This window comes from Neolamprologus brichardi, chromosome 15 (assembly GCF_056152115.1).
Source record: "Neolamprologus brichardi isolate AB-2024 chromosome 15, ASM5615211v1, whole genome shotgun sequence".
Classification (NCBI taxonomy): domain Eukaryota; kingdom Metazoa; phylum Chordata; class Actinopteri; order Cichliformes; family Cichlidae; genus Neolamprologus; species Neolamprologus brichardi.
The window spans coordinates 35,613,209-35,685,297 of NC_142118.1; the positions used below are offsets into that span (position 1 = coordinate 35,613,209).

Genomic DNA, 72,089 nt, shown 5'->3' on the forward strand with positions numbered 1-72,089 from the left:
TGTGGGTAAGGGGAAATCGAAACCAATCTTTTTATTTGATGTATGGCCACCTTGAGATTTTCTGGCATGATGAAAGGAGTTAGCAAAGATGCATGTGTCCAAACTGTGAACACACTGGAAAATATGGAGAGAATTTAGGAATGCCTTATCAACAGAAGTGCTTTTTGAGATCAAAAGTGTTACTTTGGCAGGCTTTTCCCAAGTCTACAGTATGCTGCGTGACACTGCACAGTGAGTGTTTGAAATCGGCTGGTAGTGTCAGCGTGGCAAGATGCCAGATTTAGGAAGAGGGCTTCATTTCTGCGTGTGCATAAATGCATCTGCTGCCGTCGTTCAGCGTGTTTTTGTGTTTATTTATCTACCACTCAGCCTGCCGCTGAGCGTTGAACCACAGCAATCATAATCAGAGGTGTTAATGGTTACTGATAATACCCAGTTATAAACAGTACACGGTTAGCGCACTGCTCCTACACAAAAACAAACACAAAGAGAGGCTTGAGCATGCCAAGGGAACACATACACACACAGGGACTGGCAGAGCTAATCTAAGCAGCAGGGCTTCTGACTAGGCTTCCACAGGCGATGTTGGTGTCTGTGGCCCAGTGCCCCGAGGGCATCAGCCTATCACTCTGCCTGCAGGGCCTGGCTGGACCTCCGCGCGTCAAGGGCACATGCTCCTCTCCACTATACCCAGCCATCACCTACTCTCTGCTGAATTATTGATGAGCTCCCTTGCCCCGCAGAGCTCTTTGACATCTTCTGCAGTACAGAGTGATTCTACTGTAACAGTGTGCAGCTAGACTGAATTAGAGTTTGGAGATTATAGCATTGGATGCATGTATGTGCAGACTGAAGGAATGTATACTGTAGATGCATGGGCGGATAGAAATATATGTCTGAATGAATGCATGAGTGGCTTTTGGCTTCTGCACTCTGCTCAGTGAGCCTGTTTAGTAAAACAGTGTGTGGTGTGAAATCACACTGTGGGTCAGGGATGTAAAATGTTGCACCCTGCTCCTGTTTCTGAAGCCACTCTTTTGAGGACCTGGAGAAAATCCCAGTTCCATATCAGCACAGAGGGAAGGTGGAAGGCTTCCTGCGGGATTTGCAAAGGAAACCGGACTTTGTACTTGGGACTGAATCCTGCGATGAATAAAAACAAAGAAAACCTGAATTTTAATGTAAAGGTATTGTACATTTGTCTGAGAACGCAAACTTGTGAATGCGTTGTGCTGCGTGGAAAGATGACACGTAATGTTCTTGTCTGAGAATAAGTTAGCTTCCAGCCAAAAACACTGCAACCTTAGGAGCCTTTAACTGGCAGGAATGCCATAAACCCTCCTTTTAAAAAGCTATAAATCAATTTGAGTAGACTGTACTTTTCAAATAAACACCGGACTCGGGAGAAGAGGGTGGGGGGAGTGCGGGGGTGGTGGGGTGCAGGAGAGGTCAGATTTTGGGCAGTCAAGTCCTGGCAATGGATTATTGCTGTTATGTCATGAGTTTGAAAATCATCCGCATAGCTGTATATTTGGGGGGTGAGGTGCACAGTTCTGCAGCACTATATACATATGAACAGTATTCAGATGTACAAACATAAAAATATCAGGAAAAAATAAACTAAATAGATAAATAAATAGTGTAATATATTTAAGGTGTGGGTTATTGCACGTAAGTTAAGTATTGCACAATGGTGATGGTAGTTGTGTAGTCTGCATATAGAGGGAAGTCCTTGGATTGGGGGTGAAACCGTGCTGTCAGCGCATGTGTGAGTTCAGGGTGGTTATGGCTTTTGGGAAGAAAAAAGCATGAATACTCCATTAACTTTATGCTCAATTTAAACTTGTAGCCAAACTATTCAGCTGCTCTATTCCCTCCCGAGCCACCATCTCTCATGCTCTCAGAATCTCTTAACAAGCCATATTACATAGAGATTTTCCTCTTCAAATGAGAGATAGCTTATCAGTAGGGGATCGGTTTAAGATTAGAAGTAAATGGGGAACAAGGAGTGGGTATAACTCCAGATAATTAGAAAACATATTTAAAAAACAGCTGAAATCACTAGGATTACAGAATGACAAGGAATACAAGAGTTTAGTCTCAGAGAGAGTAGCTGGTGTGAGCATAAACAGGATTAAAGGAATTTAACTAAGAGGACTTGAGGCATGCTCAGTGGCATCATTGTTTTGCTTCTGACAATCAGTGAGGTTACGGTCATATGAAGACAGCGGCTGAGATTATCTGCTGCGGTACACAAACATCTATACCCTGATTTGTAAAGAAGGTAGGGGATTGCTTCTGGGCAACGAGGACAGGTTTGCATACTGCTGCTCCAAGCTCAGCTAATTCTGCCTGTCTCTCTGATTCCCAGTGCTGTTTGTGGGCAGGGAGCCTGGAGACTGAAGCTGTCAGGGTCTCGCATGAGACGCCAGGCTCTCTCTCCCCTGCACTCGCCCACCCGCATTTTCCCTGGCTCCCTTCCTCTGTCCTCTCCACCTCCACCACCACTACCCCTGCCGCTGCCTCAGCCTCTTTAGCCAACAGGCCAGCACGCCTCCTCCAACCGCTGTTTTGACAAGTGCTTTAGACATAATGTCACAGGGAACCCCCAGCCTGCCAAAAATGCTAACTAACCATAACACTAATTAGTCAGCAGGAGAAATGGTAGCTTGAACAGTGAGCAGTGCTGGTGGCGGCCATTGTGGGGAGACTTGGACCCTATCCTGATTGACAGAGGGAAAAACCAAGACCAAGAAGAGAGGTGGGAGTGGAGTCAGGCGGAGGGCCAGAGTGGAATTTCAAGGAGTCCATTTCCCCTGTTCACGGACGGCGAGGTTGGAGCAGGGCTTTCAGGAGGTGGGTTGGGTTTCTCATGATCTGTCCCTGGTGTGTTCCCCGCCCACCTATCTCTAAAGCCATCAGTGTCAGTGGGGTTGCTTCTCCCATAGCTGTTTAATGGTTTCATCACCCGTGTCCCTAAGAAACTTCATAAGACAAACAAAGTCTTTTCTCTTGTTACTCACAGGTTTCTGTGAGCGTTGATGCAGTAGGATATGATGGCCAAAATTTTAGGCCTGGCGGAGAAGATGGATACAGTATGAAAATTATTTAATCGTTAGCAAACTTTTGATGAATGACCATGTAATCGTGCCAGTTGGAAGAGTTTAAGTCTTGCAGATGGTAAAGGTATTACTGGGAAACGCAGTTTCATGGAGCGACCAGTTGCATTTAAGAAAGTTATGCAACCTAATAACAAAATAAACATAATTCTGAAGTAAAATCAGTTACAGTTGAGGGAAAATATTATTTTAAATTGTAATTACATTTATTGTTCAAAATGGTTGTGATAACAAAGGAGTTACATAAGATATCATTTTTGCACGAAACCTAAAGAAAACTTTCATAACATATTTCCAGTGAATGTGGGTCAGCAGTGTACAGGTCAGTGTACTGTGATGGCTCACACAGAGGTATTTCTATATATGCAGAGCCGTCATTCATTTGGCATCCAAGGCAAAGCACACTGTGCTAAGTGAGTCTGCCATACCTGCAAACAGCCATTTTCACCACAGATGTAGAGTGAGAGGCAGAGCCTTCAGCTGTCAGTCACCTCTCAGCTCTTGGTCTGACTTTGGGAGGGAGACCCTCTCTCAAATTTAGCCATTAAGCTTTAACCCTTTAAGACCTACCACAGAACCAAGTCCGCCAGAGCTTATATTATATTTTTACATGCTGTGGAGCCATTTTTGGGAGCATTTCAAGTTGCTATACATCAATACAACCATTATAGCCCAGATTTTAATAATATGTCTGCATTAAGTGTATAGTAATTACATAAATTGCAAAAAAGTGCAATAAACTACAAAAGAATTGAAAATCGTTTTTGTTTTTTTAACATATATTTCTAGTTAGAGAAATTTAAGAGGCTTATCCCTCAAAACTGTAAATACAAAAAAGTTGCACAAAATAGTTTCCCACCACAGGAAATTTATTTTGAGTGTCTTCATAGTTTTATTTTTGAAATACACCAATTTTTATATACTGCAGGAAAAACGAAAATAAATATTATAGTGCAAATTTGCAAAAAAGCAGCATATGCATCAAAATAAACTATTTCCAGCAGTGCAATATGAGTCCTAAGCAGCCCAGAAATGACACAGAAAGTCATAAATTAGTCATAATTATCAAAGATAACTTTTAAAAACACCAGTATAAGCTCATGAGGCCCTGATGGTAAAAAACTACATTTTAGCGAAAATGACGTCACTTCCGGTTTCGGGCAGGTCATGGCGGACATGCAAAAGTTCGCACTGATGTCTATTCCAACGTAGGAAGTGTTATGAACAGCTGATCGGATCGGCAAAGCGTGTTTCTGGAATATTATGTTTTTGTTGCTGCAAGCGCTTTTTATGCAGTTTTTGCAAAGCTATATGTGGAAGGAAACTGTGACCGAGGACAAGCTGATGGCATAAGATGTAAGTACAACTCCTCCGGTTTCATATGCAAAAAAAATTATTGCGCTAGCTCATGTGGTTGCAGAGCTACCGGGATTTAAAATAGTTATGCAAAACAGAGCGTGCCGCTCTGACCGGTTTTAAAGGGTTAAACTTTACTTCTGGTAAATTCATAGTTGGTGACCACAGATGGGCAGTAACGCATTACTCCGATTACTTTTTTCAAGTAACGAGTAAAGCAAGGGATTGCTATTGCAAAAAAGGTAATTAGATTACTGTTACTTTCCCGTAAGCACGCTGCGTTACTGCGTTACTAAACCGTGATTTTGTTTGCGAGAATGTCTCATGACAATGAAGTACGCGAGTGCGACGTTCGTGGCCACAGCTGTGTGCAGATCAACAATGGATAATATATCGAGCACGGGAGAGAGTATGAGCGTGCAGCGTTTAAAGCGTGGAAGTACTGACCTTACTTTGAGTTTGATCCCATAAAAAGTGACAAAAACATTAGCGTCCGCTGTTCACTGTGTGGGAAGAAACTCGCAGATCCTTCCACTGACATGACCGCTGCGGCACACCTGCACCAGGGCAAATCGGCAATTAGTAATCAGTAATTAGTTACTGATTACTTTTTTCAAGTAACTTGACCAACACTGTTGGTGACGATGAACTATCAATTTTGCTGCTAGTTCAGATTGACATAAATGAGCAACTCTCCTCTATTTTCACCCCTGATGCATTTCCTAACACTACTGCATGTCAGTAACTTTCTTCAGTTTCTTCTAGTCTCTCTATTTCCCGAGCCAGGTTCTGCAGGAAGTCTCTTCCTATTGAAAATTAGTTTCTCTTTCCTGTGGTCACCAAATACTTTCTTGTAGGAGATCATCAGATTGTTGGGTTTTCTCTTTAATACTATAGGGCAGCGGTCCCCAACCCCCGGGCCTCGGACCGGTACCGGTCCGTGAGTCGTTTGGTACCGGGCCGCGAGAGTTGAGGCTCAGGTGTGAAATGTATAGTTTTCAGGGTTTTTATCGGTTTTCAGCGTTATTTTGTTATCATTTTTATCATTTACTCGGTTTTCCTGGGTCTTTTCACGTGTGTTATGAATAAATTTTCTTTTTTTCGGTATCGGTACTAGTTTTATTTTGTTAAAGGCCGGTCCATGAAAATATTGTCGGGCATAAACCGGTGCATGGCACAAAAAAGGTTGGGGACCGCTGCTATAGGGCCTTTACCTTACAGTATAAAGTGCCTGGAGGCCACTGTTGTTGTGAGTTGGCACTACACAAATGAAACAAATATCACATACCTTTCGATCTTGTAAACTTAACTATATTTTCCTTCTAATGTTTGCAAAAGGCTTTAACATGACCCCGTTTACTAGTGTGAGTATGCCCAGTGTCAAACCAGCATTAAAAGATAAACAGTTATGGATTTTTCAGCTTTATTTTCCAGTTACCATTAAGTAAAACAACTGTCACAATCATCCATCACACTTTGACTGGGTATCTAGACATTTGTAACTAATAGCATTTCCAGCAAAATGTTGTACTTTTTTATTGCTCCGAAGAAGATACCAGCATGCTACAATCAATAAATCCACTCAATAATCTCTTAAATAACCTAAAGAAAGAGAGCATTGTATTTTACTTGTTTATCGAAAACACATGAAGAGTTGGGGATTCGGGGAGAATCCCCTGCAGCTGCTTTCAGAACAATAAACACATGTTGTCAGCAGAGTAATGATAGTCTGATTGGCCCCTGACGCCCACAAGAGGAGGACAGCAGAGGACAACACTGTCTCTTAATAATGTCTCCAAGCTTTAAGAAAAAAACATGTGGCTTACCAACAGAATTTTCTCCCTCAGAGTCATCTTCATGGGCACACTAAGTTATGTGCTTAGGTTGGCTTAGTGCACTCTGTGAGGGAGTGGAGACAAGAGTCAAAGCAGTCAATGAACTCTGTAACATGTGACTCACAATGTGCCAAAACAGAAATCAGAATGCATTTGCTTTAAAAAATTCTTGTTAAAATATACACAGGACAGTGAGTTCCACCAGTATAAAATACATTACATTCAACAAGCCACAAACTTTTGAAACAGTCATGCAAGCGAGAACAAGCAGGGATGGTGTGTGGTTTCGTGTAACACTCTATCCACCAGACTCTGACTAAGAGAAAACATGATGAAGCAGGGAACACGATGTTTAATGTTTAAACCTATGAGAGGTTTGCGTTCGTGGTCTGGTTAAATATCATGCAACCACTACTGGACTTTATTGTTGATGGCACCAGATCGGTTGTCAGAATGAGCCACAGAGCCTTTCTGTTCCTCGTCCGACTGTCTCATCAGTGTCTCTTCCTGAACATCAGAAGCTTAACATAAACTTCCCCGATCACAAATGGGAACAAGGCGCCGGGCTCAGTTATGAATGAAGGAGGAAAAGCTATGTAGTGTTAATTTTGCTTACAGTGAACAATGTGAGCAAAGTTACATTGTTCACTGTAAGGTAAAACTGGGTCATTAATACGATATGATTGCCCTTACAGGCACTGCATCACAGCTTCTTGAAGCTTCTTTCACTTTACATGTTTGCAGACACACACCATATTCATTATTTTTATCTCTATAGAGTTATCAAGAGTAGGAACTGAAAACCCCTGCACTGTCCCTACAAAGTTAGTGAATTGTATGGCTATTGTGGTTATCGCTCATAGGCCAAAGTTTTGGAAAACTGGAATTGTATTACTTGTTATTATTCTTTGCACTATAGCTCCTAAACATACCTGGCTTGATTGTTGGCATTTTTTTACTGGGGCAGGGAAAGCACATCCTCCGCCAAGGCCAGTGCACTACAGCTGAGATTGTGCTATTGGGTAAAAGTGTTGTGCATTGTATGATGTAACAATTCCTGCAGTATTGGCTCTTCTTGTTCTCATTTCAATTCAAGTTCAAGAGTGTAATGTTGAATTCAAACATTTTGTTACCCACTAGTTCTCAGAGCATCTTTCCAGCAACTATGAGGTTTACTAGATATGGTAAATGGTAAATGGCATGTATTTATATAGCGCTTTACTAGTCCCTAAGGACCTCAAAGCGCTTTACATATCCAGTCACTCACCCATTCACACACAGGTGAAGTGTCTTGCCCAAGGACACAACGACCGAGAATGTCCAAGCCGGGGCTCGAACCTGCAACCTTCCGATTACAAGGCGAACTCCCAACTCTTGAGCCACAATCGCCACATATCACCACTAAGTGCAAATGTTCAGTACAGATTGATCAGTTGTTGGCAGTCTTTCAACCAATTATATAGATCAGATGTTCTTATTGGATTGCTGTTGCTTTCAAACTTCTGAAAAAGTAATACTTCAGCTTTGAATGACCTTTGACATACTTGGGCATCCTCCATGTCTTGTTGCCCTTTGTTGCTTTTACTGTGAATCAGTCCCAGGTGAACACAGTTCACCAACTCTTTGGGCCACTAAAAGCTGATGTAGTCCCATCCTAGCTGCAGTCTAAATCCATGTTAGCTTAACTGTTATTCAGGGATGCTACAACAAGCTAAGAGGACGTTGGCTAGTGCAGTTAGCAGTTGGAGTTTTATGCATTTTCATCATGAAAAAAAGTAACCATATTATATTGATGTAAGTGGCCCCACACTAAACAGGCCACTTCACACAGACTGCCCTTTCTTTTTTCACTTGCCCAGTATGTGCCCCTATTAAAGCAAAAACGCTGATCTTTGATATATAATGTATTTTTACTGTTTTCATATTTTGTCCTCCCTCTTTTAAAAGCTCTGTTAATTATCCTTCACTTGATTAAAGTCAGATTACAGTGGCAACAGGCTAAGGAGACTATTCAAGCTGTCCAGCTCTCCAGCCGCACTTTCTAGTTCTTCTTAGGGAATCCTGAGGCATTCCCAGGCCAGATGAGATGTAATCTCTCTCCAGTCGGTTGTCTGTCTCAGGGTCTCTTTCCAGTTGGGTGTGCCTGGAAAACCTCCAAAGGGAGGTACCCAGGAAGCATCATAACCACATGCTCAAACCTTCCCATCACTCATGAATAACATCCCAAGATACTTTAACTCCTTTGCTTGAGGCAGTCTCACTAGCCAAGCCAAGAGGGAACTTCTTTGACACCTGCCAAAAGCCGTTTTCCATGGCGTCTCCAAACTCCTCCTCCCACACTCGAGTGTAGGAGACATTTGAAAACACCATGAAGGCAGTAGCGGAAGCATACCACTGTGGAAGTATAACCCTGTGCTTCCACAACTGCTGATACACAGCCCTATTGGTAATCTAATATCCATCTGGTGCTTCAGAAGACCCCTCGGCCCACCAAGCCCAGAAAGTCCTCAAGTTGCTATCTATGTTCACAATCCCTGACATGTATCTCTTGCATTCCTCCACCAAGTCTTCCCAGTTCATCCTCACTACTTATTTGCTTTCTCCAGGTCTGTCCACACAGCTCCCAGCATCACAGGGACACACAAACCCCTCCAATACAATAAGAGAGGGTTTGATCCATATAAATGGATTTTGACTGTGACTTTTTTTTCTGGAGATACCATTATGAATCATTTTAATCAACTGGGCCGTCACAAGATTCATCCTGGTACTGCACCTTGGAATATCCAAGCATGCCCTGGAAAGTGATTCCGGGTTGTCAAATACTACAGTAGCTTGGAGTGACTGAGTCTTTAGATGTAGCAAGAAATGGGTCAATGCTCGCCTAGGAGCCAACTGGTCCACAGGTTCAGTTCTAGGATTGCAGATTAAAACCTTACATAGTATTTTTGTGCATTTCTACTCAGGTTATATGGAAAATGTAAAACAATCACTTAGATTCAGTACTAATTCGCTAGTCTATGACTTGAAGTGAAACGATAACCAAGTTTCATTATACTGGTGCTCAACTCCTCGTGCTTCTAATGTCTTATCCTTGGGAGCTTTTCTGATAATGTTTACAGCAGATAGTTCTATTGTTTTCTCAGAATGATTGGCATTGGTAAGAGTAGCATTATCCTTTTGTATAAGTGGGATGCAAGCACTGTTTTCAAAGACTTTCAAACACTTCCTGTTACTGACAGAAGATGAAGAGGTAGATAAAAGCAGCCTGGGCCAAAAATAATAAACATTGTTATGGAAGTAATCCACTATCAGCTATAAAGCAGGTGAAATGTTACTTTACTGATGCTGCCACTAATGATTAATTTAGTATTAGACTAAATAAGTTTGTTTATAACTTAAGTTCCTTGTGGCCACACACAAATTCAAATGCACTTTTCTATAGAAAATCTGCATGTTGAAATTACATACATGCTGGTAATGCAATAACCTACTGTGCTACCAAAAAGTGGTAGTGCTTCTTGCAAATTAATTAAAGGTTATGGCCATCAAATTTTATAATGGCGCACTGAAGAAGACTGCTTGGACTGGTCATACTGCTCATGCATGTAGTCTGCACAGTGTAGTCTTCCTTCTGCCTTTGTCAAAGTCTTATGTCTTTGTTGTTAACTATGTTCTTATTTTGCATATTGAAAGGTATAAGAAATGATTAAATGATACATCAGGTTGCCAGGGACAGGTCTCAGATGTTGCGTGTCAAGATTAAGTCAGTCTGCTGTCTCCTTCTAGGCTTTTGTCATAAATAAAAAAAACGGAGCTCTATCTCTCTTGTGGTGAGCTGCTCTGTAGCAGTCACTGGAGTCATGCAAGCTGTCAGTTTGCATGACTTCTGCAAAGGCTCTGATGTACTACTATTGCTAATTTAAAGCTCCCATAGGATAGAAGAGCACTTGTTGTGTGGTCACGTCTTCAGCTGTGCTCTTCCAGGACATGACAAAAAACACACTGGCATCGCTGCTGTCTGAGACACTACTCAAAATGCTGCAGTAATTCATACAGCGTTAGGGTAGCATATTACAAAGAACTCCATTATTATAATCATGCGTTTGTCTTGAATCTATTAAACACGTAACTGGGCATTTTCACCACTTTATTTTCTCTGAAGTGGTCTTTGGGATGGTTTTCACTAAGTCCTGCTTTGCGGTCATGGGCTATTACATAGTATAAAGGAAAGATCGTTTATATTGTCCTTATTAGTGTTAATGTGAAACATGTTAAGTTTCACATTACCCTGTTAATTGGTAATTATGTAACAGTGTGTCTCAGGTGATGTTGCTGGTGAAAAATAAAGCATTAAACCAACAAAGCAACAAAGCTTGTCAACAGGAAGGGTTGTCAACACAGCAAAGAACAACATTACTGTCAGCAAAGAAACAAAGAACCACTAAAAACTATGCTGAAGGCAGCTCACTGGACAAGAAACAAGCTTTATCTCTTTTTTTTTTTTTTTGCAACAATTAAAAAAACATGTCTCACAATAGAACTGCAAAGCATCAGATCATTCACATGTACACAAAGAAATCGATTTCATGTCACCTGCACCCTGATTGGACTCCAGCAGATGTGTTCCATATGGAGATGTTAGGCAACCTTTTTACAATGTAAACAACTGTAGGCAAGGGGTGCAATGGTGCAGAGGTTACCACTGCAGCAAGAAGGACCCAGGCCAGCAGTTTGTGCGTTCTCCATGTGCCTGTGTGGGTTCTCCAGGTACTCCAGCTACCTCCCACAGTGCAAAATACATGCCTGTTATGTAATGCTACAGTCACACTAGGGAAAACAGTGGTTAGAGACCGTGCTCTGACCATGTGCAATAAACGTGTGATCTCATTGCCTTTGAAATGGTTGCTCTGAAGATGAGGACCAGGTCTGAGACCACTTACAGTCAGCTGCCATCTTCAAAGCAACTTTGGTATGTCAAGATGGTGAAAAAACATCAGTCTGCTTTCAGTTTGTAATTGAATTGGGTCAAGTTGGTAATTACACACAATCTGCTTTTGATAATTGGCAAAACATTGCAAATTATTTCCCTCTACATATAGAGAAATTCACATTAACTATTTACAGTCAAGTCACAGCCAGAACATCATAGATCTAGAAAGAAATCCAAAAATTCCTCCACAAATGATGATGTAGTTTCTGCGGGATGGCCATTTAAGTGACGAGGGTGCTCACTAATACAATATAATCAAAATACAAAAAAGTAGGCAACTTTAGGCGAGTCCTCTACTGCAAAAAGAAGCATCACAGACGAGTTGTGCTCATCAGCAAAAATAGATTCAAATCCGTCTAACAGGGATTAAAGTTATTCCAATTTGAACTCCACTCTGTTTGAAGACATGTTGCCTGCAACCACGCTTTCTGTGCAGTCGCTATGCAAGTTGCTCACCACAGGTACTCGCAATCAATTGCTGAATGCCAGAAAATTCAAGGCAGTCTGTAGGCAGTCACCAGTTTTCACTAGTTGCAGGAGATTGAGCTCCTATTTTTGCTCCAGTGTGTCTGAGCCATTAATTGATTCTAAATGGGCTGTGGGTTTGTGAGCGTGAATATTTGTTTGCGTCTCTGGCTGACTGGCAAAGTGCCTCTCACTGGGATTGACTTAAGCAGAAGGAAAACGGACTGATGGATGGACAATTGTAAGTCAAAACGTCAACTTTTCGTTGTGACTAACTGAATTGCAAATTTTAATCTTGTTTATAAAACCACATGATTATGGTAAATACAGCTCTAACAGCTTTCAAATTTCTTAAATCAAAGGAAGACAGTTAAAAGTAATGAGAATTACAAAATCCATGAATATTAGCTGTTTTCATGCTGCATTATCACACTTGTGCACACAGGATAAGACGTGCTGAGATTTAATGATCCCTTTGGGGAAATTAACCATACAAGTATGTTTAAACTTAAAAGCAAATACATAAACACACACACACACACACACACACATGCATAAACATAGTTCTTATTTCTGTTTGCCTGCTTCTGATCCAGCAGGCCAAGCGACGCCTCTGTGTCCTCTCTAAAAAGTCAGTTTATACAGCTTCTGATTTATGGCGCTGCTGCATGCAGCCAAAACAACGTCTCTGACCTCTTTTCCCACAGTTCTCTCCTCTGTCTGTCAACAGACGTTGAATAGAGATTTTTTTTCTTTTTTTTTTTACAGTTGGTGCAATAGCAACAGACCTACGTGTGTCACACTGTGTTTGAAAAACACATTTTGGAGGATATTTTGGCATGTTTTGGTGCTAGACTGACAATATTTTATGCATACCACCACACAAACACAGCCTGAAAGCTTTAACACCATTTATTATGTATACTGGTGAGTTACCAGAGCTGATCTAAATTGCACTGGTGCAGTAATATCTGTGCAGCAGTTCCCTTGAAGCTAACTGTGAGGCAAACTGAAGATGATTCTGTTTTAAGGAAAAGCTCACAAATGATCATAAAATCGGCTCAATTTTTGGACCCGAGTATGAATCGGGAAAAGTAAATGAGTATGGGAACAGAAAGAATATCCGCAGAAGGGAGCCTCACAAACAGTAATAGGCAATGATGAAAAAACAGAAACAGGTTTTGAATGAGAAGCAAACACAAGCTCCCGCAGGAATAGAGAAGCATTACTACTGTGAAAAGAATGCACGTAATTGGCAACAGGCATATCAGATCTAACAGGTTAAATGCTCCAAGACCCACCCGGCCTTGTAAAAGGATGTCAGATGTGTTCAGTAAGCCATATAAAAAGGGTTACAGTGGGCAGAAACACAGGTCAAGCAAACCCTAAAATGAGCAATCAGTCAAAATATCAGCAAAAGAGAATCTTCATGCTAAAACAAGAAAGCACAGTGGGAGAGGTCTGAAGCAGTAAAGCTAAAAAGCAACATGGACCAATTGGCAAGACAGAAAAAACACTTTATATATACATACTGGGATTACATGCATTTGACCAATTATACAGGGGATGCATCATAAAATTTCTAATCTTCAAAGCTTGATTTATAGAAATTATATCTTATGGAAAAATCATCTGGTGATTACATGAGTAAATGAGCATTTGGCTGTGATTTGAGAGTGGAGAAAGAAGATTTCCCACCAGCAAACACTCGCTTACTTATGCTCAACACCCCTGCTGAGTCCTCCAAAGTGCTCACTCTTAAGCATTGTCTTAATCTGATGCCAATTGTTTCCCAACTTCTCAGGATCCTATTGGAGTTCTCTGCCATGTATTCTTTGGCCTTGCTCTTCTTCTCCTCTCCTTCGGGTTGACGTCTGGGCTTGTCTGGTGATGTTGTTGCCTGGTTTCCTCAGTTTATATCCTGTCCATCTACAGCACAGGTGTCGGACTCCAGGCCTCGAGGGCCGGTTTTAGATGTGTCCTTGATCCAACACAGCTGATTTAAAGGCTAAATGACCTCCTCAACATGTCTTGAAGTTCTCCAGAGGCCTGGTAATGAACTAATCATTTGATTCAGGTGTGTTGACCCAGGGTGAGATCTAAAACCTGCAGGACACCGGCCCTCGAGGCCTAGAGTCTGACACCCCTGATCTACAGCTTCTTGTCTGTCCCTTCTTTTACATTTGCTTGCTTCGCATTTTCGAACAAGAACGATTGATAGATCATAAAAACTTTCACTGGGTGGCTTCTGGTGATAGTCTTTATCTTATTGATGGTAGCCACTGTTGTCCTCCAAGACTGACAGTAAGGCCAAATCAGTGAAATTCAGGTTTTTCAGTTGTGTCCACTGAATTCGGTTTTCTTCTTCCGTTTATGGTTTGCTTCATTACCCAGTCAAACAGGAACAGGAATGGTGAACGTGGGCACCGTTGTCTCACCTCTTGATGAGGTTAACCAGCTTCACTGGCACTCCATGGTTTCTCAGCAGTTTCCACTAGGTCACCCTGCCCACAGCGTCAGATGCCTTTTCATGATCCATAAAGTTCTGTACATACTCTGATTCCACTCAGGTGACCGTTCAATGATGATGCGCAGGGTGTCAATCTGGTCAAGACATGATGCGTTGCTTCTGCTTGTTGATCTCTTAGCAGGAGATCAGCAGCAGCCTTCAGTCTGTCCAAAATTATTCTGTTAGGGATTTTCCCTGGAATTGAGGGTAATGTAATTACAGATGGCCCCGCCCCTCCCTGAGCCTGTTTCTGCTGGAGGTTTCTTCCTGTTAAAAGGGAGTTTTTCCTTCCCACTGTCGCCAAAGTGCTTTATCATTGTGGTCATCTGATTGTTGGGCTTTTCATCGAATTATTGTAGGATCTTTACCTTTAATATAAAACATCTTTGATTATTGTTCTGATTTTGGCCTATATAAAAAATTCAATTCAATTTAATTCCTTAGTAGTTCTTGGAAAAGACTGATAATAGCACTTCTTTCGAGTCTACTGGTATTTCTTCTTGTTCCCAAATCTCTGGGAGGAGTGGGTAGAGCGTTCCCAATGTGGTATTGAGATCTGCTTTTGGTACTTTGGCTCTTATGTCTTGAACCTCATTATCCATGTTGTGATGAAATAATAATAAACATGGTGTACTCATCAATTCAATATGTTCACCTTCAAAGTCAGCTTTCAGTATTAATTGTATCTGCACTTGTGAAGGTTGTTTTTTTATGTATCAGATAAAAATGTCTTGTGATGAGAGCAGCTATAAAACAGTGTCATGGTCCTCCAGTCTTCACTGTGCACCCCAACCATTTCTCTCCCCTTTGTTCTCTCTCTGTGTTTGTGTGTTTGCTGCACTGAGTGTTGGTGTGTTTACCTGCCGTACAGGGGCGGGATCCTCCTGGATGCGCCTGAATCATTCAAGAACCAGTGGATCATCTTTCAATCAGCTGTTTGGTGTTTAAGCTGAGACCTGTTTCTGTTCGGGACACTGAGAGGATTGGGCACTTGGACCCTTCCTCACATTGGATTTTGTACATCTTGGACTTTTCAACTGAGCACTTCAAAAAGACTTTATATATTGCGCTGCACCAACACTATATATAAACTCACTGAACTTTCATTCCTGAGTCCTGCATTTGAGTTCGGCCAGACAAACCGTGACAAACAGAATTTTTAAACAGAAATGTTTTCTTCTATTTCAAATGTAGTTTAAATAAAATCTTGACCAGGGACCCCATGTCCATGTGTTTTCGGTTATTGTAAGTGAAAACCCTCAAAACACCAAAGCGGTATGAAATCCTTTGCAATGATCGGCATATTTTTGTAAATCAGAATGTCCTGCAGGGTCGAGGCTAATTAATTTGGGTATATTTCACAGGAGAACCACATGGGTGCTAGCCAACGCTGGCCAAACAGCAGAGTGAGGGAAGCCAAGAGTGGACCTCAGAGATTCTGCATGTAGATGGGGCGTGAGAGGGTCATCAGAGGTTATGCCGACCTCACAGTTTGGATGTCTACACCTCCCACTCATTCATTTCTCTTTCTCCTGATCTCTTGCCATCACTTTCCCTTTGGTGGTGAGTTCTTTCCGTCTCTGTCTCCACTGTCATTTACTCTCAGACTATCCATCTGTAAACAAATGCACGCATATGTGTGCATAATTACAAGCGCGCACAGCCAAACATCACACCATCACATCAAGGCTCTCATCAGAAACATGTGTCCTGGGTGGAGACTCCTTAGATCCCCCAAACTAATACCAAGTGCTGAAAAACTAATGAACAACAAAAATGAAAAAGTCTTAATTCTGTTTCCTCAATCTTGCCAGCAGATGTGGGGGAAAAAAACTCAACCCCGCATCACCTCAATTTCTCCCCTCAAAGAGTGAGCAGACTTTGCAGAATTACTGGAAATTACATGTTGAATTAAAAGCCCATATTATCTAAAAAACAGAGGGCCTGTGACAGAGACAGTGTATTATGGAGTGCCGGCAAACGCTCTCTGTTTGCTTAACTGCTCTTGCCACCCTGCATAATCTTGCATTACTTTATTGTTTCAGTAAAATAGCTTTTCTCCCTGAGCTTTTCTCTTAATCTCTCAACTTCTTTTTAAATGGATGGCAAAAGTGAAAGAGATAAACACGCTTTCCAGCAAAACCATTAGGCTTATTTTTCTTTTCTTTTTTTTTTTAGGTCCAACAACTTTTTGGACTTTTTAACTCTTTTACTTTCACACGACTTTTAGTTTAGTTTGTCTGTAGAAATTCTCCCAATTAAGGTCATGAGTGGCCATCCAAACTGCTGATCACACAGAGCCACTGACTTTAAGCCACGCAGCTACATACTCACATTAAGCTGAACTAGATGGCGGTGCTTGATTTGTGCAGCCCACAACTCATGTTTCAGTTAATTCAGAGTCCACTGAATCGCAAAGTGTGTTTACATTCACTCCAGTGATGCATCTACAACTTCAAGTAAGGCGATACTGCAAATAGCGTTCAGGTAAACGCCCTCGATTGTGAGAGCAACGTGAGCTGGGTTTGTTACTTGTTGTCCTACAATCTGGTGATCCCGTGATTTCAGCACACACGCAACTTAACTCGTGACATAAAGCAGACGCTCAACATTGTGTTTAATAAAAAAGCGGAATGGCTGGAGGTGAAGGAAAAGGAAACCTTGCTTTCCGTGGTGACAGCAAACCAGCTGTTACAACAAAGCACACGTCTCTGTGAAACAACCCGAGCAACAAACACAGCAAAACTCTTCAATTTTCCTGTGAAATGGATTGTATTATTAACAGCAGACTTGTGCCTCACAGCCCGTGTAAACCTGAGGTATTAGAGGAGTGCTGGTAGTAACTAAAGACATCAAGAAAATGTTGAGTTAGTTTTACTTAACTATTCATTTCTTTTCTGTGGATACTTTACCAGATTTCCCATTGGAAATACACTAATATGCTGCATTTATCTGACAGCTGCAGTGGAAAGGTGGAGTTACTAGCCCAAAGTAAAGCTAGTAAAGCTAAGTACACAATGATAATCAGCTGCAATGTTTCTACATCAGCTGACCTTTGACTGTCAGTGTGAGATGCTTTGTGAATAGCTTTTATCATTACGAAGGTTTCCTGTGAGATATTATATATAAAAAATTATAATTCCTTTGTTTTGTATTTATTATTTTTTATTTTGCTCTTGTTTGTTTTTCAGATATGCATTTCCTGGATTGTCACAGTTTACTTTGATTTTGGTCACTGCTCTTGGCACTCTCTGTTGAACATGGTCCTCAACTCGAGCTGTGCCTGGCACGATGTCAGCGTCAGACAGTAAAGAAGATTCAGCTGTGCTCCAAGGGAAATGTACGCAGCCGCTTACGGGGGGTTTCGCCCTAGTACACCTCAATTGCTCTTGTCCCTTAACACCCCGCTCTGCTGCAACCAAACAGGAGAAAGGAGAGATTAAATAAGGAAAGGAGTGAACCAAATTTATCCATCAGTACGAACGCACGTGCTAAACGGCATTCTACCATTAAGCTACACTGTGGATCTTCTCTTTTAACAATTAAACAGGCCTCTGCTCATCGAATCTAGCTCATGGCTCCTTTGACCACACCCATTTATTTGTGCACCACAGCAACATGTTGGGAAACTGAATTACTGGAAGTCTGCTGAGACAGACCAGCAGCAAGTAAAACATCTGAACTTTCCAATTTGGCAATTATATTTATGCCAAACCACTACAAACATCAGAGCTGGCAGCACCCTAAGGCCTTTTCAAAGGACTTGAAAAGATAAAAATATTTTTTATCTTTTTAAGGATAGTGTTAGAACACATCAGTGGAATTTAAATGGTTACTTGGTTGCCTAAAAATATCTAAATATACTTATGTTAGCTATGCTACAATAAGTATTTTGAGATAGCCAAAGAAAAGAGAGCTGGGCGCTGGGAAGCTTGCTGCACCTATCACCCCTCCTACAGGTTCTGGGATATAAACTTGACTCGATCAGCCGGGGGTGTTGCTGGACCGACTGGTCAGCTGATTCTCCATTTCAGCCTTTAAACTTCTCATCAGCCCCCCCCCTCCAGTACATTTACCATAAAAGGCATGAAGAACAATCCTTCTACATCCTTTTCACCATCAGCAGCTAAGTACTAAGTGGGCACAAAGTTTAGACTTTAGTCCTCAAGCGACACTGCAAGTACCAGAAAGTTTGAGTTTGGTCTAATCGAATGTTCTGTAGGTCAATAATGTTATCAACAGTGTCTGAATGTTTGCTGGTGTATAAGCAAAACTTGCTGTGCTGCAGGAAGAGTTGGGTTTTCACGACAAATGTAACTGACAGGAGTTGCCTTTGTCTGTCCACTACACTGCCGTGGGGCATGTGGGGGTGTTTGAAACTATGTTTAAGTGTCAGACATTGTGTACATTTTTATACCCTGAGTTCAGCTGTACATTTGCTTCGTGGGTGGATCAAGATTACAATACTGTCAAGTCAGACAGTGTCAAGAATGTGATTCACAGGACAGAAAAAGTTACAAAAGGACAAAAAAAGATTATCTATATGACTGGAAAGTAAGCAGGATATGGATTTTGGCTTCCTGTGGCTAAACATGAAGTTTACTACATCAGTTGAGCTGTTGCTCTTTCGTAAAATGATTTTATTGCAAATACTTTATCCATAATTGTTGTATTCTGTAATAATTTGTCCAATCATTTAAAATGGGTAATCCTGCTTTTTTCTGTCGTTAATGTCCTGCTGCTGTCCCCACCTCCGGCTTTTCATGTGTGCATATGGGTGATGTGATCTCAGCACTTTATGCATGCACATATAACCACAGAAGGATGGCTTTCAGCACACAGCTATGCTGCAAAGATAAACTACTGTACAAAGAAAACAACAGTCTATCACTATAGCAGTCCTCTGTGGAAGACAATAGTATCACTGAGCCACAGGAACAAGTGAACTCGATTCATTGCAGACATAAATTACACGGACAGAGGGCAACTCATTTTTCTCTCACTGTTTTCTTAAAAGTGCATATTATTAGTGCACATACTGCTCTCCAGATCTATCTAATATAGGTAGCAAGTGGAACCAGACAACCTTCTCCTCTTCCTCCTCACCCACAGAGACCCACTTACACACACACAGATTTCCGTCTTTACTTCCACAGTCACCCTGTGACTCAGTCAGCTCAGTAAACCCTTTCTAATCGATTAGCCATCCCTTTCCACGCACCACCCCTAATGTTGGATCTCAGAGAGGCCGCTGTGCCTTCAACCTGTTTGGTGCAGATAGGCCACCATGACGCTTCTACAGGAAACGTCACATTTGCTGCAGAATGTTGCCTAAAAGGCAACGTGATAATGTGTGAAAGTTGTAATGACTTTGTGCCTCAGGCTTTCTTTCGCTGCCTCATTGGTGAGTTTTGTACGTCTGATGGAGAACAGTTCGTGACAGAAGACCAGAAGTTGATTCATGAGGCTGAAGAAGCCACCGAGCTAACATAGTAGCTTACTAATTGAGGCCACTGTCTCCTCTTGAGCTTTACTCCCATTTGTGAGGTGCATCCCCTTTCACAGGATGAGCACCACTATAAATATGCCTCTGTTAAAAACCTGTCCAAGTTTTTTGGTGGCTATCTTTGAAGCGTTCTTTCTTTTGATTACAATTGATAATTAGCATAATTGATTTATCTGTATGTGATAGTGGCATTGAAGTAAATGGAGATGGTGCAAAATCTGCTAGTTAGGGACCTTTCCAAATTGTCCACATAACCGATAACCGAACTTCCAAGTTCCCATGCTGCAAAGAAAAAGACCCATTAGCTATTTGTCAACCCTGACGATTGTCCAGCCACAGATCTAATATGCATTACACAACAGTTTGTCAGGGGTCCATGAAGTGGATTAGTGCTAACAGGTCAGCTTGGTAGCAAATACAGTTTGGAAAGGCAGCCAAGTGCTTTGTGTACGATTAATCTTTATTAAAGGAGGAAGCTAACTGTTGTTTTCAGTGAAACAAAGACATACAACCAAAGACAAAGCAAATCGCTTTCATTTCATTCGTTGCAATGAATGAAAAGGACCATGTGTGCCAACTAATGCTTTTCACTCAAACATTCTAGAGCAGGGGTGTCCAACATAAGGAGTAGGGGCAAGAACCGGTCTGGTAAAGACTCATTCGATGCTTTTGGAAAATATGAAGAATTTTATGAACTTTAAATGTATTTAAATGCTGTTTTGCATATTTCCCTCCTAATAAAGACCTCCACCATGCCTTTCATACTACACCAAAGAAATTTCAGTTTTTAACAACAGGGCCACAATAATAAAAATGTATACATGCGAAGAATCGTGCTGATAGATTTCTCTGATTTACTACAACAGCATTACTTTATCATGTAGAAAGCAATCGTGGCTCAAGAATTGGGAGTTCGCCTTGTAACCGGAAGGGTTGCTGGTTCGAGCCCCGGCTTGGACAGTCTCGGTCGTTGTGTCCTTGGGCAAGACACTTCACCCGTTGCCTACTGGTGGTGGTCAGAGGGCCCGGTGGCGCCAGTGTCCGGCAGCCTCGCCTCTGTCAGTGCGCCCCAGGGTGGCTGTGGCTACAATGTAGCTTGCCATCACCAGTGTGTGAATGTGTGTGTGAATGAGTGGATGACTGGATATGTAAAGCACTTTGGGGTCCTTAGGGACTAGTAAAGCGCTATACAAATACAGGCCATTTACCATTTTCAAAGCTGTATGTGGCCCACAATGTAAAATTAGGTTAAAATTGCTGTTCTAGAGTTTCAGCCTTCCTGGTTTTATTTAAAACCTGTTATCACACGTTTAATGTTGTGTGATTACAGAAACAGAAGACAGTGTAAATAATTAAAACAGTCCCATTGATCACAGCTAAAACAACTGAGGAGCAGTATTTCTATTTGGTGAAGACTATAATTGTGGATCCAGTAGTTTTTTTGGTGTCCAGTTCTATTTACATGGTGTAAAATCTCAAAAACATCTGAGCAATTCATGCTGAAGATATGAGATTCTACTTTTTAGTTGTAAGTGATCCTCTGTTCCACCTGCTGACTTTGTTTTTCACGTTTCTGCATCTTTTCTCATCGTTTAGCCTTCGTAAAGAGAATATGTACGCAACTTGTAAAAATCATTCAAGAAACCTGACAACAGGGGTAGCATGTTTTTTGAAACAGTAAAAATGTCACCACATTGGTGATCTTTGGAGTGTAAATTTAATTTTCTATGCTGTATTTTATAAAGATGTTCAGCATACCCACAGTGCTCGAGTTTGAAATGCCAAGAGGATTTAATGGCGCTGATAAGTGGGGTCGGCGTATTAAGCTAAGTCCTTTGAGTGTTGCCATTTCTGTTTCAACTATAATTTGTGGGATGTGGAATTAAAGTATTACAAAGACAAAAAAAGAGGAATGGGAGACGAGAAAGCATAATAAGGGACTCTGGGTTACAGTATAAAGGATACAGCAGTATAGGGTTCAGCTAGATGTCTCTTTGGGAACAACAGTGAACTACAGCGAAACAGACGGAGTACAAACGTGAACAGATATTCACAGACGCACACTGTGACTTTTTCTGCATGACTGGAGGTACATATCACTAGCTGCAGCGGGGGCAGAGGGCAGATGGTGCCTTTGAGGTAGGAGGTTGAAATGTAGGAAGGTAGAGGAGGTGTCTATGTGTGTGCATGCGCATGTGTGAGAGCGGGAGTGCGAAGCCAGATTCTGGCTGAGGTGTGGGCAGCACAGCAGCACATGAAGGTGAAATTCTGCACAAAAAAACACAAAATCAGCTTCACACAATTTCATATGGTTGTGCTGTTATTGTGAAATTTTTCAAAGCTGTAATCTGACTTATTAAAGATGAGGTGACTGGTAGTAAACTCAGGGCCACATCTTGCTATGCAAACCATGATTTCCTCATTGCATCTGCGTCTAATGTGCCGTAGCTCTGATTTGCATGCCGTGATTTAGACGTTTCAAGCTTTTGAAGAGATCAGCCTAAGTTCATAAGCTTTTGAATAAACACAAATTTTACACGGTTACAACACAAGACATAAACTCCCTCTGCCGCCACCGGGCTGTCAAAACAAAGCTAAAGTTTTCAAGCCCACAGGTCTGAAGAACTGATTCATAAAGGACGGATTATCTAGCGCGGTGGATGAGTGGGATGATGGTTCCATCTAGTGGTAAAGAGGTTTATATTCAATTAAACTTTAAAATTTGCACCATTTCAGAACAACAGTAATCTCAAGGCACTTTATATTGTAAGGTAGAGATCCTACAATGTTAGAGAGAAAACCCCAAAACACCTATGAGCAGCACATAGCAACTAGGGGAAAGAAGAACTCCCTTTTAACAGGACGTAAGTTCTGACAGAACCAGGGCAGCAATGTGCTGCAACCAGTTTGGCAAATGTGGGGAAGGAGAAGAGCAATAAAGGAGAGCATGGAGAGAAAACGTGAAGCAAAAAACTGTGGGAGAAAGTTCATGACATGATGCGTTAGCAGTGTATTTTAAATGGTACAATCAAAGTGCCGGCTTTCAGCTTTAATTGAAGATGTACAAAAAAACCTGCATGAACCATTTAGGAGTTACAGCATTTTATACATAGTTACCAACTTTCAGAGGCTCAAAATTAATACATTGACTGACCGCCAGTGTCATAACCAGGTGAGGTATGTCTCCTTGGGATATCATGACAAGCAAAACAGGTAAAATATCTGAAGTTGGGCAAAGTATTGAATTTGTCTTTTATAGCTTTTCTGTGTAATTTTAAATAAAAGGTTGTCAGTGGGGTGGTTAAGTGGTTTCCTTACAGCAAAAAGGTCCTGTGTTTGAATTCACCCTCTGGCCAGGGCCTTTCTGCATGGAGTTTGCACATTCTCTACGTGGGTTCCCTCTGGGTACTCCACCTTCATCTTACAGTCCAAAAGTCACGCACTTAGGTTAACTGGTGATTAAATTAGGTGTATGAATAGTTGCCTGTCTGGCAACCTATTCAGGGAACCCCACCTGTTAAGCTATGGCATCTGGCATAGGCTCCAACTATCCTTTGTTGCCCCTTGTTCAGTCTATCAAAGTCAGTCTGGCGCTTTGGCAAAAAATGTTGCCAACCCCCCCAAAAAAACAAAAAAAACAAAAATCATTTCAATTAAAACAGAAAGTCTGCACTTCAATCACGTAGTCATAGAGTTAAAGTCCACTGTTGTGTCTTTGTCCATAAATTATGATTCTAACTGTGAAAGCCCCCTACAGCGTGAGTCTATAGCAGCAAATCTGAAGAATGAATCAGAGTCATCGAATCCAGTTTTATCAAAAAGGAAAGTTTTAAGTCTAATCTTTGAAAATAGAAATGTGTGTCTCTAGCAATCAAATGGGGATCTGGGTCCACAGAAAAAGAGCTCTGAGAGGTGAAGGCTCTGCCTCCCGTTCTTCTTTTGGATTCTAAGAACTGCGAATAAGCCTTCTCTGTAATACATGTTTTAACACGGCCCTTGATCATTCAAAACTTTGTGAGGGGTAAGATTTTCAAATCAGATCTGGATTTAACAGGAAAAAAGTAAAGATAAGGTAATATGGGCGAAATATGGTGTTGCTTTCTAGTCCCTGTCAGGACTTTCACTGCAGCATTTTGGATCAACTGAAGCCCTTCTGGGGAGCTTCGAGAACAGCCTGACACTGTTTTCCAGCATCACTCTGATACAAAATGTTTTTACTTTTAGCAGTATTGCACAGATGAAATCAGTCTGTGCTTTGAGGGTTCTGGCAGTCAGTACAGCACATGGGTGCTGATTTATTTACATGAATATATTCTTCCATCTGCAACTAAGTTTCTGTAAGACAAAATAAACCAACATGTTGATCAGCTATTTAATCACTCATTAACTAAAGTTTTGTAGTTTAGTAAGTTAATTGTTCTGAAAAGGTGTTACAGCTTTTCTTCGTGAATTTTTTATGGTTTACTCCTTTTGTTTAGGTCTTTATGTTAGGTGGCCTGGAAGCAGACACAGGTTTTATGGGGTAAAGGTTTTGGTGTGACAAGAGGAGGAGAAAACTGCAGAGAGACGTGTAAGACTGCATCTCAGCGCCAGATAGTCATGTCTATAGAGGTTTAATCAAGCCATATTTATGAAACACTGGCACAAGTTTAATAAGGAACACTCTTAAAACTGTAGAGATGAAAGTGGACTTCAGGATACATCCCTCAACTCTGCCCCCCCCCCCCTCCCCCTCACCATATCAGACAGCCCTGTGTCGACTGTGAAGATCTTCAAGTTCCTGTGAGAGAACGGGGTACAACCATCTCCCAGGACCTGAAGTGGGAGACCAACATCTCCTCCATCCTCAAAAAGACCCAGCAGAGGATGTACTTCCTGAGACAACTGAGGAAGCTCAGTCTTCCACAGGAGCTGCTGATCCAGTTCTACACTGCGGTCATTGAGTCTGCCCTGTGCTCCTCCATCACAGTCTGGTATGGAGCAGCCACTAACCAGGACAGGAGCAGACTGCAGCGGACTGTACGGGCAGCAGAAAGGATCATCAGCGTCCCCCTGCCCTCCATCCAGGATCTGTACCTCTCAAGAACCAGGAAACGGGCAGGGAAAATCATCTCAGACCCCTCACACCCTGGACACAGACTTTTGATCTGCTGCCCTCTGGCAGACGGTACAGAAACCTGTAGACCAGGACCACCCGACATAGGAACAGTTTCTTTCCCCTCGCCATCTCCCTTCTAAACAGTTGACCTGTCACACTGCTCCCACTGCCAGACTGCAACTGCACCTTATGTACATTCTGTAGTATTCATTCCACCTCATTTCAATTCTGTATTTTATGTATATAAGTTTAGATTAGTTCTTTATAGCTGGTTTACACAGCTTTGTGTATGTATGTGTATGCATATATGTATATATGTATATGTATATGGGCCATCAGAGTCTAATCGGCAAATAGCATCATTGAATTCTGTAGATCAATAAATCATTTTCAATTCCTTCTAATGATTTCTCTCTATTGAATTAGGTTTGCTTGACCACCTAAAATTGGATGGATACCATCTCCAGAAAGACTGGAGAAGTATAAAGTTCACTGTTCAGATCAGGGGTCAGATTGGTTGAAACGTGTAATGTAACAACACAGCTTTGTTTATGGAGGGAATGGTGTTAAAAATAAATCTAAAGTCTTTGAGTCATCTTTATCTACACAAGATGTTCTCTGTGCTCACTGCATAATCCATTTGTGCTTTAAAAAGTGCAGAGTTATGAATTATTAATTAATCCAACAAAAATGGACATCATCAATGTGATCCAAGTAAAAAATATTCACTATGTTGCCAAAAGTATTCCCTTGTCTGTCTTTACACTTATGAACTTGAGCGATATCCCATTCGTAATCTATGGGGTGCAATAAAACATCAGCCCACCTTTTGAAGCTATAACCGCTTCAGCTCTTCTGGGAAGGCTTTCCACAAGGTTTAGGAGTGTTTATGGGAATTTTTGACCATTCTTCCAAAAGCACATTTGTGAGGTCAGACATTGATGTTGGATGAAACGGCTTGGCTTGCAGTCTCCCCTCTAATTTATCCCGAAAGTGTGCTGTCGGGATGAGGTCAGCACTGTTGTTGAAGACCGGCCCACACAAACTCCCTCATCTCTCTATGGACCTTGCTTTGTGCACTGGTGTGCAGTCATGTTGGAACAGGAAGGGGCCATCCCAAAACCGTCTCCACAAAGTTGGGAGCTGAAATTGTTCAAAATGTCTAGGTATGCTGAAGAACTAAGAGTTTCTTCCACTGGAAATGAATGCCCGAGTCCAGCTCCTAAGAAACAACCCCACAACAAATTCACCCCTCTACCACACTTCAACTTGGCACAATGAAGTCAGACAAGCACTGTTCTCCTGGCAATCTCTGCAATCATCCATCAGTTGACCAGATAGAGAAGCCTGATTCATCACTCCAGAGAACACTTCTCCACTGCTCAGTCCACTGGTTGTGTGCTTTACACCACTGCATCTGACGCTTTGCATTGTGTTTATTGATGTAAGGCACGGATGGAGCTGCTCAGCCATGGAAACCCATTCTATGAAGCTCTCTAAACACTGTTCTTGAGGTTATCTGAAGGCAACATTACAATTTGGAGGTTTGTAGCGACTGACTCTGCAGAAAGTTGGTGACCTCTGCACACTATGCACCTCAGCAACAGCTGACCCTGCTCTGTGAGGGTCAGCAGATGGCCTACCACATCGTCGTTACAATGCTGTTGTTCCCAATCACTTCCAGTTTGTTATAATGCCACTAACAGTTGACTGTGGAAATTTCACAACTAGGCACAGGTGGCATCCTATCACAGAGGTCCTGAGAATGTTTGTAGAGCGGAAATTGAAAAAGATGAAAAAAATGGACAGGAAGATTTCTGAAGAGAAATTTCAAGTTCAATAATCAGATCGTAGCGTCACAACTGAGCATAAACAACATGAAAGCACAGATCCATCCTGCCTTGTATCAATAGTTCAGACAGGCTGTGGTGGTGTAACTATGTGGCGTATGTTCTTGCCGCACTCTGAGCCCCTTAGAACTCTCTGAGCATCACTTCACATCTGATTTCTTCAACATGACAATGAGTTCTTGTACTCAAAGGGCCTCCACAGTCACCAGATCTCAGTCCAACAGAGTACCTTTGAAAGCAGGTGGAGCAGGAGACTTGCATCATGGGTGTGCTGCCATCAAATCTGCAGCTAGCATGTTAATATTTACCCAAATCTTCAAGCACTTTGATGGATTGGAGCGATGAATTACAGCAGCACTGAAGGCAAAAGGAGTCCTACTTGTTACAGTGTACCTAATACAGTGGCCGGTATGTGTATGTCAGTGTAACATTACTCTACAAAGGAAAAACATACTTTTTGAAACAAAAATTACAATAAAATAAAATAAAAAAAAATTGATGATATGATATATTCTTTTGGTCAAACTGTCGGTGATGTCAGTGATTAACAGTCAGTGTTTTAGTATTTACCATAAAGAGTCCTTGCTTCACTAATGACAACCACATGGGGGCAGTATTACACTAGATTTAATCCAAAATAATGTCAGGAGAAAATCACAATCCCAAAATATATGATGGACATTTTTAAAGCTACTAAAGGTATAACTTCCATTATAAAATGATACATGACGCATGATAGCATCTGTTAGATCCGATGCTGTGAATTATGAGTTAAAACTGTTGCAAGAGAAATGAGTGTAACTCATGTAGAGCCCTAACTTGTAAATCATCGAGTCTTTTTTTAAAAATTATGTTCCTAATACATGATGTTTCCGCTGCTGATCTATCTGAATTAAACTTGTGTGATGTACAGCAAATACCGTCCTTTCACTTTTGCAATTTGAATGTGGTAGAAAGTCTGTGCCAAAAACCATTTTGGCTCCAAAACCCCTTTAATAGCAGAAATAAAAACACAACATGAAATTCTTTAATTTATTTTTAAATTGACATGTTTTGTCTTTTTAAAGTGCAGCAATTTCAAAGAGTTTTACAATCCAGATCAAGTCAGTGATTTACCAGAAAACACTGCATACAAAATGCTAGAATACAGACGCTCTAGTTGAGCCTTTTAAAGATGTACAGTAAAAGACTTGTTGTACTCTTTTATGGAAGCAGACGCTCTTTTACAGACATTAGAGCTTTCACCTGACTGGACTTGGATAAGCCACAACACATTCTCAAGTAGAAAGATATAGATAATTGAAAGAGAACAAAAAGTAATAAAAACAGTATAAAATTTTAATAAGTGAGCAAACACTTGGTTCCAGTCAAAATGCCACACATTTTTTGAGATTTTAAATCTTTTAAGGCTTATTCCAAATAAAAAGGACCAAATCCGAAAAGAAAAAGCTGCTGAAAAATTGCATGGCCTCATTAAATATTTTAAAGTTATTGCAAAAACAAATTCTAAGGTGGTCAGTGGGAGGTACTGATTTACTTAGCATAGTAAATGATTTGTTTTTTATTTTGGTTGTGAAATTTGCCGTTACTTGAAAATCCAGAAAGTCCGTTGCAGAGCAGACAGTGTAGCTTACAGAGTTGTTTCTTGAGCTCTGGCATCATTATGGGAAAATATACAGATTAGAATGTGAGCAGTACTTTTTGTTTCAGCTGTTTTTACTTTTACTTTGAATGACAGATTATTTCTTAATTCTTCCACATGTTTAGTCGTTAACAATGAGAAACTTCAGCAGCACGGAGATGTCAGAGGGAGAGACAATTATGGGAAATTCTGCTTCAACAGGTCGCCACAGTGGGATGAAACATCTTAGTGTTTGCTGAAGCAAACTAGCTAGCAGGCTAATTGTTTTTGTAATTGCACTTAATGACTACTGCAGTCATGTGAAAAACTTTCCACAGTACGATACTACATACATACAACAGTTTATAGAGCCACCTATAGCACCAAAAACGTCAGGTAATTGCTTCTATATGGCTTTATAAGTTTCAACTGTTCTTCTACAAGATTGCTTCAGTTAATTGAGGTTTGCAAACATTCATTAATGCACAGAGTTGACATCTTGGGATCACTGTCCTGTTGCATGGCCCAGTTTAAGCCAAACTTTAGCTGTCTAACAAAGTCTCACATTTCACTGTAGAATACTTTGGTATACAGAGGACTTTGTGGTCAACTCAGTGACTGGAAGGTGTCCAAGTCCCTTGACTGTAAAACAAGCCCAACTAATCTCCCCTCCAGCACTGTGCTTTGTGGTTGGTTTGAGGTATTTGTGCTGATATGCTAGTTTCTGCCACAAACATGGTGCTGAGCATTATGATCAAACATCTCCACTTTGGTCTCGTCTGACTACAGGACATTGTTCCAGTAATTTTGTAGTTTGTTCATTTGTAACCTTGCAAACCTAATGTGTGCTGCCATGTGCTTTTTTAGGGATAAGAGGCTTTCCTTCGAAACAAAACATATTTGTTCACCTTTTTCCTAATTAAGCACAGCACATTCTGAACTTGGAAGGAAATTTGCTGGGAAGATTGTAGCAGTGTATTAACACACACAACTGAACGCTCCAAACAAGCAAACTGCTACAACTTCTGCATTTGATGAGCAGCATCTGCTCACCTCTTACCATCTTAATTCCTACAGAAGCAATAAGGGTGTACTTGGTTTTTCTACTATTTTTGCTGTCAAATTATTTGAGCATGTGCATCTCAAGCCACATGAACTGTGTAATCTGCGTGATTTCAAATCCATATCTTCACATCCATGTGTTTGCACTTGGATCTGTGTGTCTGTGATGAGATGTGGAAATGTGTAAACAAATCTATTAACATCGATTTCTTGTGTAGAGGAACGTGGATGTGTTTAATTCAGACGTATTTAAGCATCTCTAAACAATCTCATTAAATCACTCTGTCATTTACCGTAATCTGTAAAATAAGATGACAATTCAGTTACTTTTTCCTTTTTAAGTAAATCTGAGGCACTTAACTGTGGGAGTTAGTAATCGCTTTTTCAGTTTTTCATCCATGAATTTGCTAATAACTACCTCTTCTTTTACAGTACTTCATTAATAGTTTTTATACAGTGTCCCGATTCGCGATGTTGAGAACCAAAACAAATTAGAGGCCCAGGAGGATCCAATCAAACAGATGAGTTTATTGAACACACGTGTGGGAAGATGAACACTGCAAAACATCAGATGTAGATCTCCGCCCAAAAATACACTTCAGATTGCTTTTATAACGCAGGGTTGGTTAACACCCCTTCTCGCGTTGTACAGGAACATAATTTGTATTTTAAGAACATCATTTGCATGTTTTATAGACAATGAGCAATCTTAAGAGATAAATGCCGACACTGAAGTTCCCCTCTCTAGCATCTTCTCCAAATATGGCGATGGATTCAGGCTCTGACGTTTCCCAGGGACTGGTCCTCCTTTTTGGCCCATCTTCTGTCACCTGTTACTAAGCAAACTCCGATGCAACAAGAAGCCGGATACATTCAGGCCTTCACTCAATTGTAATTAATTTGATTAATGCAATGGTAATAATGATGAGTATGAGTAGCAGTAAAATATTTCCCTTATTCCACAACAGTATCTAAAGTTCTTCTCAGACACATTATACACTCCTCTAGCTTGATTGAAACACTTTGACATTCCTTGTTGTTCTTTCTGAAATAAAACAAGTTTAAAAGATAAACTGTTTTAACTGTGGAAACACAATCTTCGTTTTTTTTGGACAAATTGTCGCTCGGTGGAGTCACTGCCTTCATGAATGCGTTTGTTCCTGTCTTTCACTTTTGTCACTGAGCTGAGCAGCAGTCTCAAACCACAGCTTCTCCACCTGCTCCTTTCCTAACTCCCAGAGCTGCTGGAGAATGTTAACACCCTTTCTGGATGAAATCATCAGATACTCTTCATTTTCTGGCTGCAAGGTCACAGAGTAACGAGCTATAAGTAAGGACTGGCAAAAGCGGGACAGCACCAGCAAATATAGACAATCTTTCTCCACCTCATTGAGAGGAAGGACGCTTTCCCAGCCAGCAAGGACGGGTCCACCCACCTCGATGGGTTTAGGGTGCTCAATCATCATGTACATGACGGTGATTGCAAGCTCATGGATGTAGTAGCCACTATTCATGTCGCCAAAGTCCAGAATACCGGTGATCCTATAGCCTTCTTTTTCATTAGGCTGTACGAGGACATTGAGGTCATTGAAGTCGCCATGGTTAATGCCTTTAAAAAGACATTTGAAAAGTGTATTTGTAAAATCAAAAATCACTACATGAGAGACACACTGACAATGACTGCATACAATCAGCCAATGAGAAGCCAAGACAAGGTAATCAAGAAGTACAGTGCAAACTGTATGAGCAGCTCTCTGATAAACAGTTACTGGTCTTTAACCTTATGACAATAAATATATCTTATGGTAAGTCATAAGCATGTAACTGATACATGTAACAAGATAATATTGTATACTCACATTTGCGAAAACTAGAGCGTTTGGGATCCACAGAGCTCTTGTACGCTTGGATCACAGACTTCACAACCTCCAGCAGAGGCTCTCCGTCTAACACATAGAGGTAATCTTCCAGGAGGGCAACATTTGACAGACTCCATTTGAAGCCCTCTCTGTCCAGCACGTGAAGATGAGGGTGTTTCATCTTAAATTACACCAAAAATGCAAGACATGTGTAAATGAAAAATAACTGATAGACACATGTATTCTGGGCAGTTTCACGAAATTCTCTCCCGAAGATTCACTGAAATTCTAACACAGAGTCGCCTTTAGAAGAGATTTCACAGGACTGTTACTATGATACCTTTTTAATGACTGTGTCCATTTTAGCTGCAGTTTTCCCCATTTCATACAGCAGCTGTGTAGTTGAAGGAACCTTGGAGATGGTTGTCCCAGGCAAATAGGTCAACAGTCTCACCAGGTACTTCTGACTGCCAAAACCACAATCTGCCAAAAGCAAGGATATGAATAATTATAGGCTTCAATAAACGTGAACATATATGGCAGAGCCCTGTTCAAGGGCACAGGCGTAACAATATTGCTAATTATGCAAACTTCCTTGTGTAATATTGCCCTTTAGCCCTGAGCCCTGATGTGTTACTCTACTCCTGCAGATGCCAAGTTTGCCTGTGGCTTATCTTTACAGATTATGTGCGAAAGCAACCGTCCAAAGGTCGAGTTCAACTACGCAGCACATTTATACTATGTCACAGAAACACAACTAATAAGCATGTGCAGTGTGCCAACATACTTAATTAATGATGGAAAGTCTTTGGACACTGGTTCACTCATTTTCTGTCAATTTCAGGATTTTGTTTAGGGTCTAGGACCCACAATGTCTGATCAGCCGTTAATGGTTGCATTTTGTGTTTCTTTGGTTATCTTTATCCAATAAAAAATGTATTTGGTGATCTGGAACATTTAAATATAAAAAAATGATAAGAAATCTGGAAGGAGACAAAGATGTTCACAGCACTGTAACATAAAGAAGTCTGCAGTAAGCACACAAAGTCTTTTGGGGGCTTCGTAGTCCTAGGTAGTCCCAGATTCTGTACATAAAGGTAAACTTTGTCAATATTCATTTTATCTAATATCAAAGTCTCACACTCAGTCTTTCTCTCATTTCAGTTTTATTGTTGACAAACTGAACGGTTTGTATTACAGTCTAGTCCAACTTAACTGAACGCAACCATCTGGTACAATTATAGCTATTCTGAACTATGCAGTTTATGAAAACTATGCAGCCCCGTCAGCAACTGAAGAATTTGAAAGTAAATTAAAACAAAATATAATTGTACATTAAATAAAAAAGTTTTAAACTTAATTAAAATAAAACATGGCTTAAATTCAAATAAGTAAACTGTCATGTTTATTGCTGCCATAAAAAAAGTTAAACACATTTGGACAGTGAAGGAATGTCAGGATTCTTGCTCTGAAGTCAGAGCATGTTCCAGTCCACAAAAACTTTTTTTGTAACAAAATATCGATTTCTGCTGTCCCTGTATCGATACATTATTAGCAAACAAAATATCACGATACTACACAGTATCGATTTTTTCCCCCACCCCTATTATCTTTGGATGATCTGATATCCTCGTGTTGGTGTTGTTCCCAGATCATCATGAAAATGTTGTTCCATTATTGTGACGTTATTCTTTTGCGCACCAACCCATTCGTGCATTTATGAAATTCCAATGTTGCAAGGACAATATCAATTCTGCTTAGCGTTTATTAAAGGGTCAGGGTTAGGGTCCGTTGATCGGCGGACAAAGGCGGTTTCTCGCAGCTTAAGTACAGTTTTTCCCAAAGTCGCAAAAGTATGACATCACAACATTCTGATTGGTCACTTGCAATGTTGATCCTGGAACAACCTTTAGTATGATGATCTGGGAACAACACCAACACGAGGATATCAGATCGTGCATTATCTTTAGATGTTACTGAAAAACAAACAATTTCTAATTATAATCACTTGTGATTCAACAGCGAATGTTTACAGGGAAATTGCTACGAAGCATTTTGACATGAGTCAGGATCAATTTGAGCCTGACTGACTGAACACCGAGTGCCAGGCTGCAGTCACACAGCCTTCATTGTGCATGGATGAAATTTTATGTCATGTCAGGTAACGATATTATTCAGATCTGAACAACGTGGCTGGTCACATACCAATTTCCTCCAGACTCATTCGCTCTCCTGAGGTGTTGGGCAGCGCGGTTTGAGCAGGAATTCCATTCTGTTGTAGGAAGGACATGGTGTATGTCTGCACCTCAATCAGCAAGGTATTCTTGCTGTCCTCTGAGTTCATTATCTTCAGGATATACTCGCCACCCTCACTGGGCGCCACATAGAAGTTCTGGTCATCATAACTGGGCAGAGACTTAATCACTGATGCAGTCAGCCGGTAGAGCCTCTTCACAATCTCAGATACCTGGGAATGGCTTAAGTTGGGCTTGCCATTTTTCGGTGACATTATTGCTGAAAGAAAACAACAAGCCATTAGAGAAGAGTTGCACTAATTTATAAAATCAACAAATATTATAACATCTTCACAAATTACAACAAATGCAACTGCAAAAAAAAGTTAGAGTGAGAGAAACATTTCCTCTACCTGACTACCTGTTTTCATCTGCCTTTTACAGTGTTACAGTATTAATCAATCATCGCCATGCTAAAACTGGTAAATCAGATCTTTTATGTGTTTTATAACAATGATGTTGTCACGGTCTGCAGAGACAGGCCGTGCGGTGGTGTGTGTGATGGACCCAGGTGAGTAGACGGGAGTGAACTTTACAGAAAGCGAGCCTTTATTATGGCTGAAGACAAAGCGTACAAACAAAGCAGGGATAGCGTGACTAAACTAGACTATAACTAAACTGAGAAAACTAATACTGTGACAAACTAAGAAGACTCAGAGACTATGATGATCACTGCAAAGACTGACCGTGAAAACATGGAGGTGAGAACACAGACGACGCGACACTGAACACAACAAGATACATGAGGTGATCAGGGGAAGTGGAGATACATGAGGACACAGCTGACTAGAATGAAACATAATTACAGCACAGGGGAGAGTAAACCTAAATGCAGTGAACAAAGAACACCAGACGCTTTCAAAATAAAACAGGAAACCCAGAGACATGAAGATAAATCATGACATGAACTTCACATAACCACACAGACATGAAACATGGCAGGTAGACGCACGAATCAGGGAGACTGAGTACAGGGGGAGATGACAGAAACAACTAAGAAATGAAGGCCTAAATAGCACCTAGAAATTAACTAGATCAAAAATGGATACAAAAATACATAAAACTCAAACACTGGGTCACACAACCCAGCCCATGACAGATGTAAACTTCAGTCTTCATTATTAATGTTTACAGTTGAGCCTCACACATTTCTAGTCCTCAATAATAATAAAGGTGTTAAAAAAAGAGCAGATACACAACTAGGGATGGGTACCGGTATCCGGTGCCATAATGGCACTGGTTCTGACATAAACGGTAGTAACCAGACCGAAAAGCAGCGCACATTTCGGTGCTTTTTTTTTCCTGAGCTGTGATACACTTTAGATTCTAGCCAATCATTTTACATTTCCGAGGATAGTAGGTGGGCCCAGGTACGTACGTTCTTTTAGAGCAGAGCTACAGATTAAAAATGCCCAAGACGAAGCGGTCAAAAGTCTGGCTGTACTTCACAGCAAAAGATGCAAACTCAGCAGCCTGCAACAAGTGCTTTAAGGTGATACTGTGAAACTGTCAAAGGAGGTAACACCTCGAATCAGATGAAACACCTGGCGACACATAGCGTTTTTGTTAAAAGCCGAAAAATGCGCCGTATTTGATAGCTTGCTGCGAGACCTTACACCGTGCACCGGGTGTGGTGCCTGTTATCGGACCCGGAGTTAGCAACATCCCCCAAAAACCCAAAGAGGAGAGTCCTGGCCCCTAGCCCTGCCAGTGTAGCAGAAATGATGATGATGATGGCAGCAGCAGCCGTTCTTCTCTGCGTGAGTAGCTTAATGTTGTTCGTGTGTAATTTACGTTGAGTAGGCTAACCACGTTATTACATTAATGCATGTAAGGTGAACTAGCAAACACAGTCGTAGCTACATGCGGCTGTCTTCTTGTTTGATGGCAGATACTCCCTTCACCCTGGCCAAAAAGGATAAAATGACCAAAGAAAAAGTGGAAAACAGTTAAACATGAGAGGTTTTTGAACAAAGTTTGTGTTTTTTTCCCCATTGATTAAGCACTGCTTCCAGCCAAGAGTGATACCATAAATCCCTTATAGCTGCAGAAAAGGCTAACATTGTTATCTTTTTACAAAAAAACAGCTGAACATGAGAGGTTTTTGGACAAAGTTTATGTTCTAGATTCTTTAAGCACCGGTTCAAGCACCATTTAAGCACCGGCACAGTTTCAAAAGTACCGGTTTGGTACTGGTATCGGATAAAACCTAAACAATACCCATCCCTAATTGTGTAACACCCCATAAATGAAAAGAACTGCAAAGTAAAGCTAAGCTGAAGGGAGACTTCATAATGCAAACATAATGTGACAGTTTTGCTTGATCCCTGAAGGACAAACACAGCTGTGATGAATCCAGCTGTGTTTGATTTTTTTTAGCTACACCTCATATCATAATATTTTACTTCCAGGTAGCCACACTCTCTTGCAATTTGGAAAAATGGCTGCTTTTCACTTGTTTTCAGAATTTAGCAAACTCAGAAAAGAATCTTAAATCTTAAATTGTATCTTTAGATACTTTACTGCTGGCAGCCAATTACAAAACACATCATTTATTCCAATTTTTTCCTGCCAGAGATACGTACTCTTGAAATTATCAAGCTGCTTTGCCATTACACAACTTAAGTTAGCCCAGTTTAATCAGTGCTATTACTACCTGTAGAGCAAGATTTGACTTTGCACAGCACTGCTTTTTTAATCTTCAAACATCTAAGCAAATCTGTTCTTTTAAGGTCGTGCAAATCTAGATCCCAGAGCTGCTGTCAGCACAAACTCTGCTGGACTAAAGTTCTGGTGTGTGCATTTTATTTTATTTTTTTAAAAAGATGTAAATTGTTGTACTCTGAAACGGAATTTAAATTTTTATTTTCATTTCAATAAATGAAATGATAATGCAACATTGCTTATGAAGTTACTGCTACTGGGTAAGGCTGTTTTTGTGGTTTTTTTTACTGCAAATACTCTTCAATATCCTGTGTTAAGGTTATCAGGTTCATTAATCTGGCTTTAGGTTAATGAAGGTTAGATCTAGTAGTAAATTAACTCTGGTCTGTCTATCTCTGGTACACCACATACTGACATACCAGAGATGGACAAACACGAGTCTAACAGACTACTTTCCGAACACATTTCCAAATCTGTCATGATAGCCTACTGAAAGGTGACTTGTAACTGACGATTTGTCTGTATATTCAGTGCTTCTTGCAGAACTTTGTAAATGTATTTACATGTTTACAAATGTCATTATAGGCATTCTGAATAAACATCTACAGATTCCTGTACACATGTATACGTTTGACACAGTTTTACAGATCTGTAAATGTGTAAAAAAATAATAATAATAAAAGTGCAAACATACACACAAACATACAGATTTTGATACGCACACACAAATCTCTATGCAGACTGAATGACAGAAAAAATCAATATAACTACAGCAGTAATGGTTAATTGAATAAAATCATTTTAGTTTAATCCACAATTCTAATATCACTATGCAAACATGAGTGTTTCTCTCACATTTGCAACTAAAAATAGTATCTATGAGCACATGTGTGAGTAAAAAATATTACAACATTAAGCACATGCTGGCGGCAAGTTTTTTTTAACAGAAATACTGCTAAAACAACAGCAGCTGAGAAGATCATGCAGTCCTATTTGAACATGTAGCCAGAGTCTGCCTCTACACACACAGAGTCATTCAGTCGGTAAGTTCAGGTTAAGTGAAAAAAAAAAATTTCTAGCACCTATTACTATAATGTTAAGTTAACTTTATAGCAGATTGTTTTACACAGTGAAAATCTACAGTAAAGATACAGAAGTTACATTAAAATGTGCAGATGAACTGCTACCTTAGTCTGTTACAATGTTTCAACTAGACAGAGTCACCTGCAACAAGCAAAGCTGACCTATGAAAATGTACATGGCACAGTAAAACTCTGAGGCACTGGCCTGGGGCTGGTAGGTTAGATACTGAATGGTTCAAATTAATTATTAATTATTAATTAATAACACCTACAGCATCCAAAGGTCTGCTCTCTGCAACAGTAAACGTCGCATCAAATCACAGGGCAAACCTCAGTTCTGAGAATGCTGATCTGCTCGCTTTTCTTCATAGCAGCCATGAAGAAACCAAAGTTGAAATGTAGAAAAACTTCCAGGAGAAGTAGCCTAATTTATCTATGCTTTTGTTTTGTTTTTACTCAAGAGTATGTGCAATATTATTATTATTTGACTTATTGATTTTGCACACTGCACTTTTGTTGCAAAGCACCTCTTAAGTTTTGTGGATATACATGATTATGGATAACCATGTTTATAACAGTATAACCACTGTTGAATTTTGTGTGGCTGTAATACACGTTAAAATAAACAGCTGCTTGTTTAAACAAAAAGAAATTGATGAGTTTTTTTCCCACTAATAAAGTTGTAGAGTTGTATTTTGTTTTGCGTCAATTATATTGTCAGTTATATCGTTATCAAATCTATATCGTGATAAATATTTTTGGCCATATCGCCCTGCCCTATTGAGAACAGTGAGGAGGCCCATCTAAAGTTTGCCAGAGACTATCTGGATGATCCAGAGGAGGATTGGGAGAATGCCATGTGGTCAAATGAGACCCAAATAGAAGTCTTTGATATAAATATCACTCGCTGTGTTTGGAGGCGGAAGAATGCTAAATTGCATCCCATGAACACCATACCCACTGTGAAACATGAGGGTGGAAACATTATGCTTTGGGGCTGCTTTTCTACAAAGGGGAAAGGACGACTTATTCGTATTATGGAAAGGATGGATGGGGCCATTTATCGTGAGATTTTGGGCAAAAACCTCCTTCCATCAGTGAGAGCACTGAAGATGAAACGTGGCTGGATCTTCCACCATGACAATGATGCCAAACACACAACCCAGGCAACGAAGGAGCGGCTACGTAAAAAGCATTTCAAGGTTCTGGAGTGGCCTAGCCAGTCTCCAAACCTCAATCCAATACAGAATCTGTGGAGGGGGTCGAAAGTCCAAGTTCAACGATTCAAGAACATACAGCCAAAGAAACCCAAAAATTCATTAAAAGCAAAGAAGTGGAATATTCTTGAACGGCCAAGTCAGCGACCTTAACTTAACCCAGTTGAGCAATCATTTCACTTATTGAAGACTAAACTCTGGACAGAAAGGCCAACACAAAAACAGGAACTGGAAGCAGCTACAGTAACGGCCTGAAAGAGCATTAAAAAGGAGAAAACCCAGCATCTGGTGATGTCCGTGAGTCCAAGACTTCAGAGCGTGATTGGCAGCAAAGGCTTTTCAACCAAGTATCAGAAATAAATGTTTTATGTTCAGTTATTTATTCGTCCATTTACTTTTGAGCTCCTGAAATAAATGGATTGTGCTAAAAGAAATGCTTTACTTCCAAACAATTGTATGCAATCAAAAAGTATTTTTTTGTCCAATCATGCATTTAATTGTTGGAATAATTATAATAAAGAATACTTGATTACTAAAATAATCAGTAGTTACAGTTCTTGTCATTAGTATGTACAGAAGAGAGGTATAGTAAGTTTATCATTATTTGTAAAATGCAGTGGCGGCTTTCTCATGGTTCGTGGCTGCATTTCAGCCGGTGGTGCAAATGTAGAAAATCACAGTCAGATTTTGTTCGATACCATCTGGAAAGCGTCTGATTGGCAATGTCTTCACGACAATGATCCCAAACATACTGCCAATACAGTAAAAGCATACCTTGACAGAAAAAACACATTATCAAACATTATCAGTCATAGATTAACCTACATATTACGGAAGCAGCGTAGGATCGTCTGTAGAGACCACAGAACCAACAGCAGCCAAGAAGACAATAAGAACAAGCCTAGGTTTCTCTCACGACTGTAGACAGGCTGCAAGATCAGAGCTCTGCTGAGTTAAGCAAGCATTCCATTAATCCTTAACTAGTAATGACTTCACGAATTTCAAATATTACAGAAAAAAGTACTCATAACCATCTCACAGAAATAACATTATGTACAGCTACTTTAATACCACTCATATTTATCTAGACTCTTTACCTCCACCCTCTGTCTGTCCAGCCCGACAGACACTCTCTCTACTTTTAAGATTAGGCTCAAAACTTTCCTTTCTGATAAAGCACATAGTTAGGGATCCTCTCTATGCAGTTACACTTCAATAGGTCTAAGCTGCCGGAGGCTACCCATCAGTGTTACTTTTTCACTCACTTTTTTTTTCCTACTTCATATGTGTTTATACACCACTCTGCATTTAATCAGTAGTTAATGTTAATTTCTGCCAACGTGTCTATGTTGTGTCTTCCCACCCCTAAGCGGTCACAGCCCTGCCTGAGCCTGGTTCTGTTTGATGTTTCTTTCTGTTAAAAAGTTTTTTCCTTCCCACTGTCACCAAAATGCTTGCTCATAGGGAGTCATGTGATTGCTGGGGGTTTTATGCTACATACAGGCTGAATACAGGCTAGTAGGCTGAATACAGGCTAGTAGCTGTATTCAGACTGTGTTTAATTTTAAAAATTGACTCAGTCTTTATAAAAGAAAACTCCTAAGATAAGCCTTTGAAATAGCTGAAATAAACCAATTTAGCATAAGCTAGAAACCTTAGCTAGCACTAATAAAGTCATCAGAGTCTACCAGAAATATTCAGGATTTCACTCACTGATTCCACTTCTTTGACTTCTTCTAACAGTAAAAAAAATATGTTCATGCTGCATGCTTGTTTCATGTTAGCAGTCTTTGTGTTCATGAACTCCCTACATTGTGTTTTTCATGCATTTGTTCAGGAATCTAAGTCTTCATCATCCTCATTTTCTAATGTTTAGCTCACTCTCCGTCTGTTTTGCACACTTACACACACACAGCCTTGTGCACGCTTTAGGAAAAGTTCATAACTTGCTCGTGTTCCAAGTAATTAATAACAAATGCAAAACAAAAGGGATTCTGGTAGACCTACCTCTGAGTTCTGTATGCCAACTTTGTGAAATAGAGAGGGACTGTGATATACTGCCGTGTAACGGAAAAGTGCCTGCTTCCTGTTCTTTCAAAGTAAAAGCTCAAAGAAAGGAAGTTCCAAAAGAAGCGTCATATTGAAGCAATTTATTTCAAGTTTTGTTCTGTTTTTTGTAGATATAGTATTTCCTGTTAGTTTAACAGTTGTAAAATAACCGTGTTTCTGTTTTTTAAATAAATAATGATTGGTTAAAGCTGTCAAAGGGATATTTAGGGCCAGCAAAACCATCCTTTGACATTAAAATTCTACTGACTATTTATAAAATTGTTAATTTTGCAAAATCTAAATAATATGCATATATGAAATACATACAATAAGGATATAGCAGCAGACCTAGGGTTTCTCTGTCCTGGTCGTTGTGTCCTTGGGCAAGACACCCTACTGCCTACTGGTGTTGGCCAGAGGGGCCGATGGCCAACTCGCTTCTGTCAGTCTGCCCCAGGGCAGCTGTGGCTAACACCGTGGCTTGCCTCCACCAGTGTGTGAATGCGAGAGTGAATGAATAGTGGCATTGTAAAGCGCTTTGGGTGCCTTGAAAAGCGCTATATAAATCCAATCCATTATTATTATTATTATTATTACTAAATTTGTAATATAGCTGAATGAATATGATATGAATTTTTAATTCACTATTCCATTTTATTCGTAGACATTTAAGTACACCTGCGTACAACTGCCTCCCCAAAAGCCAGCGGGTAGACAACAAAGGAAAAACATCAGCTGGTCGACCAGTCTTGGAGCTTTTTTGTTGCTGCATGTCTGGCATCAGTCTGTCAGAGTTTGTTAGTTTACCCTGCATCCCTCATCATTACGCACCTGAGTCTTCATATTCTTTATATTTGATAGCGCTATCTTCCACTTTTAATTCAAGAAAGGGGCTTTAAAGAGCCCAGGGAGCTTTTTTTTTTTCTTTTTAGAAAGAGACAGCCCTGTTCGCATGTCTTTTATAGATACGTAACATCTGCATCCCCTTGCAATGGCTGGCATGAACGACTTGGATTAATGCCAGCCATTGCTGTTTCTCCAGACATTTCTCTCAAGAAGGCACTGGCCACTCCACCTGCATCCTGATTTCTAAAAGAAAAACCTCCACCCATTTTGAGATCATATCAACAAACACCATGCCATATTATAAAATACAATAATATCTTCACATCACCTTCACATTGTTCAAGCTCACTGAAGCCCATTTAAAACCAGAGGTGATAGTGCTTTTGAGGGTGTGACACTCAAACTGTGAAACAGCCTTGCTCAGTCAGTCAGGTTGGCTGACTCTGTTATTTGTTTTAAGTGAATGCTGAAAACTCATTTTTATAAGTTATCATTTCCTTAATCCATTCCCCTTCATTTGCTGCCATAGTTTGAAAGCACACGTGCATGTTTGTGTGAATGTCTGTCGTTATGGCTGATTATGATTTAACATGCACACTTATCCTCAATATGTGGTTTTTATTTGAACTGTGAAGCACTTTCTAACCCTGTTTTATCAAATAAATAGTTATTATTATTATTATTATTCGTAGATGATCAAAAGGTCTGTCCTGGTGTGCCTCTAGTCTGAATACCTGTCCCAGGATTGTTAGTTGCATAAAACAAGAATTGCAAAAATTTTTGAGAATAAATTTGGAAACTCTTTGTAAACTAGTGTTGCTCTCTCTGTTGTACCACCACGACTTTTGACACATGCAGGGATAATGAGTAAAATAATGTTTGGTTTGTCATTGGGCCAATACCAGACCTCACTTGTTATATAAGCCCGTGTGGTTTTCCACACATTTCTGGAGTAGCTGTGATGTGGGCAGTCTGTAAATTGTGTTAGACGAGGTTAGTTTGTTTGTGATGTTAATGTTGTGGTCTTCACATTCTGTTGATCGCCTCCCTCTGGCAGTAGCAAAGCATCCACTAACACACTGATCTTGGACATTTACTTCCCAATTTAGGATTTGGAGCAGTGCCATTTTCCTGTTGTTTAACGATGTTATTGTCAAGCCACCTGCTATTTTTTTATACTAAGAGCAATACACAGAGTTTCAAACATATGATGCTCAAAAAAAACATAAAGGACCACCTTGACAACAAATCAGAAAATAATCATGCATGTGTTTTCCTCCCAGATCTGATCCAGGGCATCACTGAGCTCCTGGCTAGTGTGGGGGCCAGTCAATGGTATCACCTCCTTGAGCCTCAAGTCCCTACCTCCATATTTTTACCACATGAGGCCAGGCAATGTTGTGCAGCAGGAGGACCCCAGAACCCATTACACCTGCATAGGATCAGGATTTCATCCTGAGAACTATGGCAGTCAGCTTACCATTGCCTTGCCTATAGAACTTAGATGGATATGCCTCTCCTGTCACGGCTGGGGGGGGGCAGTCGTGTGGTGTATTGAAAAAGGATCCAAAATGCAGGTACTGGCTGGGGTGCGAGTGAGTGTTTATTTACAGCAGTGAGAAGGTGACAAAACAAGAAGAGCAGAGCAGGGAGTAAACAAACCTAAACTGGGAAAACTAACGAACAAAACTTAAACCAGACACTCACGGGAGGAGGAACAAAATGCACAAAGAGAGATGGCAGAGAGACGCAGAATGAGTACCGGGTAACATAGAATAATGCAGACAGACATGGAATCAATCAGACGACGCGACAGAGAGCACAGGAAAACACAGGGCTTAAATACATGGGGAGTAATCAGGGAATGGGCCACAGGAGGGAGACACAGCTGGGAGCAATTAGGCTAACGAGACAGGGGAGAGGTAAAACTGAACACACTGACATGAGACATGAACTTTCAAAATAAAACAGGAAACTAACAGACACAGAGAACCAGACCGGACACTGAACTTGACAGGCAGACTCATGAGCAGACACAATAATACCATGGACAGACAGAGAGAACACAGGCAGGCATGAAACAAAAACACTAACACATAGCAACCCTAAACAAAAGACAAAACAGAATAACCGAGAACAAAGAATAATAGAAAGAAACAAAACACCGAGTCCTCAGACTCAGGACCATGACAGTACCCCCCCCCTCAAGGGCTGGCTCCAGACAGCCCAACAGAAACACAAAAACCGTCCAAACACCCCCCCCCCCCCCCCCCCCCCCCCCCGCAAAAACCAAAAAACAGAAAACGACCCGACCAGGGCGGGCGGTGGGGGACCAGGACGGAGGGACAGAGGCCAAAAAGGCCCAGACGGACAAGTTCAGGGGGCCGACCCGGAGGCCGAAAGCGCCGGAGGCCAAAACAGTCCAGTTCCGGGGGCCGACCGTGTGAAAGGCAGCGGCAGAGGGGCAGGTCCGGAGGCCGGCCACGCAGTAGGCAGTGGCGTGGAAATAGTTCTGGGTGCCGACCGTGCGGACGGCAACGGCGGCGTGGAAATAGTTCTGGGTGCCGACCGTGCGGACGGCAACGACGGCGTGAAAGCAGTCCTGGGGGCCGACCGTGCGCACGGCAACGGCGACGGCGACAAAGCAAGTCCGGAGGCCGGCCACGGTGGCGAAGATGCCCAACATGCGGCCTGGCAGATGACCGACGATGTTGAGGCGGCAGTTGGGGACCTGAAGGCTGCGTGGCCTTCGCAGCACCAGACGAGACGGGACCTGAAGGCTGCGTGGCCTTCGCAGCACCAGACGAGGCGGGAGCTGAAGCCTGCGTGGCCTTCGCTGGACCAGACGAGGCGGGAGCTGAGGCCTGCGTGGCCTTCGCTGGACCAGACGAGGCGGGAGCTGAGGCCTGCGTGGCCTTCGCTGGACCAGACGAGGCGGGAGCTGAGGCCTGCGTGGCCTTCGCTGGACCAGACGAGACGGGAGCTGAGGCCTGCGTGGCCTTCGCTGGACCAGACGAGGCGGGAGCTGAGGCTGGACCAGACGAGACGGGAGCTGAGGCTGGACCGGGCGAAGGCGGAGCTGAATCTGGACCAGGCGAAGGCGGAGCTGAATCTGGACCAGGTGAAGGCGGAGCTGAATCTGGACCAGGCGACGGCGAAGGCGATGCAGAGGCTGGACCAGGCGACGGCGAAGGCGATGCAGAGGCTGGACCAGGCGACGGCGAAGGCGATGCAGAAGCTGGACCAGGCGACGGCGTGGGTGGAGACACGGAAGCTGGACCAGGCAACGGCGTGGGTGGAGACACGGAAGCTGGACCAGGCGACGGCGTGGGTGGAGACACGGAAGCTGGACCAGGCGACGACGTGGACGAAACTGTGGATGCGGCTGCTGCTGCAGGCGTGGATGCGGCCGCTGGTGGAGCAGCTGGTGGCTGGACGGGCTGCTCAGGCCCCCCGGCTGACGAGGACAGTTGCTGGACGGGCTCCTCGGGCCCTCCAGCTGGCGAAGCAGGAGGCTGGACAGGCTCCTCGGGCCCCCCAGCTGACGAGGACAGTTGCTGGACGGGCTCCTCGGGTCCTCCAGCTGACGAGGACAGTTGCTGGACGGGCTCCTCGGGCCCTCCAGCTGACGAGGACAGTTGCTGGACGGGCTCCTCGGGCCCTCCAGCTGGCGAAGCAGGAGGCTGGACGGGCTCCTCGGGCCCTCCAGCTGACGAGTCTTGGGGCTGGACGGGCTCCCCGGGCCCTCCAGCTGACGAGGCAGAAGGCTGGACGGGCTCCTCGGGCCCTCCAGCTGAAACAGTCTCAGAACCAGTGGGCACCGGAGCCCCTGGCACACACAGGACAGAACCAGCAGGTGCGGAGACCTCTGGCAGAGACAGAACAGAACCAGCAGGCGCGGGGACCTCTGGCAGAGACAGAACAGAACCAGCAGGCGCGGAGACCTCTGGCAGAGACAGAACAGGACCAGCAGGCGCGGAGACCTCTGGCAGAGACAGAACAGGACCAGCAGGCGCGGGGACCTCTGGCAGGGACAGAACAGGACCAGCAGGCGCGGGGACCTCTGGCAGAGACAGAACAGGACCAGCAGGCGCGGGGACCTCTGGCAGAGACAGAACAGGACCAGCAGGCGCGGAGACCTCTGGCAGAGACAGAACAGGACCAGCAGGCGCGGAGACCTCTGGCAGAGACAGAACAGGACCAGCAGGCGCGGAGACCTCTGGCAGAGACAGAACAGGACCAGCAGGCGCGGGGACCTCTGGCAGGGACAGAACAGGACCAGCAGGCACACGGGCCTCTGGCAGGGACAGAACAGGACCAGCAGGTACACGGGCCTCTGGTAGAGACACCGGTAACTGAAACTGTGCAGGGCACTGGCTTTGCCCAGGCAGCGCTGGCACGGTGCAGTTCTTAGCAGGCGTCTTGGCCTCCAGGGGTCCAGAGTCGGCTGAAGGCAGAAACTCAGCCTCTGGGGAGGCCCTGGGGCGAATAACAGTCTCTAAATTTGCCAGTTTCTGAGAAACTAGAGTGGTTTTAATGGGTTTGTCTCTCCGCTTAAAATGGGTGCTAGGAACGGGATTCAAAATGGGTGGCACAGACACAGCCTCCAGTATGGAGGGAGCGGGTGACCGGGCTAATGGAATAGATGCAGGCTGGGCTAATGAACTGGCTAAAGGCTGATGTACTGGTTGAGGTGTGACTGGAGTTGGTAGTGGAATGGATGAAACCCAGTCAGTTACTGTTTTGGATGTTTTGAAAATGCCAACTTGTGAGAGGTCAGTTACCACGAAGGTAGGAGGGAGGTTAGGAGTCTTCTCTCACCCTCGTTCTCTGCGGTCTGCTGGAGCAGGGGGGCTAGGAGGAGGAGTTGGCCGTCCGACTGGGGTCCGGAATGTGGGGCCTCCCTGCTGCTGCGGAGTCGGGGCGGTCTGCTTCTCCCCACCGCAGGGAAAAAGGGTAACACAACCTGGGTCTGGGTGCAGTTCCCCCCTCCAGGGGCAAGGGTACCTAGACCCGGTTTGTAGAGTACGCTTGGGGAGTGTGATTGTGTGTACAGCGTCTCTTTATGTCTGTCTCCACGTTGGTTAAGTGTGGAGTAAGTGCATATGAGAGCATGAGGGTGGGAATGGATGTTTGTATCTGTGTGTGCCTGTATGTCTGTGTCCATATGTCAGGTTGGGTATCAGACGCCACCTCTCTGAGGACAGCTCAGGCCCTCCAAGGTTTGGAGGCCTATCTCCCCCCACCACTTCCCCTGCCGGGGGCGGACTCCCTCAGACATCGGTGCGTTGGTGGTTCTTTGTGTCCGGGGGTGGGCGTCCGGGTGCACACCGGCTCACTCCTTGGCGGCTGCTTATCGGGGCCTGGAGCCTGGGGCTCGCTTGGGCCACTTCGGAGGTGGGGTGCCCCCGGCCTCTCGGCCTGGGGCTCGGTCACTCAGGCACAGCTGGCTGCCGGCGGAGCTCACGGGCACGTCGCTGCAACCCCCCCTGGCTTCTGCTCCGTGGCTGCTGGGTGACCCCTCATCTGGGACTCTCCTCAGCTCTTTCTGGGACAGTGGCACGGCTGCCCCTCTGTTGGTCTTCCTTGGTCTCTTGTGTTCTGGGGGCCTCTGGATGTCTGGAGTTTTGATCTCCTCCATACCTGCTTCATGCCCTGGAGGACGGGGCAGTGGCCCCCCACACCCTCTAGCAGATCATTACATGAGGGAACCTTTTAAGAAAACAAGCGCGTCCATGCTCACAGGTGTACACACGGGTGATCACACACACAAACTACACCCTTTTTGGCTCCTACCTCAATGCACACTGTGCTGTCGATCTTACGTGCTGCACAATAATGTTTAATATTTAGTATTTACTGTTATATTCCCATATATCATTGTGATGTTGTTTATTGTATTACTCTCGTTTTCTTCTGCTTGTTTTCTTTTTTCTTTCTCAACAGGTGATCCAGGTGATCGATACATGTATTTTTTTTTCTTTTCTTTTTTTTTTTTTTTTGCTTATTCTGTTTTTTGCCCTTCTCCCCCGTCCCTCTTCTCAACTGTTTTTCTTTCCCTCTTTCTTTCTCCCTTTTCTTTCCCCCAGTCAAGTCTGTCCCGTATTCAGCAAGTGAAAATAAAATAAATAATAAAAGGTGAATCAAATGGACCATTACGGCAAAGCTGGGATGGTCAATTTGGTAAAGAAAATCCGTTGGGCATCTTTCTTCGCCTTTAGACAATAATTCTGATGGCAAAAGAGCCAAATGGGACAGGCAAAAAAAAAAAAAAAAAAAAAAAAAAAAAAAAAAGGAGATAGGGATTTCCGGCCAGGATAGCCTCAATGGCGTTTATCCCCACAACCTTCGCTCTTGCATTGGAGGTGTGGGTTACCCAGTCCACCAGGCGTAGGGCGCGTGTGAGGTCACTCTCCCCGGGCAAGTCCGCTGGATCCATCTTGTGGTCGCGTCGTACTGTCACGGCTGGGGGGGGCAGTCGTGTGGTGTATTGAAAAAGGATCCAAAATGCAGGTACTGGCTGGGGTGCGAGTGAGTGTTTATTTACAGCAGTGAGAAGGTGACAAAACAAGAAGAGCAGAGCAGGGAGTAAACAAACCTAAACTGGGAAAACTAACGAACAAAACTTAAACCAGACACTCACGGGAGGAGGAACAAAATGCACAAAGAGAGATGGCAGAGAGACGCAGAATGAGTACCGGGTAACATAGAATAATGCAGACAGACATGGAATCAATCAGACGACGCGACAGAGAGCACAGGAAAACACAGGGCTTAAATACATGGGGAGTAATCAGGGAATGGGCCACAGGAGGGAGACACAGCTGGGAGCAATTAGGCTAACGAGACAGGGGAGAGGTAAAACTGAACACACTGACATGAGACATGAACTTTCAAAATAAAACAGGAAACTAACAGACACAGAGAACCAGACCGGACACTGAACTTGACAGGCAGACTCATGAGCAGACACAATAATACCATGGACAGACAGAGAGAACACAGGCAGGCATGAAACAAAAACACTAACACATAGCAACCCTAAACAAAAGACAAAACAGAATAACCGAGAACAAAGAATAATAGAAAGAAACAAAACACCGAGTCCTCAGACTCAGGACCATGACATCTCCAGACCATCACTGATACACCACCAAAGCAGTTATGCTGAACAATGTTATAGCTTCTCCAGATCCATTCATAAATGTCACATGTGCTCTGTGTGAAGTACAGGGCAGCAGTGGTGAACCTGCTAAGCCTGATATTCTAAGGGAAGTGCCAGTGAGACTCCACAGAGCCCAGCAGTTAGCACAGTGCCTACAAGAGGACGCCAGTTCTTTAGGTCACCCTCGTGAAGTCTTTTACTGATTGCTTGGTCAAAGATATTTACACCAGTGGCCTGCTGGAGGTCATTTTGTAGAGCTCTGGCAGTGCTCATCCTGTTCCTCCTTGCACAAAGGACCTTCTAAGACCTTGTCCAGCTCTCCCAGAGTAACTGTCTATCTCCTGGAATCACTTCCATGTGCACTGTGCTGGGAGAGACTGCAGACCTGGCAATGGCACGTATTGATGTGCCATCCTGGAGGACCTGGGCTACCTGTGCAACTTATGTATGGTCCATGTATTACCTCATGCTCCCAGCAGTGACACTCAGCCTTACCAAATCAGTCAGACTACTGTCTCACTGTTGCCTCCTCCAGTGCACCTGTTACTAACTTCATTAACACCAACCTGCTGAAATTGATTAACAACCCCCTCGGCTACTTAACTGACCAGATGAATATCCCAGAAGTTAAAATGGTTTGATGCTTTACTCTTATAAAAAAAAGTGAGCCGTGCACAACAAAGCAGCTGTCTGTTCTCACATAAACTGCTTCATATTCTCTCTGTCTTTCTCACAAGTACAAATTAAAATGCATCATGACTCCGGCTGTCATTCTGTGTATATTCATGATTTGGCCTTTGGCTTGTCCTGAATAACACATCAAATTGGCACCTTTGATACAGAGCAGTGGTAACCTGCATATGAATTTAGGTTCAATTTAGTATATAGAAGGGTCACTGATGACAGAGGGAAAAACACCTAAATGAACCCATTTGACTTTGTATTTAAGCAGAAAAAAAGGGAAGGAAATGTGCAAGTAAAAAAGTCCTGCTTAGATCTGCTAAATCTGTGGATGTGCACATGCCGCCTTTCTGGCTTATTTAGTGATCAATCCTGTGGCTAAATGCATTAGGCGGTAAAGACTGACTCATCGTGAATAAACTCACCCTGTGTGCCTGAAGAAAGCTGACAAGCTGATGCCTGTGGGACAAAATGTGCTTTCCTAATCCCCCAACTGTGCCATCCTTTTTGTAAAAATGTCTACTTTGTATTTTTTCAGTGTTCTCACTCTCACACTGATGCTAGCTCATGAACCCTTGTTATTAAAGTTTCGACTTTGCTAGGCATATTGTAACATTTCAGATTCTCGTAAGTAAGCTGCTGGAGGACAATTTTTATGGCTCTGACATTATTCCCCCTCCATCCTCCTGACACAAATAACAGATACCCAGCCTGACAATATGTTGATCCCTTTCCAGCTCACTTCACGTAATGGCCTATAAGCTGATATCAGAGCATCAAACTTTCTTGTGACAACATCCATGGATATAACATCCTCAAGGAGCTGGTGAGTTTAAGTCCAAGATGTAAAGTTGTTCTGAATGGGAACTAAAAGGCTAAACTGAAAACTGACAAAGACGTCTGGCTCCATAAATTAGCAATAATATGCTCACACTACATCAACAACTTGCAGCATATCTTCTGACTAAAATCATGCCAAAGGCAGAATATTCTCTTTTTCTAACAACAACCAGAAGTTAAGAGAAATCTAATTTTTCACCAGCCTTTTATATTCATTTCTAAAATTGGACGTCTAGATTTTCTAATAAATTTGCAGTTTGTGTTGTAATGAAAAGCCACTTGTCATCAGCTGTTGAGGCTGGTCTATAACCTCTAGGCATCTCAGCCAGCTGATATGTCTAACGATGTCAACAACTGCTGGATTTTACTGAAAGGACAAGCTATCATACTGTCATAGCTATAACACAATCCACACTGACACCACAGCGCCTAAAACAATAACTCTGACAATCCAGCTCAGCGTTTCTTTCTTTTTAGTGTCACTGGAGGGACTTGCACGAAAAGCACGCAGAATTAACAGGATAAAACATTGGCTCCAAGAGCTGAAAACAGGAACTCATTTTTATTTAAATGTTTTTGCCCTACTGAGCACGGCTGCAGGCATACATAAAACACCCCTGATTGTAATGTTTAAGGAACATCTGTGGACACGTGTAATATCCACATCACACACTGCTATTCTTTCTATCATCTGGTAATTGTTTTTAACCATTATCAAAAAAGACAGACAAAGATATTCTTCATCTTTCCTTCTTGTTCATTATTGTGTTTTTTTCCCCCCAGATGATAATAAGAACAAGCAAAAGGTCAGGGTGATCCTTTAATATGGATCTGTCCTGTCAGGTGCAGGCAAACAGCTGCTCAATAAGGTTTTGTCATTCATGAAAAACTAAAATGCCATGAGACGCCTGCTTGCTACTAAATCATTCAATTACTCTCCTGAAATGAGGAATATGAGTTCATTAAAATGCTGGTAATGAAATTACTTTCCAAAGTCCAAATGTTCACTGAATCAGGCTCTGTGAAGCTGTGTGATTCGCCGTGATTGCTGGAATAGATTCAAAGAGCCCTATCTGATTTATCGCTCAGTGAAATGGAAGCTTTCACATGAAATTATGTTGCCTCAGCCTCGTGTTTTAAGTGATCAGAGGCTGAAATGTTTCATCAGTCTAAATTAGCATATTTAATTTCCAGTGGATTAGAAATTAAATATTTTTGGCCCCAACTGATTTTGCAAATGATTGAACAAATACTTCTAAAAAAGTTCTTTAATTATATGGTCACGAGTTAAAACTGCCTTCCAGATAATCATTTCTGCATTTCTCAAATAAATACAGAGGGACTTGGAAGATTTTGGTTCATACTGACATGATAGCATAATGCAGTTTAATGGCATGATGGTTATCCTGCTGGAAGCAGGTGTCAGAAGAAGAATACATAAAGGGGTGGAGATGGTTAACTACACTACTCAAGTAGTCTGAGGTGACTAAACAATGCTCAGCGGGGTCTTAGAGGGCCTAAAGTGTGCCTAGGAAATAGTCTTTTTGTGTCATGTTAATCATGTTTCCCTCTTCCTGTTTCTTTATGTGATGACTCAGTTGTCTGCAGCTGTGTTCCCCACCTGTTCACTATTACCCCTGTCTTCCCTTGTCCTTTGTTGAGTTGTCCCACTTACTGTAGCTGTGTGCTTTGTGCTTTGGTGAGCAATCAGCATTAAAACCGCTTTTCTATGCTTGCTTTCCAAGTTCTGCGTTTGGCTCTACAATGTGCCTGCCACACAGCTGTTTTTATTGGCATTAGCATCTTGAGTTGAGTGAGGATATTATTGTGTCATTTTACTGATCCAGATGTTTTCATCTGCCCAGTTACTCCCCACTTTAGATTAATCTTACACTTGTCTTTTCAGGAACTTACCCCTTAACTCCAAAAAGTACTTTTTCAAACAGCTGGATATCATCTAAATGCAATACTGTGTGTTTTCCCAGCTTTCCTTTACATGCCATCTCTAGAACAGTGCCTATGAGTGTCGCGGTTTGACAGGCAGACCGTGGGGGTGTAGGGAAGGAGGACCCAGGCGCGGTGCTCTGTGTGCGAACAGTGCGTTTATTTACAGTGTATGGTGCAAAACAACAATAAATCCCCGTGTTTCCCAAAACTCCCGTGTCGTGTCCTCCTTTTGCTCTCTGCTCCGTGTCTGCACTCCCGGTGCTCGCTGCCCTTTGAGCCTCCCACGCTCCTCCTGCGGGAAACAATAGCGGCAGCTGTCAGGACACTTAACCATAACAGGCATGCACTAAACGACTAACCCTAAACTGGGTGACTAACGTGGCATGCATATATATATATATATATATATCACGCAGTGATCCCACGTCGGTGGGAGCTCCAAGACTCTCCTAAGTAGCTCCCCTGACGAGGCCTGATCAGCAGCAGGTGTGTGGCTTCGGGTGTGGCCAGTCCGGCAGCAGGGCCACACCCACCAGGCCTGAAGGCGCCCGCAGAAACAGGTATACACACACACACACACACGTGCAAACAGGGAGAAGGACAGCAACACCAAATATGCATACAATAATAATATAATTCATAGCTGCTCGGTCGCTCAGACCCAGGACCCTGACAGTGAGAGCTAATAATCAAATTCAATTGAAAAAATGTTGCATAAAAAAGCTTAGTAAATATGATACTACACAGAAGATTATGGTGAGAATCAGCATGCAGTTCGAGATGTTCACATTAAGGGCTTCAAAGCTATAATACACAATGTGAGACAAAGCAGCAGGAGATAAATGGATAAAGTGGAAAACCGCATTAAAAACTTGCAGGATGCTGCAGAGGTTCTATGAATGCACTGAGCAGAAGTAATTGAGGTATATCTGGGGATTCAGTGACATCTTTTCATTGTCACTTTGAATCTGGCTCCGTTCTTTGAAGAGTTTTCTAAGGTGAAGCAGGTGACAAAGCTGCTCCTCTGATGACAACAAAAGAGCGTTTTCAAGCCTGTAAGTCACACAAGTTTTAGTGGTTTCCGACGCTCATGAAATAAAACTGACACGAGTAAAGTCACATGATATTATTAGAAGAGAGAAAAGCTTATTTTCCATGTTTGCTAAGTTCCTGCTATTTTACTTTTAGAAAATGGAACAATTTAACAATCATGATGCAGTTACCTGCTGTTTTAAACCTGGTCATTCAGCTATTCAGTTTTCATCAGTATCACCACACACAAACTGCTCTTGTAAAGATATTAAATATTTGCCTGAATCCAGACTCAGGCAAACTGACTACCATAGTACTGTTTGATCTTAGTGCAACATTTAACATTTCTAATTGAAAAAGTACTATTGGACAGATTAGAAAATTTGATTGGTCTCATGGGAATGTGAAATACAGATATATGACGTGTATATTTACAACACACATGTCATATATCTGCGTTTCACATTTCTCACACTATCTGAAGATTACAAATGTGTCCTGTGTCCTTCCTCTGAGACTTGGTACACTTTATCATCATACATGGGAAATACCTTATTCATTGTCACCGATGACTCATGACTCAAATGACCGCATGCATGACTATTCAACAAAGAAAAAATTCTCCAATCCTTCTTTCAGCTGCTCCAGCAGTGTCTACTCATGTCTTTGACACTGATTTAGGTATCATTTGAATCAGTACAAAATATACAAAAAAAAAAAACAAAACTATTAACATGGGTAAATAATAATGAAAGTGCTATCAGTATTTCACCACCATTTACAAGAAACCACAGGTGCATCCTGGTTTAGGTCAAACTAACCTTAAAATTGGAAGAAGCAAACAGTAAGAGTAAAAAGCCAAACATATCGTTAATTAGACTTGAAAGTGTCATGTCATGATTATTGCAATAAACAGTGAAGTGTTAGACTTTATGTTGCCACTGTAGCCAGTTCTTATCCCGATGCATCAAAAGTAAGAAAATAAACTGTAACTGCTGCATGAGTAGTTCTGGAAAAGATCATATTTAATGCTTTGGTTACATAAAAAAAAGAAGAAAACACACACACACACACACACACACACACACACACAAACTTTGCTATACAACAAAATCTAAAAAGTGCTTGTCTTTTTAAAATGTGAAATAACAAGAATATAATGTATATAAAATATATGTAAAAATTCAAGCTGATATAAGACAACTCCAGGTAGTTACTTCTTATGTTTAGTCAAGCAAATTATGTGCATGATGTCAATTTCAGATTTAAATAAGTCAATTTTTTATTTATTTATTTATTTGGCCAGTGCCAGACTCAATAGTCACAGGGCTGAGCAATGAACAACCATACAGAAACGTGCTGAAATGCATTTTTAAAAATATGACAGATTACTTTAAATCAGGGGCAATTCTAGGATCAGAGCTTTGGGGGTGCTGAGCACCCAGAGAGCTGCCCATCCAGGCAAGGTAAACTTTACTCATCACAATGAGACGTCTTCCCCGCCTCTGTCAGTCCCTGCATCCCTAAATGCCTCCAGTTGTCCTGAGTTCTCTCTGACTGCCTCCTTGGTGCATTTAAACCCCTGTTCCTCCCTGTCCTCATCGTCTGTTGTCTTCATCTCCATTATCAGTCATCATAATTTTACCCTCTCTGTGCAAGTCTGCAAATTTCTTTATTAAATCATAAGTTTCTTAAATTCATCAAGTCTCTCTGTGCCTGGGTCCTCGTCACAAAACATGACATCACTGTTTTGTACATTTTAACACAATTTAATCCCCACATTTTTGAAAGAACAGCAAAACACTTTTTTGAAAAGTCTGTAACAAAACCATCAAATCTGATCAAGGTTATTAAAATGCTGTCAAAGAAGAATGGATTGGAATAAAAAAAAAAATACATATCCTAACCTTAATTACTGGGGGAAATGATGAATGATGCTCATAGTGAGTAAAAAGTAAACTGTGTGCATTTTTTGGACAGAGATTCACTTCTAAAGTGTGTGTATAATACAATACAGATACATAAAAAATACACTCCAAAAATAGAAGAGTCCTTGAAATATACAAAATATTATTAGAAAATGGAGACACTTGGCCTTTGGTACAATGTATACAATGTATGAAAAGATCTTTACTGCAGATACTACTATGGCTCTGCAGATTTTTTCTTTTCTTTTAACCTATGTCGCCTCACCTTGAGGTTGGTAAATCTGTCACATTTTGGTGGTCAAGTCTCTCACGCATCTCTTTCTCAACTGACATCACAGCCAGGTGCTGGAGTCTGCTTTGACCCATGGTCCTTCTCAGCCAGGTATGGAGCTGACTCAAGACACTAAAAGACCTTTCACAGCTACAGCTGCTAACTGGGTTTGTTAGGGCAACCTGAATAACAGTTTTCAGTTTGGGGAAGATCTGATTATCCAGAAGATTGTACAATGTTAACATATCTGGAATGGCACCAGCCTCACTCTTGAGCTTTATAAAGTCTTTGGCAACCGTGACTTCCTCTGACTGAAGCTCAATATGGTAATGCAGTGCCAGGGCTGACAACCCAGTTTGTTTTGCAGATTCTGTATAGCAGCTTTAATATAGGGAGAACACAACTTCCAGATTGTATTAGTTGTTTGTATTAGTTGTTTGTCTTTCTTTTTCTTTGCCAGTTAAACAGTTACTGTTTTGCCTGTTAGTACTCCCTGTCTGTTTTCTTACCTGGTACTTCCTGATCTTGTACTTTGTCCTCATGTTCCCCTCTTTCCTCTCTCCCTCTTTGGACTGACAATCTGTACACACACACACACACACACAAACAACAGGAGTTATAAGGTTAATGGGCATCCAGTCAGTTAGCTAGTTAGTACCTTGGGTTCAATATCGGCACATGCACATATGGCAAAATAACCAGTTTCTCTCATTACATTTCAAACAGGACAGTGGTAACAACAGCAGGCTACGGACAATGTTAAGTTTTAGATTTTAACCTCTTAAGCCCCAAGCCTACCTGATCTCCTGCTTTTTGCCCCCGTATCAGGGGGCGTTGGGGCTTAAGAGGTTAAATAGGCTGTATACATTTCAATGAGATCAACAGGGCAGTCAAATATGGCTAATTTTACTACAGAGCAAACATCGTCGGAAAACACGTTTTCAACTAGGGCTGCCACAAATGATTACTTTGATAGTCGACTAGTCACCGATTATTTTTGCAATTAGTCGACTAATCAGATCATGCATCCATTGGCTGTACAGCGTACAGCTTATTGCACCAGCAGCATCTGCTCTCATATAACTATCATTAGCTTACAGCTCTAAGTGTTTAAGGTATGTGCTAACTAAAAATAAAGACAAGATGATAGTTTATTAAATTTGAATGAAATTTGGAGATTGTTTCGGTGAAGTTTAATAAACTCATTGCTATCTAAAATATAACAGGACACCGGAGTATATTCTCGAGCATCTCACACTTCTGATAATCAGCTGTCTGCTTGACGTTTATTCAGCTGTGTAAAAACTATAACTTTAATCTCAGCCTAACCGATTTACTCAGGAACAAATAAAATACTAAAAAAAGGTGGTCTCAGCCACCATCGCTCTGGCAGCAACAGCGCTAGACCGAGTAGGAGAGAGCCGAGCTGGAACAAACCATTTTGGGAGGGGGGAGGGGTTATCTATACTTTTGTTGTTAAAATGTTCCATCTCAATTAAGTACTGTATGCTTTTTATACTTTTAGTAGTGTGTCCCACAAACAGCAAATATTTTCAAAAAAAGTAAGACATCTTTGGGGGTGCTTTGATTCATTTTGGGGGTGCTGAAGCACCTCCAAAACTGGGCTAAAATCGCCCCTGCTTTAAATTAAGCCTCAACAACGTTGTGTTTTAGAAAATATTTAATTTATTGTATCAGTAAAATTGTATGAATACATTTGTATGCCTATATGGGCCATCAGCACATTATTTGAAAGCAATATGAAAATTGCTATAAGCACATGTGTGCGTGTGTGTAGAGAGAGAGAGAGAGAGAGAGAGAGAACAAGCTCTTATTTTGAAAGTTCAGTTAGCGCTCACCACGCCCTCCCTTCCTGTGTCCTATTTTCCAACATCCGGAATGGTCAGCTGGAGACTCTCCCACCAGCAGCGGGCTGAGAGCGGCGTCATGCGTCGCTTAAATGTTGCTTTACTGAGGCTGCAGAGGAGATTTAGGGTGCGTTGTTGGAATGTTAGGTGCTGTATTTTGTAGTTTACAGACGTTTTGGTGCAAAATCTGAAACCTTTAAATATCTTTGGGCTGTTTAAAGAAACAAGCACAAACATAGTGCTTATCGTACTTGGCCCAGCATTTAATTTCCAGTGAGTGTGATCACTTTAGATAGTCACAAATAAGAGTTTTACGCGAACCCCTTCAACTTATGTTTAATCAATAAGGCATGAATGCCAAACATGAAGGACTATTGTCGGTCAGGGTGTCAACTGATTATATATATTTATGTCTCCCTATATTTCCTGTTTAAAATATATATATTTTAAAAAGTGGGATGCAAATTTGTCCACACAATGGTAAATTAGGAACATATAGATCAGGGGTAGGCAACTCCAGGGCTCGAGTGCCGGTGTCCTGCAGGTTTTAGATGTGTCCTTGATCCAACACAGCTGATTCAAATGGCTAAATTACCTCCTCAACATGTCTCGAAGTTCTCCAGGGGGCTGGTAATGAACTAATCATTTGATTCAGGTGTGTTGACCCAGGGTGATATCTAAAACCTGCAGGACACCACTCGAGGCCTGCCGTTGCCCACCCCTGTTATAGATAAATCGTTCTCAGCAGGATCAGTCAGCTATGTATCAAAATCCACCATAGCACACATAGAGTTAACCACCTGTTGTGAATGTGAATCCTCTTTATCTCCCATTCAGAAAAACCAGTCAACCAGCAAAATTAGAGGGTGATCACGGCGGGAGCTAACTATGGTTTTGATTATATGCTTGGTGCATATGAAAGGTTAGGTGTGCATAGATTTCACCTCCACCCACAGTACTGAACCTTCAACAATTCCCCCAGCTGCACAGTGCCCTGAAACAGTCCCAGATATTGGCACATTTAAGTATTGATTATACACCAGGGCAGAACACACACAAAGAGAGAGCTTTCAAATTAAATTCACTTTGCAGTAGAAACATGGCAATTATGCCAAATGGTAACTATGCTTGTTTTAGTGTGAAGAAAAAACAAAAAGATTTCAATCGATTGAATGAATAGTTGTTGTCATCATAAGGTGTACAATGAAATTTAGTTTGACTTTTTCTTAAGATAAAAACAACAATAAATAAATAGAATGTATTGGGGTGAACCACAGTTCAAGTTGTCAACGAGGGAATGTTCTCCCTCAGACATCTCAACAAGATTATGTTATAACTCTACATTGACAGTCTGACCCTGGGAGACAGTTTCACTCAGCACCACTGGGAACGTCAAAGAAAACAAGAAGCATGCTTCTGATCACGCTCATCTCCTGTTGTGTCGTCTTTGGGGATACTGCGGGCTCTCTATCTGAAGACCGCTGATTGGTGTCTGAATTGTTGTGAGACATGAAAAACGTGACTGTTTAAAACAAAAGTTGTTATTTGTTTTCTGTGCAGGTCTGCAGGTCCATAGTGAAATTGCAATATATACAATGTGTAACCAGGCAACACAGGATATGTTTGGCTCGTTAGACGTGGTATTAAGCAGCATTAGAAGACAAATTCAGGTAAAACAGTCAGTTTGGGCCTTGTTATTGCTGGACTCACGTATACATTAATTTTGCATAAATATTTATCCATAAAACTGTGTTTGCAAAAACTGAAGACGAGGAATACACTTCAAACATACAAAAACAGCTTAGTGTAGGCAACCTGTATAGTCACATATTAATATGTCCACCAAGCTGTGGAGGAGATGAACAAAAGCTAAGTAATTTCCGACTGATACGCTCTCTTTGAAAACCACTGCTACGCCACTCTAACAGCGAGGTTTAAGGAAAATTTCCAGCTACACGTGGAATTGTGCAAAAGTATGTTTTACAGTCTACTGAATTAAAACTGAAAGCTGAGTATCTGCAAGGGTTTTTATCCTCAACCTTAAGGGGGTTCTGAGTGAAGGGAGCGCAGCTCGTATTCCTACTTTAATATCATCATAGTCATTCAAATCTAAGTGTTTGCAATGGAAAGAACAATAAATGTTGTTTTAAATGTCTGCCTGCGTTTGAACATTCATGTCTGAGAGTCTGACGTGCAGGAAGGATGACAGAAAAGGGGAGAGCGTGTGTGCGTGTGTGCGCAATATGTATGTATGTGTGTAACTGCAAGTGAGGCTGGAGGAGAGTGCGACAGACCAGGAGGAGAGTGGAGTGAAAGAGCCGCACATTGTTCAGACTTAAGGCTTCAACCTGAGTTTACGCAAAGGAATAACAACACAGGGACACACTGGAGGTAAGAGCATTTATATCCAGTAAAAAGCTAAAGATGCTCCAGTGCAGAGCTGCAGTAAATCACTGTAATGTTTATTCACTATCTGACATAAGAGGCTTCATCATTCAGACTAAAATAAATCTCAGGTGTCATTGTGTAATCAACCAGTTCATTAAACTACTACTTTGTAATTACCTTTGTTTACACAATAACAGCGCTTTACTGAGGATTGCAGATCTCTCTCTTAATTCTCCCAAATTATTATACGCTACATGTGATCAAGTCAATATTTACTTGAAAAGGAAGAGATTCGATTTTCAGCTTTCAGCTCTTACAAGTGTCACATACAAGTTTTTATTGAATCCAAAACAATGCATTTCTGGCTTTTTTGTATCTTGGTGCATCAGCTGTTAATTTACCAATCAATCAGTTATTACGTCTTTACATATTGTAAAGTAGATAAATGAGGTTCAAACACTCGCAGGTCTTTTTCTTGTGGCATTAACTCCATTACAGACTATTACATGATTTGACCTTAGAACAAAGAACGTGTTGAATGAATGAAAATGTGATGTGTCAAAAATTATAAAAGCAGTGAGGTATAAAAATAAATCATGAATATTGCAAGATACAGAAAAAAAATACAGAAAAAGGAGATAGGTTCTGTGTTCTCAGTGCCCCCAAATGAATTGAGAAGTTTGCACTGTTATTAAAGTCTGACTTATAGTCAGACATTAAAGTTCCCTGTTTGGCATTTGTATAATTCCTGCAAACCTGTACTGACTTCATGCAGTTTTAAAGCTTGTGAAAAAACACTCAAGAAATGACATTTTTGACTTTCATAAGAGACGGTGTCATGGAGACTTTGCTGAAACAGGTTATTTTTGTCCACTGACATGATTCGGACTCACGATTTTGATTATTCATTAAATCATAGCAGAATAGTGAAAAGTATGGTCTCTACTTCAGGGACAAAAGCTCTGACAACTGGAAAAAGCTTCTGGGTAACAGATGGATTGTGGTGCTGTGTTAACAGCTGCAGACTAGATAATCGATGGCATTGCTCACTGGCCTCAAACAATGACCAATTAACATTCAAAAAAAGGATGTTTTTCCATTTTCCTCAGTGATTTCTATAAGTGGCCAACATGTGTTCAAATATACAATCTTTCAGAAAACTATTCGTATTTATTTTAGGGCAATACGTGTTACTTCCAGAGTTCATCATTGCTTTCTACACCTATTTAGCATCTTCTGTAAAGTTGAATTCCTTTAATGCAACTCTGTTTAAAACAGTTCAGGCTTGCATTAACTATATTGTATTATCTATTGTTCAATTCAGTTTAATGCACACCAGTTTAATTTGATACATTTCAGGGCTGTGATAGATTGAATTGAAACTTAATTCCATTAAACTGAATTAAAGAGTTTCTTCTACCCGCCTTGAGGTCTGGCATTGTCACTCAGTAGATACATTTGACTGAATAATTTAAAAAATGTAATAAAAAGAAATTGTCGATAGAGACTTAGAGACAAAACAAATGTGTCTGGCACATCGGGGCATTCAGATCGTGATTGTGCCTGCGAAAGCTGCCCGACAGGACAGGTTAAAAAACAAACTACAGTTCAGGGCAGTGTACACGCAGGTGTTAAATCAGCCAGAATGATGTGGTATTCTGTTCTGGCACCAAACTAAATAAATCAGTCCATTTGCAAGTTTTATACATAGCAATGTCAAGTGGGTTCATGTTTTGCAGCTGCCAGGCAGATATTCAGTCAAAGAGACAGAAACTAATGTTACTCCAAGGTCCTACATCTGCAGTCAAACCACAAACTTTGTTCCTTTTCATCCTTGTCTATGAATTCATACCTTTAGATCTCAGTAAACTCACAATCACTGTTCTTATATCCAGCAAAGCTACTGTACCTATAGACGAGTAGTAAAGGTCAAAATATTTCCTTTTTATCGGTAGGTTATTTCATCATGCAACTTGGCCCCAGTGGCATTTGGCATTTTATATTTTCCTTTTATGAAAAACCTTATTAATGTTAAAATGTGATAAACTCAAAGACGTAGAACAACATAAGAAAGGTAGAGAAATTATAAATAATTTTTTATTGATGGGCTCAGTTGTTGCCTCAAGGTGCTTTATGATGTAAGGTAAAGACCCTACGGTAATACAGAGAAAACCCCAATAATCAAATGACCCCTATAAGCAAGTAAGAGTAAGAGAACCAGGCTCAGGCCATTGGCCGTGCCCGGCTGGGGCAGACTGTGGAAGACAGCCAGAGTTTAATAATGAATAATTTTAAAATTAGTTTAAAATGGCTATATTTTAATAATGGACAATTTTGCGTGGTGCAGAGCATCTTGTGGTAGCCATAGTTACTATGAGCCATCAGTCACACGGGTCAAGAGACTAGTTAGAGGTTGCTGGAAGTCCTGAAAGTGATCCAAAAGAGGGTGCTAGAATTGTCTTTGTCTAGTTTATGCCAATACCCTTCCCGCAGACCTTTCTGGGAGTAATGTTAATACCACATACAATATGAAATTCTAATATTATAATATTCAATAATTGACAATACTGATGACAATTTTGCACAATGTGAAAGAAAACAATCATAGGGCCTTATTTTATATGTGAGACATACAGGCCAATGCATCAAAGGTTGGCCAAGGTAACACCATCCAGAGTACCTTGTTATCCTGCCTCTCACTTTTTTAGGGCTAAAACACGTTAGTTTATTCTAATTTTAGAATTAGAACATTACAGGTCATCCATGCTTTTTTGTCTTTAAGGCTTGGTGAAGTGAAACTTATTGTTTCATCTTGTTTCATGGATATAAAAAGCATAGTGTGCAATGAAATTAGAATATATACCGTATTTCCCGGACTACAAAGCGCACCTGAATATTAGCCGCACAAGCTAAAATCAGGGGAAAATCCTGTTTTGTACATACATTAGCCGCACCTGACTAAAAGCCGCAGGTGTTTCAATGTTGACTTATCATATGTAAGAGAATATGCACAAAGCGAATTGTCAGGAAACAGATGGCTGTTTTGAATATGTCTTTCGAACATTCCATTGTTCCAACAGATTGGAAAATTGCTGCAGTTACACCAATTTTCAAAGCAGGTGTGAAGACTGACATGGCTAATTATCGCCCCATAAGCATACTCCCGGTCGTATCTAAAATAGCTGAGAAGTGGGTGGTTAAACTCCTCACTGCTCACCTAGAAAACACCCAACCCTCATTACATCCATTGCAGTTTGGCTTTCAGGCACATCACTCCACAGATACTGCCCTGTGTATGTTAGTGGAGAACTTGAAGAGCTTGCTGGACAAGAGTCCCTGTGTTGGAGCTGTATTTTTAGATCTGAAGAAGGCTTTCGACTCTGTAAACCATCAGATATTGTTGTCCAGATTGACTCAGTTTAATATCTCCAGTCAGGCTCTTCAGTGGTTTGCCTCATATCTCTCACACAGGAAACAGTGTGTGGTGTTGGATGGGGTTAAATCTCCATATTTAGACTGTGATACAGGGGTTCCTCAAGGATCTGTTCTTGGGCCCTTATTGTTCTCTCTTTTTATCAATAACTTACCTGAAGTCTGTCCAAATATATTTGCTCAAATGTATGCGGATGATGCAGTTATATATACGCAAGCAAATAGTGTCCAGCAGGTGGCAAAAGATCTTACAGCTGCTTTAGCATTAATGCATAGCTGGCTGGAGGACTCATGCCTAATGTTGAACACCTCAAAAACTGTCTGTATGTATTTTTCAAAACGCCCCTTAAACTTGAAGCAGTCAAACATATTCCTGGATGGAGTAGAGCTTGAATTAGCTCCAGAATTTAAATATCTTGGGGTCATTCTAGACCCAACATTATCCTTCAAGAGTCACATAAATAAAGTGTCCCAGGTACTTAAATTTAATAATCGAAATTTTAATCATATACGTAATAATTTAAATATGAATGTTGCAAAAGCTTATTTTTACTCAATGATCATCTCTCATATGGACTATTGTTTGACGTCCTGGTCACTTGCTTGTCCAACAACACTTAAAACTATTGAAAACATTTATAAAAGAAGTTTAAAACTACTTGACAAAAAACCGACTTCCCACCACCACTGTCATGTGTTAAAAAAAACATAAATTACTGAACTTCAATAACTTAGTGAAACTTAAAAGAGTGTGTTTAATATATAAAGTCTTACACTCCCTTGCTCCACCACCACTAAAGCAGTTTATTAGGCATAAAGAAAGCTCAGACAGGACCACTCGAGCTACAATCCGAGGAGACTTGTTTATACCCCACAGACGGACAGCATTTGGGGAGAACGTCCTCTCTGTTAAGGGTGGCCATCTGTGGAACAGTCTTCCTCAACCCATTAGAGAATGCTCTACACTCAATTTGTTTAAAGCAAAGGTTAAAAACTGGCTATGGACAAATCAAGTGTGTGATCATGTATGAGTTGTATAGTTTTAATGTTTTATTTGGGAACAGAATGGTGTGTATGTGTAAGTTTGGTGATGGAGTTTTTATTATGAATGAATGATGATTTTTTATGAATTATTGTCTATTTTTTTATGTTTAAGGACAACAGATGGAAATTAGCCTTTGGCTATAATCTGGGATGTTTACATTCATGTAATTTTTTTTTTACATTTATGTTCATTAACATGCACTGTCCTAAATAAATAAATTAGTGAGACACACCCCTTTTATTAATATTTTGAAAAACCAGTTATGGGTACATATTTGCATAAGTTTTTAGGTATATGTACAAGTACCGGTAATTACAAGTACAAAACATGTACTGTGCTTCATAAATGAGTAACAAATGTAGTACATAACAATAACCTACAGCACACCAGAAAAATAGATTTCAGAATCCACTGGTGGAGTTGGGCATAACTTGCTTTTCGCAAATTTATCGCTGCTCGTCATCCACGCAGTGTTGCCAACTTAGCGATTTTGTCGCTATATTTAGCGAGTTTTCAGACCCCCTAGCGACTTTTTTTCTAAAAAAAGTCGCTAAAAAAAGACGTGAAAGACATTACAAAAAACAATAATTGCTAAAAGAAATTTAATTTGTAGTTCTAAATAAATTCTAAATGCATTTAGGACGTTTTTTGCTCACTTTATGTCTCGTTCACAATGTTATTTCTCTCTCCAGCAGCATAGGTTACAATTACATTAGCATGACCAATTATGCAAATTAGGTGATGACATCATTTAGCGACTTCTAGCGACTTTTAGGACAACCAATAGCGATTTTCCTTACTGAGGAGTTGGCAACACTGCATCCACGCCTCCCGCTAAACGCGTAGCGCTACTTTGAAGTTTGTTTTTCGCGCTACTTCGTACGGCACTACGTTGCCTGGCGGACGGACATGTGACCAACATACCACTCTTGAGCCCCGATCCTTCCGCCAGGCAACGTAGTGCCGTACAACAGCGGAACAAACAAAACAAATCCTCTTACGATATCACAAAAATCATGGACAATCCATAGAAAAGCCGCACCTGACTAAAAGCCGCAGGGTTCAAAGCTTGTGCAAAAAGTAGCGGCTTATAGTCCGACAATTACGGTACAACTGAGGGTAATAATGCTTGATGTCAAAAGCATATGTGAACCCTTTCTAACCAATTTTTAAACTAATACTCCAGCTGCGTTATATTTGGTCAAATAACCGAATCAATAGACTTTTATGTAACTATGTAGTGTAATTTTTTCTTTTTTCCTATAATGACACATCTGAAAATAGGCCTACAAGATGCTGATTTGCATCCGTAGTCACTGGGCAGGTCACTTAAAACTGTAACACTGTGTACAGAGTGTACCGCCACCTTATGACAACTGAGATAGGGTCCAGCGTGTCCCGATCTTGAATTGGTTTAATGGAAGAAAATGGAGAGATGGAACAGTATATCACACAAAAATGAATTGGCAAGATGGTAATACGATCGCAATCTCTCAGATATATAACTTGTAAAATTCGTAGACAGACAATAGGTCAGCTATAAGCACCAGATCTATTCTCAGTTTTGTATTCAAACGTGTATGGATGCAGGATGTATTTGTTATTCATTGCACTGCGTACACTGTGTTATTTCTTGGAATAGAATGAGAATCAACATATGCTGTGTCATTATATCCAAGCTTCTCTCTAAAAATGCAAATATAGTCAAATCCTTTTGCATTTTTCTTCCAATAAAATAGAACTAACTTGGACATCAGGGACTAGAACATGGAAATACTTATGAAACTACATCTAATTTATGGCAAGCTAGTACACTCTGCAGCTGCAGGGGAATAGTTTGTGGTATGTAATTCATTGTAATGCACTAGATGTGCCCAGTGCAGTAGTATGCAGCAAACATGCCAGATCACTCAGCACATTTTCTGTCCACATATCCCAGAAGGTTTTAATCACCAAGTAAAGTACATAATACTTAATGCAATGCACTGCACAGAAACTCTGCTAGAGGTATAGGGGCTCCTCCATCACATGTAATTGTTGAAAAGACTCCTTGTGGTGTTTTCCAATAATGTTTTATGAATCTGGGAAAGAAACCATTTCCTTTCATTAACACCATCGACTTGGAATATTAGATCTTACCGACTTCTCAGAAATTTAAATTCAGCTGCTACACCAGGTGCTTTAGCTAATACCAGAGCTATTACAGTATCTTTGGAAATATTTAACTGTTTATCCACCAGAAAATAACAAATTAGCACAAAGGGCGAGTAACAAATACCCTGAAAATTAGAAAGGAAGTTTACACCCATCACAAACTCAGTCTTTTAAGCTATCTTTGTGACATCACAGGATGCCATATTAATAAATAAGTGTGTTGTACAGCTCTCTCCGTGCCCTTTTATGTGATATATTACTCAATATGGTTTCTCTGAATTTTTTTTCAATGTCAACTTTGACCTTAGGCGCTAACACTGAACTACCTAGGTATTCTGCAAGGCCTGATGTATTGTTTGAAGTTTGAAGACGATCGAATGAGGTGAACTAAGCTTTGGTTGACTCTATTTTTTTCTTTTTTTTGCCCCTGTCACAACTTTTTTGAAATTTGTTACTGGCATCGAATTCATAAATTAGCATACAGCTTTTAAAAGTCAATAAAATGTCACCGTCTGAACATTAGATATGTTCCGTTTGATGTGTGCCAATTACATACGGTACAGTCAATGTTAAATAGCTCCCCACTAACAAAATTAATTAGTGTCATTCATCATTTACCCTTATGTGGATATTCAAAGAGAGAACTGTATCCCACCACTTTCACTAATCCTCGTCTTTTCCACCCACCTGACATCAAAGGGCCAAGGGAATGGAAAGCAGAAGAATGTCAGATTGGACACTTCTTGTATTGCAGGCTCCTCCTGCCTGCAAGTGTAGACGTGTCGGCCTGTGCAGGTGAAATACATCCAAAGAAATGATAACTAGACTAATAAATTGTGCTTGTAATAGTTTTTTTTCTGAATGTCCATAAATCCCATGAAAAGACACAAACTAGCAATTACTTTATACTGCAAGTGTTGCTAAATGCAACCTGAATCCTTTGCCTGTTCAAGTCATATTTGCAAATAACTGTAGCAGCAAATTGGAAGAAAGAAAAATATTCAGCTCCTTAAAAAAAAATCCACTAATTTTGTCTTTTTTCCTTTTTGGTTCTTGGCTGAGTGGATGCTGCAGCTGCAGCTGAGAAAGTCTCTGAGAGGGCAGAATGGTTAGAGCAAGCCAAAACAGCAACATCACGGATCTGAAAAACAAATAACAAAAGGAATAAGAACAAGTGTCTGAAAGTCACTCTGAAGTCTGTTATTTTACTGAAAAAAATGTGATAGCAACAAAATATAGACTGGAAACAGTCGCTTCCTCAAAAATACAGATTTAGTGTCTCTTTCAAACATCTCTCACAGACGAATTTGTGCTTGACTGTATTTCACAGACTTGTGTTTGATGTCAACAAAACAGTCTGACTGAGGATGTCACCTTTCACATTAGTTTCCAGAACATCATCACACATCTTAAAGCTTTTAAAGATCTATATGTGCAGGAAACAGCAATTTCAGCTTATTCAACCACTCAGAAGTTAAGTAAAAACAACAGTAACAACTGCTGTAATTAAAATTGAGAGAACTGGTGGGGAAAGATGTAGAAAGATGAACAAAAGGTTGTTAAAAAGGATCTAATTTAGATGTCATGACAAATGTGTTGTGACAGAGATGTATAATGACTCACTCATTACTTATTAAGTCATCAGTAATTTATCTACTCTGCCTCGTTTGTTAGTGTGATACACCATACTGAGTGAAAAATCACTCATTTTTTCATCATTATACTTTTTAGTTGGCAAACCAGTGTGAATGTCAGCTGAAATATTTGACCATGGAGTTGTGTGGAAAGGCACATTCTGCTTTCATGGTTGATGTTAAATATTCCTGTCTTGAATAATAATTGGAGAAATAAAAAGTGCAGATAGATAACTGCTCGTACATCAGTCAGTGACAAAAGTCTCTTTGGCCACATTAAAGGTGAGTTCAACAGTTCAACCTCGCTAAAATTTAATTCAATTAAATCTTATTTACACAGCACCAAATCACAACAACAATCGCCTCAAGGCGCTTTACATTGTAAGGTAAAGACCCTACAATAATACATACAGATTGTTATTATGACCCCCTATGAGCAAGCCCTTTGGTCACAGTGAGAAGGAAAAACTCCCTTTTAACAGGAAGAAACCTCTGGAAGAACCAGGCTCAGGGAGGGGCGGGGCCATCTGCTGCCACCGGTTGGGGAAAGAGAAGGAAAGAGAGAGACAGATTCAAAAAGGTTAAAATAAACACTTTAGGGTATAAAGGTTAATAATGGTTAATTGATCATTTTAAGCTAATCAAGATGAGGAATCATTTGCTTAAAGTAAATTGAACTACTAATTACTCAATATCTGTTTGGTTATAATTGCTAGGGATGGGTATTGATAAGATTTTCACGATTCCGATTCCATTTTCGATTCTGTTTAACGATTCGATTCTCTATCGATTCTTTTTTTAAAAAAAGGAGAACACTAAGGTCGATTAGCTTAGAACTTTGTTTTATATCTTCTCTTTGAACAAGATAGAAATTTAGGAGTAACATGGCCTTACAAACCCAACAGTGAGATCTTAAGAGATCCACAGCCTATGGCTCTTCAATGGGGTGTCACAGGGTCCCCAGGAAAAACATTGTAAATGTAAAATAATGAAATAAATATTCTTCTGTAGCAATAACAAAGTATAACATAAATTATTCTGTAGCAATTACACAAGAATATCCAGTAATGTCCCTGCCTACAATTAAACACATTCACTTACAGAAAATCGGGCCATCTGCTGTGGCAAATGGGTGCAAGCCTTTCACCACAAACTTAGTCACTGCTCGGTGACATTCGTCTATCCTGGCCTGAAAGGAGACGGTAGACTGCAGTGAGAATAATGGCAGATTTTGTAATAAGGAGCGGAATTAAAAACACGACATTCATGACATTCATTCATTCATTGTGAGCAAATGCTTTTGCATATTTGTAGTGTTTCCTCCCTTAAATGAAATATCTACTTTGCAAGTATTGCAAGTTGCCCTGTTGTCATCCGTTCTCCTAAAGTATAACCAAACTTTTGAGCGTTTGAGCCGCCATGTTTCCTGCCAGGTAAATGACGCTCCGCAACGTGGTGACGTCATTCGGGGCGACTGGAATAGATAAGGGAATCGTTTGCAAAAATGGCAAACAATTAAAAGGAATTGAAACAGTGGGAACCGGTTCTCAACAAGAACCGGGTTTCGATACCCATCCCTAATACTTGCTATACAAATACATGAGGAATCCAGTAATCAATTCATAATCTGTTGCACAACCTCTGATTTCTTTATATTTTCTTATTTTTTCGGGGGGGGTTTTACTACGTGAGGTTACTTCCTGAAACAGGTGCGAACATGAAAAGGAAAACATGTGGAAAAAACGTTTGTATAGTTCTGATGAGTTTGAAAATCAGTATTTGGTGCAGTATAGCCACCTTCAAAACAACCTAATCTCTCTAAGGGGAGCTTTCTTGTAATTCCTTTAAATAGGAATAGTTACCCAGGCTTCCTGAAGTGCGATCCAGAGCTCTTCTTTGGATGCTGGATTTTTTGAGTGCTTCGGTAATGTTGCGGTCTGACCTTTAGATAGATCACGCCATGACAGAGCCTCTACCATGTTCTACAGATGGCTATAAACAGTCACGGTTGCACTTCTCTCCTAACCTTCTCTGTACATATTGACAACAGTGTGAAAAATATGATTTTTTTGGATATTGTTTATCAGCTTTAGATGGAGTTTTAGGCCTCCCACTTCTTCTTTTGTCCTCCACTTGTCCAGTTTCCTCAGATTTAAGGACCTTTAGAAACTCTGGAGAGCTACTGCTCAAGATTACTTTAAAAATGACATAGTCCTGCTATATAGTCCTGCGTTCAGGGTTGAGGTAGGAAATACTCTTAGTTTAATAATTATCACGCAGTTCTTGATTCTTTCCTTACTTATTTTGAAACTCATTATTTATCCTCACTATTCAGTGTTGTCTACTGTGTGTTCAACTGGATTGATGCTAATAACGGTTTCCTCTACTTTTTTCCAGCCAGTGAGCTCGGCTAAGTCGGCAGGATGTCAGCTTTCAACTGTTCATTTGATTTAATAACTGAAAACGAAGAGTGGCTTTGTCCTAAAGGAGAAGCGTGCACCAATATTACTCATGCCATGAATGTGACCTTTCATAATCTCACACATCTGACAGAGGAGGGGTACCTGGAAAAATATCTGGGTCCTCGTCGATCACCTGTGTTCCTCCCCATCTGCCTGATGTATCTGATCATCTTCCTGGTAGGCGTTGTGGGGAATGTGCTGACGTGCACCGTCATTGCACGCAACAAAGTAATGTGGACACCAACAAACTACTACTTGTTCAGCTTGGCCGTGTCAGACCTGTTAGTGCTACTGCTCGGCATGCCGTTAGAGCTGTACGAGCTGTGGCAGAACTACCCTTTTCTTCTGGGAACGGGAGGCTGCTACTTTAAGACCTTCTTATTTGAGACGGTCTGCTTGGCATCCATCCTCAACGTGACGGCACTGAGCATAGAGCGTTACATCGCCGTGGTCCACCCGCTGCGAGCAAAGTATTATGTGACACGTACTCATGCTAAGAGAGTCATTCTCACTGTGTGGGGTGTATCAGTTTTGTGTGCTGTGCCCAACACAAGCCTGCATGGGATTGTCTTCTTGCACAGTTGTCCCACAGACCCTGCTGGAACCATAAATGTGGAGATTCCCGACTCAGCCGTGTGCACGTTAGTGAAACCACGCTGGATGTACAACCTGACAATCCAGATGACCACCTTGCTGTTTTTTATTCTGCCCATGCTCACAATCAGTGTTCTTTACATGCTCATTGGGCTGCAGCTAAAGCGTGAAAAGATGCACCAGGAACTGGAGCCAAAATCTGGTTTCGGACAAGATAGCTGCTGTAACATCCGCACACAGCAGCAGAAGGCACGTCGCCGGCAAGTCACTAAAATGTTGTGTGAGTATATGGATCTGCTAATGTGCCAACTTTTACCTTCTAGTTCACAGTCTTGTTATGTAGTTTGTGCAGAATTGAGTTGCTTAGTTAGAGTTAGTTAACTTTACCTTTAGAGACACTGCTGGTGTGATCACATAATCCCATCCCATATGGATAGTAAGTCTGTAATCTGATGTAAATCAATTAAAAAGATGTTTTAATAAGGAAAACAAGAAGAAAAGGTGTCACATTGTTATATTCTATCAGAAACATAGCTTTGAAAGGGTTTGTCATGGCTCACATGTGCTTTTGCATCACTCAGTGGTGAAGGTGAAGTTAAATTGCCAATCTTTCTCAGATGTGATGTGATGATAAATAATTTATTGACCTCTATTTCAAAGCAGCGTTCGGTTGCATGATAGTAAGACCTCTAGGGTTATTGTCCTCCTCATCTCAGGTCATATTCCTTCAACAAAGTGCAAAATATCGAAGCGCTGTGACTTTTAAAAGGTCATAGTATTCTTGGAAGATTTTCATCAATACGCCTGAAAGGAAGAGATCAAAGGAGCTCAAAGAAAGGAAGGCAGTTCGTGCCCAACTGTCAAGAAAAGTCACTGAATGCTTGTGATGAAAGCAACAGAAACAGCTCCTGTCGAACTGTGTGATTATGAACATCAGTGCTTCTTGTTTTCTCAAGCAAACAATATTCTAGATAGTTCAAGCCAAATACAACAAGCTAGTTCTGTCAGTTTATTTCTAATTAACAGCTTTTTCTCAATGTACATCTTATATGCTCAGAACAGATCATAACTATGTGAAGTTACCGTTTCACCTCTTGGAGTACAGTCACACAGACTGAACCAAATTCAGGAAGTGTTCATGTTCATTCACTGTCTGCGCAAAGGTGAGATGTGCACACTGTACAAGACACCTTTGGAGTGTTTTTCTGAACATGGCAGCACTA

The 72,089-nt window shown here is 41.2% G+C and overlaps 2 protein-coding genes across 3 annotated transcripts in view; one reads left to right on the forward strand and one right to left on the reverse strand.

Moving 5' to 3' along the window:
* Positions 1–29,927: 29,927 nt before the first annotated feature.
* hykk.2 (hydroxylysine kinase, tandem duplicate 2) lies at positions 29,928–40,606 on the reverse strand. 2 transcript variants are annotated; one of them, XM_087852770.1, is made up of 6 exons: positions 40,538–40,585; positions 39,356–39,475; positions 33,479–33,787; positions 31,614–31,756; positions 31,274–31,454; positions 29,928–31,023 (listed from the first exon to the last, which is right to left on the reverse strand). In XM_087852770.1, the coding sequence occupies exons 3-6, from the start codon at positions 33,780–33,782 to the stop codon at positions 30,557–30,559; spliced, it is 1,095 nt and encodes a 364-aa protein (XP_087708896.1). In that variant the 5' UTR covers positions 33,783–33,787; positions 39,356–39,475; positions 40,538–40,585; the 3' UTR covers positions 29,928–30,556. The 2 variants fall into 2 exon arrangements, with proteins under 2 accessions (XP_087708896.1, XP_006792038.1); XM_006791975.3 differs by lacking the exon at positions 39,356–39,475 and having other exon boundaries at positions 40,538–40,606.
* Positions 40,607–70,233: 29,627 nt separating this feature from the next.
* nmur1a (neuromedin U receptor 1a) overlaps positions 70,234–72,089 on the forward strand; it is a 2,987-nt gene continuing 1,131 nt past the window's right edge. Inside the window, exon 1 of the mRNA XM_006792076.3 lies at positions 70,234–71,146. Coding sequence (XP_006792139.2) covers positions 70,234–71,146 — 913 coding nt within the window. The remainder of the gene's footprint in view (positions 71,147–72,089) is intronic.

Coding starts and splice junctions, on each gene's coding strand:
- hykk.2 (XM_006791975.3), bottom strand. CDS start 33,782: ATGTCACCGAAAAATGGCAAGCCCAACTTAAGCCATTCCCAGGTATCT. Junction 31,455..31,613: donor TGGACACAGTCATTAAAAAG/GTATCATAGTAA, acceptor GTGTAATTTAAG/ATGAAACACCCTCATCTTCA. Junction 31,024..31,273: donor ACGCTCTAGTTTTCGCAAAT/GTGAGTATACAA, acceptor GTCTTTTTAAAG/GCATTAACCATGGCGACTTC.